Below are 72,089 nucleotides of genomic sequence, written 5' to 3'. Positions count from 1 at the left end.
CTGAGCTACACATTACATCCCAGTCTAGAAATCTCACAGTATCAGACTGAGATACAGTATCAATTCCATTAGTGCAGACTGAGCTACACGTTACATCCCAGCCCATAAATCACACAGTACCAGACTGAGATACAGTATCAATTCCATTAGAGCAGACTGAGCTACACATTACATCCCAGTCCAGAAATCTCTCAGTATCAGACTGAGATACACTATCAATTCCATGAGTGCAGACTTAGCTACACATTACATCCCAGTCCAGAAATCTCAGTATCAGACTGAGATACAATATCAATTCCATTTGTGCAGACTGAGCTACACATTACATCCCAGTCCAGAAATCTCTCAGTATCAGACTGAGATACAGTATCAATTCCATTTGAGCAGACTGAGCTACACATTACATCCCAGTCCAAAAATCTCACAGTATCAGACTGAGATACAGTATCAATTCCATTAGTGCAGAGGGAGCTACACATTACATCCCAGTCCAGAAATCTCACAGTAGCTGACTGAGATTCAGTATCAAATACATTAGAGCAGACTGAGCTACACATTACAGCCCAGTCCAGAAATCTCACAGTATCAGACTGAGATACAGTATCAATTCCATTAGTGCAGACGGAGCTGCACATTACATCACAGACAAGAAATCTCACAGTATCAGACTGAGATACAGTATCAATTCCATTAGTGCAGACTGAGCTACATTTTACATCAAGGTCCAGAAATCTGACATTATCAGACTGAGATATCGTATCAATTCCATTAGTGCAGACTGAGCTACACATTACATCCCAGTCCAGAAATCTCACAGTATCAGACTGAGATACAGTATCAATGCCATTAGTGCAGACTGAGCTGCACATTACATCCCAGTCCAGAAATCTCACAGCATCAGACTGAGATACAGTATCAATTCCATTAGTGCAGACTGAGCTACACATTACATCCCTGTCCAGAAATCTCTCAGTATCAGACTGAGATACAGTATCAATGCCATTTGAGCAGACTGAGCTACACACTACATCCCAGTCCAGAAAACTCACAGTATCAGACTGAGATACAGTATCAATGCCATTTGAGCAGACTGAGCTACACATTACATCCCAGTCCAGAAATCTCACAGTATCAGACTGAGATACAGTATCAATTCCTTTAGTGCAGACTGAGCTACACATTACGTCCCAGTCCAGAAACCTCACAGTATCAGACTGAGATACAGTGTCAATTCCATTAATGCAGACTGAGCTACACATTACATCCCAGACAAGAAATCTCACAGTATCAGACTGAGATACAGTATCAATTCCATTAGTGCAGACTGAGCTATAGTTTACATCAAAGTCCAGAAATCTCACAGTATCAGACTGAGATATGGTATCAATTCCATTAGTGCAGACTGAGCTACACATTACATCCCAGTCCAGAAATCTCACAGTATCAGACTGAGATACAGTATCAATGCCATTAGTGCAGACTGAGCTGCACATTACATCCCAGTCCAGAAATCTCACAGTATCAGACAGAGATACAGTATCAATTCCATTAGTGCAGACTGAGCTACACATTACATCCCTGTCCTGAAATCTCACAGCATCAGACTGAGATACAGTATCAATTCCATTAGTGCAGACTGAGCTACACATTACATCCCACACCAGAAATCTCTCAGTATCAGACTGAGATACAGTATCAATGCCATTTGAGTAGACTGAGCTACACATGACATCCCAGTCCAGAAAACTCACAGTATCAGACTGAGATACAGTATCAATTCCATTAGTGCAGACTGAGCTACACATTACATACCAGTCCAGAAATCTCTCAGTATCAGACTGTGTTACAGAACAATTCCATTAGTGCAGACTGAGCTACACATTACATCCCAGTCCAGAAATCTCACAGTATCAGACTGAGATACAGTATTAATTCCATTAGTGCAGACTGAGCTGCACATTACATCCCAGTCCAGAAATCTCGCAGTATCAGACTGAGATACAGGATCAATTCCATTAGAGTAGATTGAGCTACACATTACATCCCAGTCCAGAAATCTCTCAGTATCAGACTGAGATACACTATCAATTCCATTAGTGCAGACTGAGCTACACATTACATTCCTGTCCAGAAATCTCTCAGGATCAGACTGAGATACAGTATCAGTTCCATTAGTGCAGACTGAGCTACACATTAAATCCCAGTCCAGAAATCACTCAGAATCAGACTGAGATACAGTATCAATTCCATGAGTGCAGACTGAGGTAAACATGACATCCCAGTCCAGAAATCTCTCAGTATCAGACTGAGATGCAGTATCAATTCCACTAGTGCAGACTGAGCTAAACATTACATCCCAGACCAGAAATCTCTCAGTATCAGAATGAGATACAGTGTCAATGCCATTTGAGCAGACTGAGCTACACATTACATCCCAGTCCAGAAAACTCACAGTATCAGACTGAGATACAGTATCAATTCCATTAGTGCAGACCGAGCTACACATTACATCCCAGTCCAGAAATCTCACAGTATCAGACTGTGATACAGAGCAATTCCATAAGTGCAGACTGAGCTACACATTACATCCCAGTCCAGAAATCTCACAGTATCAGACTGAGATACAGTATCAATTCCATTTGTGCAGACTGAGCTACACATTACATCCCAGTCCAGAAATCTCACAGTATCAGACTTAGATACAGGATCAATTCCATTAGAGTGGACTGAGCTACACATTACATCCCAGTCCAGAAATCACTCAGTATCAGACTGAGATACAGTATCAATTCCATTTGTGCAGACTGAGCTACACATTACATCCCAGTCCAGAAATCACTCAGAATCAGACTGAGATACAGTATCAATTCCACTAGAGCAGACGGAGCTACAAATTACATCGCAGTCCAGAAATCTCACAGTATCAGACTGAGATACAGTATCAATTCCATGAGTGCAGACTGAGCTACACATTACATCCCAGTTCAGAAATCTCACAGTATCAGACTGAGATTCAGTATCAATTCCATTAGAGCAGACTGAGCTGCACATTACATCCCAGTCCAGAAATCTCACAGTATCAGACTGAGATACAGTATCAATTCCATTAGTGCAGACGGAGCTACACATTACATCCCAGTCCAGAAATCTCACAGTATCAGACTGAGATACAGTATCAATGCCATTAGTGCAGACTGAGCTACACATTACATCCCAGTCCAGAAATCTCACAGTATCAGACTGAGATACAGTATCAATTCCATTAGTGCAGACTGAGCTACACATTACATCCCTGTCCAGAAATCTCACAGTATCAGACTGAGATACAGTATCAATTCCATTAGTGCAGACTGAGCTACACATTACATCCCAGACCAGAAATCTCTCAATATCAGATTGAGATACAGTATCAATGCCATTTGAGCAGACTGAGCTACACATTACATCCCAGTCCAGAAAACTCAAAATATCAGACTGAGATACAGTATCAATTCCATTAGTGCAGACTGATCTACACATTACATCCCAGTCCAGAAATCTCACAGTATCAGACTGTGATACAGAACAATTCCATTAGAGCAGACTGAGCTACACATTACATCCCAGTCCAGAAATCTCACAGTATCAGACTGAGATTCAGTATCAATTCCATTAGTGCAGACTGAGCTACACATTACATCCCAGTCCAGAAATCTCACAGAATCAGACTGAGAGACAGGATCAATTCCATGAGAGTAGACTGAGCTACACATTACATCCCAGTCCAGAAATCTCACAGTATCAGACTGAGATACTGTATCAATTCCATTCGTGCTAACTGAGCTACACATTACATCCCAGCCCAGAAATCTCACAGTATCAGACTGAGATACATTGTCAATTCCACTAGAGCAGACTGAGCTACACATTACATCCCAGTCCAGAAATCACTCAGAATCAGACTGAGATACAGTATCAATTCCATTAGTGCAGACGGAGCTAAACATTACATACCTGTCCAGAAATCTCACAGTATCAGACTGAGATACAGTATCAATTCCAATAGTGCAGACAGAGCTCCACATTACATCCCAGACAAGAAATCTCACAGTATCAGACTGAGATACAGTATCAATTCCATTAGTGCAGACTGAGCTACACATTACATCCCAGTCCAGAAATCTCACAGTATCAGACTGAGATACAGTATCAATTCCATTAGTGCAGACTGAGCTACACATTACATCCCAGTCCAGAAATCTCTCAGTATCAGACTGAGATACAGTATCAATGATATTTGAGCAGACTGAGCTACACATTACATCCCAGTCCAGAAATCTCACAATATCGGTCTGAGATACAGTATCAATTCCATTAGTGCAGACTGAGCTACACATTACATCCCAGTCCAGAAATCACACAGTACCAGACTGAGATACAGTATCAATTCCATTCGTGCAGACTGAGCCACACATTACATCTCTGTCCAGAAATCTCACAGTGTCAGTCTGAGATACAGTATCAATTCCATTAGTGCAGACTGAGCTACACATTACATCCCAGTCCAGAAATCTCACAGTATCAGACTGAGATACAGTATCAATTCCACTAGAGCAGACTGAGCTACACATTACATCCCAGTCCAGAAATCACTCAGAATCAGACTGAGATACAGTATCAATTCCATTAGTGCAGACGGAGCTAAACATTACATACCTGTCCAGAAATCTCACAGTATCAGACTGAGATACAGTATCAATTCCAATAGTGCAGACAGAGCTCCACATTACATCCCAGACAAGAAATCTCACAGTATCAGACTGAGATACAGTATCAATTCCATTAGTGCAGACTGAGCTACACATTACATCCCAGTCCAGAAATCTCACAGTATCAGACTGAGATACAGTATCAATTCCATTAGTGCAGACTGAGCTACACATTACATCCCAGTCCAGAAATCTCTCAGTATCAGACTGAGATACAGTATCAATGATATTTGAGCAGACTGAGCTACACATTACATCCCAGTCCAGAAATCTCACAATATCAGACTGAGATACAGTATCAATTCCATTAGTGCAGACTGAGCTACACATTACATCCCAGTCCAGAAATCACACAGTACCAGACTGAGATACAGTATCAATTCCATTCGTGCAGACTGAGCCACACATTACATCTCAGTCCAGAAATCTCACAGTGTCAGTCTGAGATACAGTATCAATTCCATTAGTGCAGACTGAGCTACACATTACATCCCAGTCCAGAAATCTCACAGTATCAGACTGAGATACAGTATCAATTCCATTAGTGCAGACTGAGCTACACATTACATCCCAGTCCAGAAATCTCTCAGTATCAGACTGAGATACAGTATCAATGACATTTGAGCAGACTGAGCTACACATTACATCCCAGTCCAGAAATCTCACAATATCAGACTGAGATACAGTATCAATTCCATGAGAGCAGACTGAGCTACACATTACATCCCAGTCCAGAAATCTCACAGTATCAGACTGAGATACAGTATCAATTGCATTAGTGCAGACGGAGCTACACATTACATCCCAGTCCAGAAATCTCACAGTAGCTGATTGAGATTCAGTATCAAATACATTAGAGCAGACTGAGCTACACATTACATCCCAGTCCAGAAATCTCACAGTACCAGACTGAGATACAGTATCAATTCCATTAGTGCAGACGGAGCTGCACATTACATCCCAGACAAGAAATCTCACAGTATCAGACTGAGAAACAGTATCAATTCCATTCGTGCAGACTGAGCTACAGTTTACATCAAGGTCCAGAAATCTCACATTATCAGACTGAGATATGGTATCAATTCCATTAGTGCAGACTGAGCTACACATTACATCCCAGTCCAGAAATCTCACAGTAACAGACTGAGATACAGTATCAATGCCATTAGTGCAGACTGAGCTACACATTACATCCCAGTCCAGAAATCTCACAGTATCAGACTGAGATACAATATCAATTCCATTAGTGCAGACTGAGCTACACATTACATCCCTGTCCATAAATCTCACAGTATCAGACTGAGATACAGTATCAATTCCATTAGTGCAGACTGAGCTACACATTACATCCCAGACCAGAAATCTCACAGTAGCAGACTGAGATACAGTATCAATGCCATTTGAGCAGACTGAGCTACACATTACATCCCAGTCCAGAAAACTCACAGTATCAGACTGAGATACAGTATCAATGCCATTTGAGCAGACTGAGCTACACATTACATCCCAGTCCAGAAATCTCACAGTATCAGACTGAGATACAGTATCAATTCCATTAGTGCAGACTGAGCTACATATTACATCCCAGTCCAGAAACCTCACAGTATCAGACTCAGATACAGTGTCAATTCCATTAGTGCAGACTGAGATACACATTACATCCCAGACAAGAAATCTCACAGTATCAGACTGAGATACAGTATCAATTCCATTCGTGCAGACTGAGCTACAGTTTACATCAAAGTCCAGAAATCTCACAGTATCAGACTGAGATATGGTATCAATTCCATTAGTGCAGACTGAGCTACACATTACATCCCAGTCCAGAAATCTCACAGTATCAGACTGAGATACAGTATCAATGCCATTAGTGCAGACTGAGCTACACATTACATCCCAGTCCAGAAATCTCACAGTATCAGACTGAGATACAGTATCAATTCCATCAGTGCAGACTGAGCTACACATTACATCCCTGTCCAGAAATCTCACAGCATCAGACTGAGATACAGTATCAATTCCATTAGTGCAGACTGAGCTACACATTACATCCTACACCAGAAATCTCTCAGTATCAGACTGAGATACAATATCAATGCCATTTGAGCAGACTGAGCTACACATGACATCCCAGTCCAGAAAACTCACAGTATCAGACTGAGATACAGTATCAATTCCATTAGTGCAGACTGAGCTACACATTACATACCAGTCCAGAAATCTCTCACTATCAGACTGTGATACAGAACAATTCCATTAGTGCAGACTGAGCTACACATTACATCCCAGTCCAGAAATCTCACAGTATCAGACTGAGATACAGTATCAATTCCATTAGTGCAGACTGAGCTACACATTACATCCCAGTCCAGAAATCTCACAGTATCAGACTGAGATACAGGATCAATTCCATTAGTGCAGACTGAGCTACACATTACATCCCAGTCCAGAAATCTCACAGTATCAGACTGAGATACAGTATCAATTCCATTAGTGCAGACTGAGCTACACATTACATCCCTGTCCAGAAATCTCACAGTATCAGACTGAGATACAGTATCAATTCCATTAGTGCAGACTGAGCTACACATTACATCCCAGACCAGAAATCTCTCAGTATCAGATTGAGATACAGTATCAATGCCATTTGAGCAGACTGAGCTACACATTACATCCCAGTCCAGAAAACTCAAAATATCAGACTGAGATACAGTATCAATTCCATTAGTGCAGACTGATCTACACATTACATCCCAGTCCAGAAATCTCACAGTATCAGACTGTGATACAGAACAATTCCATTCGAGCAGACTGAGCTACACATTACATCCCAGTCCAGAAATCTCACAGTATCAGACTGAGATTCAGTATCAATTCCATTAGTGCAGACTGAGCTACACATTACATCCCAGTCCAGAAATCTCACAGTATCAGATTGAGAGACAGGATCAATTCCATGAGAGTAGACTGAGCTACACATTACATCCCAGTCCAGAAATCTCACAGTATCAGACTGAGATACTGTATCAATTCCATTCGTGCTAACTGAGCTACACATTACATCCCAGCCCAGAAATCTCACAGTATCAGACTGAGATACATTGTCAATTCCACTAGAGCAGACTGAGCTACACATTACATCCCAGTCCAGAAATCACTCAGAATCAGACTGAGATACAGTATCAATTCCATTAGTGCAGACGGAGCTAAACATTACATACCTGTCCAGAAATCTCACAGTATCAGACTGAGATACAGTATCAATTCCAATAGTGCAGACAGAGCTCCACATTCCATCCCAGACAAGAAATCTCACAGTATCAGACTGAGATACAGTATCAATTCCATTAGTGCAGACTGAGCTACACATTACATCCCAGTCCAGAAATCTCACAGTATCAGACTGAGATACAGTATCAATTCCATTAGTGCAGACTGAGCTACACATTACATCCCAGTCCAGAAATCTCTCAGTATCAGACTGAGATACAGTATCAATGATATTTGAGCAGACTGAGCTACACATTACATCCCAGTCCAGAAATCTCACAATATCAGACTGAGATACAGTATCAATTCCATTAGTGCAGACTGAGCTACACATTACATCCCAGTCCAGAAATCACACAGTACCAGACTGAGATACAGTATCAATTCCATTCGTTCAGACTGAGCCACACATTACATCTCAGTCCAGAAATCTCACAGTGTCAGTCTGAGATACAGTATCAATTCCATTAGTGCAGACTGAGCTACACATTACATCCCAGTCCAGAAATCTCACAGTATCAGACTGAGATACAGTATCAATTCCATTAGTGCAGACTGAGCTACACATTACATCCCAGTCCAGAAATCTCTCAGTATCAGACTGAGATACAGTATCAATGACATTTGAGCAGACTGAGCTACACATTACATCCCAGTCCAGAAATCTCACAATATCAGACTGAGATACAGTATCAATTCCATGAGAGCAGACTGAGCTACACATTACATCCCAGTCCAGAAATCTCACAGTATCAGACTGAGATACAGTATCAATTGCATTAGTGCAGACGGAGCTACACATTACATCCCAGTCCAGAAATCTCACAGTAGCTGATTGAGATTCAGTATCAAATACATTAGAGCAGACTGAGCTACACATTACATCCCAGTCCAGAAATCTCACAGTACCAGACTGAGATACAGTATCAATTCCATTAGTGCAGACGGAGCTGCACATTACATCCCAGACAAGAAATCTCACAGTATCAGACTGAGAAACAGTATCAATTCCATTCGTGCAGACTGAGCTACAGTTTACATCAAGGTCCAGAAATCTCACATTATCAGACTGAGATATGGTATCAATTCCATTAGTGCAGACTGAGCTACACATTACATCCCAGTCCAGAAATCTCACAGTAACAGACTGAGATACAGTATCAATGCCATTAGTGCAGACTGAGCTACACATTACATCCCAGTCCAGAAATCTCACAGTATCAGACTGAGATACAATATCAATTCCATTAGTGCAGACTGAGCTACACATTACATCCCTGTCCATAAATCTCACAGTATCAGACTGAGATACAGTATCAATTCCATTAGTGCAGACTGAGCTACACATTACATCCCAGACCAGAAATCTCACAGTAGCAGACTGAGATACAGTATCAATGCCATTTGAGCAGACTGAGCTACACATTACATCCCAGTCCAGAAAACTCACAGTATCAGACTGAGATACAGTATCAATGCCATTTGAGCAGACTGAGCTACACATTACATCCCAGTCCAGAAATCTCACAGTATCAGACTGAGATACAGTATCAATTCCATTAGTGCAGACTGAGCTACACATTACATCCCAGTCCAGAAACCTCACAGTATCAGACTCAGATACAGTGTCAATTCCATTAGTGCAGACTGAGCTACACATTACATCCCAGACAAGAAATCTCACAGTATCAGACTGAGATACAGTATCAATTCCATTCGTGCAGACTGAGCTACAGTTTACATCAAAGTCCAGAAATCTCACAGTATCAGACTGAGATATGGTATCAATTCCATTAGTGCAGACTGAGCTACACATTACATCCCAGTCCAGAAATCTCACAGTATCAGACTGAGATACAGTATCAATGCCATTAGTGCAGACTGAGCTACACATTACATCCCAGTCCAGAAATCTCACAGTATCAGACTGAGATACAGTATCAATTCCATCAGTGCAGACTGAGCTACACATTACATCCCTGTCCAGAAATCTCACAGCATCAGACTGAGATACAGTATCAATTCCATTAGTGCAGACTGAGCTACACATTACATCCTACACCAGAAATCTCTCAGTATCAGACTGAGATACAGTATCAATGCCATTTGAGCAGACTGAGCTACACATGACATCCAAGTCCAGAAAACTCACAGTATCAGACTGAGATACAGTATCAATTCCATTAGTGCAGACTGAGCTACACATTACATACCAGTCCAGAAATCTCTCACTATCAGACTGTGATACAGAACAATTCCATTAGTGCAGACTGAGCTACACATTACTTCCCAGTCCAGAAATCTCACAGTATCAGACTGAGATACAGTATCAATTCCATTAGTGCAGACTGAGCTACACATTACATCCCAGTCCAGAAATCTCACAGTATCAGACTGAGATACAGGATCAATTCCATTAGAGTAGATTGAGCTACACATTACATCCCAGTCCAGAAATCTCTCAGTATCAGACTGAGATACAGTATCAATTCCATTAGTGCAGACTGAGCTACACATTACATTCCTGTCCAGAAATCTCTCAGGATCAGACTGAGATACAGTATCAATTCCATTAGTGCAGACTGAGCTACACATTACATCCCAGTCCAGAAATCACTCAGAATCAGACTGAGATACAGCATCAATTCCATTAGTGCAGACTGAGGTACACATTACATCCCAGTCCAGAAATCTCTCAGTATCAGACTGAGATGCTGTAACAATTCCACTAGTGCAGACTGAGCTACACATTACATCCCAGACCAGAAATCTCTCAGTATCAGACTGAGATACAGTATCAATGCCATTTGAGCAGACTGAGCTACACATTACATCCCAGTCCAGAAAACTCACAGTATCAGACTGAGATCCAGTATCAATTCCATTAGTGCAGACTGAGCTACACATTACATCCCAGTCCAGAAATCTCACAGTATCAGACTGTGATACAGAACAATTCCATTAGTGCAGACTGAGCTACACATTACATCCCAGTCCAGAAATCTCACAGTATCAGACTGAGATACAGTATCAATTCCATTTGTGCAGACTGAGCTACACATTACATCCCAGTCCAGAAATCACTCAGAATCAGACTGAGATACAGTATCAATTCCACTAGAGCAGACGGAGCTACAAATTACATCCCAGTCCAGAAATCTCACAGTATCATACTGAGATACAGTATCAATTCCATGAGTGCAGACTGAGCTACACATTACATCCCAGTTCAGAAATCTCACAGTATCAGACTGAGATTCAGTATCAATTCCATTAGAGCAGACTGAGCTACACATTACATCCCAGACCAGAAATCTCACAGTATCAGACTGAGATACAGTATCAATTCCATTGGTGCAGACTGAGCTACAAATTACATCCCAGTCTAGAAATCTCACAGTATCAGACTGAGATACAGCATCAATTCAGTGAGTGCAGACTGAGATACACATTACATCCCAGTCCAGAAATCTCACAGTAGCAGACTGAGATACTGTATCAATTCCATTAGTGCTGACTGAGCTACACATTACATCCCAGTCCAGAAATCTCACAGTATCAGACTGAGATACATTGTCAATTCCACTAGAGCAGACTCAGCTACACATTGCATCCCAGTCCAGAAATCACTCAGAATCAGACTGAGATACAGTATCGATTCCATTAGTGCAGACGGAGCTACACATTACATCCCAGTCCAGAAATCTCAAAGTATCAGACTGATATACAGTATCGATTCCATTAGTGTAGAAATGAACTACACATATTCCCTAATGAATAACTAAAGAATTGATGAGAAACTTCTCTACACTTGTTTCAGACTGGTTAGAGTCTGGAACTTGCTACCGTTTGCAGCATTTGAGGCGAATGACATCGAAGCACTTAAGGGGACAAAGTAAAATAGGAACAGGAGTAGGCCATTCAGCCCCTTGAGCCTGCACAGCATCTAATAAGGTCATGGCTGATCTGGGGCTTAACTCCATATACCAATCTTTGGCCCATATCCCTTCATACATTTGGTTAACAGAAAGCTATCATTCTCCGATTTATAATTAACAATTGATCTAACATCAATTGCCGTTTGTGGAATCGTGTTCAAAACTTCTACCACCCTTTGTGTTAGAAGTGTTTCCAAATTTCATTCCTGAAATGTCCAGCTCTAATTTCTAGACTGTGCCCACAGTCCTAGAATCCCCAACCAGCAGAAATAGTTTCTCCCTATGTAGTCGAATATTCCTCTTAATATCTTGAAAAATGATGGTGTGGAGATGCCGGAGTTGGACTGGGGTGGACAAATGTAAGAAGTCACACAACAACAGGTTATAGTCCAAAAGCTTTTTTTGAAATCACAAGCTTTCGGAGCGCTGCTCCTTCTTCAGGTGAAGAAGGAGCAGCGCTCCGAAAGCTTGTGATTTCAAATAAAGCTGTTGGACTTTTACCTGGTGTTGTGTGACTTCTTACATTTGAAAAATGATATCAGATCACCCCTTAACCTTCTAACTTCTAGGGATTACAACCCTAGTTTGAGTAATCGCTCCCTGTAACTTAACCCTTGATGCCCGAGTGTCATTCTGGTAAACCTACGCTGCACTCCCTCCAACGCCAATATATCCTTCCAAAGGTGTGGTGCCCAGGACTGCTCACAGCATTCCAGGTGTGGTCTAACCAGGGTATTGTACAGTTGCAGCATAACCTCTACACCTCTGTACTCTAGTCCTCTGGATATAAAAGCCAGCATTCCATTCGCCTTTTTGATTATTTTCTGTACCTGTTCATGGCATTTTACTGATCGATGTACCTGGACCCCCCAGTCTCTTTGGACCTCCACTGTTCTTAGTATTTTACCATTTAGAAAGTACCCCGGTTCTATCCTTTTTAGGCCCAAAGTGGATGACCTCACATTTGCCTCAATTGAAATCAATTTGCCACAGTTTTGCCCATTCACTTGATCTGTCGATATCCCCTTTCATCTACACTGCCTACAATGCCGCCTATCTTTGTGTCATCAGCAAATTTGGATATAACTTTCTGTGCCATCATCTGAGCCGTTAATAAATACTGTGAATAGTTGAGGCCCCAACAGTGACCCTTGCCGGACACCAACATTCACCTCCTGCCAATTTGAGTGCAACCCATTAATCCTACTGCCTGTCTTCTGCCGCTCAGCCATTTTCCTAACCAGGTCATTAATTTGCCATCAATTGCGTGGATTTCCACCTTGGTTAACACTCTCATGTGCGAATTTATGAAATGCCTCTGGACATCCAGATAAATACCATCCAGAGACATCACCCCTGTCCACTACATTAGTCACCGCTTCAAAAAATTCATTCAGGTTTGTCAGGCATGACCTGACTTTCACAAATCCTGAACTGCCTTTCACAAATCCAGGGGATATGGCCCTTGAGGTGAGGTACCGGTGAAGCAGCCTCGGTCTTTGGAGCCTGATCCTCAGTGACAGTCTGTATCTGCGCAGAGTGAGTGGGGAGAAAGTAAGGAGAGTTCAATGTAAAGTCAATCACTGATGTTCACAGAGCTACAGTTCAATGGGGGGCTGCATTTCACCAACAGGCCTCTAGGGGGAGTGTGGATGTTTTGCACAGTGGTGCCCACTCCTGGCAGCAGCGCGTATTACACCTCAACGTTCGGCGAGAGAAACAGCACAGCAGGAGGCCATTCGGCCCATTGTGCCTGAGACGGCTCTTTGAAAATAGTCCCAGTCCCCTGCTCTAAATTGCTCCCATTCCTTAGGTTTGCTAATTTTTCTGGCAACTTTATATGACTCCTCTTTGGATCTAATACTATCCTTATTTTCTTTTGTTAGCCATGGTTGGGACGCTTTTCCTTTTGTGTTTTTGTGTCAGAAAGGAATGAATAACTGTTGCAATTCATGCACTCGCTCCTTAAATGTTATCCATTGCCTATTCACCGTCATGCCTTTTAATGAAGCTCCCCAATCTATCTTAGCCAACTCACACCTCATACCGTCGTAGTTCCCTTTGTTTAGATTTAGGACCCTAGCTTTGTATTGGATTACTTCACTTTCCATCTGAATGAACAATAATATCATTTCATTTTATTCAGAGCAGTGCAGTTAATTGTAAAAATGGGCATATTAAGCTACAGAGGGAAAGCAAAAGCTACAGATATTTAAATTTGACATGGTAACATAGAAACATAGAAACATTGAAGATAGGAGCAGGAGTAGGGCATTCGGCCCTTCGAGCCTGCTCCGCCATTCAATGAGATCATGGCTGATCATCCAAATTCAGTACCCTGTCCCTGCCTTCTCCACATATCCCTTGATCCCTTTAGCCTCAAGAAATATATCCAACTCTTTCTTGAATATATTTAATGAACTGGCCTCCACCGCCCTCTGTGGCAGAGAATTCCATAGGTTCACCAATCTCTGGGTGAAGAAATTCCTCCTCATTTCAGTCCTAAATGGCTTACCCCTTATCCTTAGACTATGACCCCTGGTTCTGGACTCCCCGGCCATCAGAAGCATCCTTTCTGCATCTAGTCTGTCCAGACCTGACAGTATTTTATAGGTTTCGATGAGATCCCCTCTCAATCTTCTAAACTCCAGTGAGTATAAGCCCAATTGACACAATCTCTCCTCGTACATCATTCCTGCCATCCCAGGTATCAGCCTAGTGAATCTTCGCTGCACGCCCTCCATGGCAAGAACGTCCTTCCTCAGGTAAGGTGACCAAAACTGCACACAATACTCAAGGTGCGGTCTCACCAAGGCCCTGTACAACTGCAGCAAGACATCCTTGTTCTTGTACTCGAACCCTCTTGCTACGAAGGCCAACATACCATTTGCCTTCTTAACCGCCTGCTGCACCTGCATGCTTACCTTCAGCGACTGGTGCACAAGAACACCCAGGTCTCTTTGCACTTCCCCTTGTCCCAATCTATTGCCATTCAAATAATAATCTGCCTTCCTGTTTTTGCCACCAAAGTGAATAACCTCACATTTATTCACATTATAGTGCATTTGCCATGTTTCTGCCCAATCACCCAACCTGTCCAAATCGTACTGGAGTTTCATGACATCCTCCTCACAGCATACCGTCCCCCCCAGCTTTGTGTCGTCTGCAAATTTGGAGATATTACATCCAATTCCCTCGTCCAGATCATTAATACATATTGTGAACAGCTGGTGTCCTAGGACCGATCCTTGCAGTAAATAACAAACTAGTGTGTAAATTTACAGTTAATTGTTAAATTGAGTATGATAACTAATACACACGGTAAAACTCTTAGTTAATTGTTAAATTGAGTATGATAAGCAATACACACGGTAAAACTTGTACAGTTAATTGTTAAACTGGGGATGATGACAAATACACAGGATAAAACTATTACAGTTAATTGTTAATAACAAGAGAAAATGCTGGAAACACTCAGCAGGTCAGGCAGCGTTAGTGGAAAGAGGAACAGAGTTAACGTTTCAGGTCTGTGGCCCTTCGTCAGAACTGGAAAAAGCCAGAAATGTAACAGTTTAAGCAGGTGCAGAGGCAGGGAAAGTGGGAGTGGAAGAAGCCCAGCTTCTCAATCTCCACTGCATCCGCTTTATAAAGGTTCAGCATAACTTCTCCACTTTTATACTCAATATCTCTATTTATGAAGCCCAAGATCCCATATGGTTTGCTAAACACTCTCTCAGTATGTCCCGCGACCTTCTGGGATCTAGGCACATTAACTCCCAGGATCCTCTGTCCCTGCAAACTCTTTCAAACTGCGCCATTATATGAGTATTGCCTCTCCCTGTTCCTTCTGCTAAAATGCATCACCTCACACCTCTGTATTAAATTCCATCTGCCACTTGTCTGCCCATTCTGCTAGCCTTTCTATGTCCTGTTGCAGTTGATTGGTATCATCCTCACAGTTTGCCACACCCCCAAGTTTGGTGTCTTTGACAAATTTAGAAATTCTACTCTGTATTCCAATATCCAGGTCATATATATATATATATATATATATATGAAAAAGCAATTGTCCTAGCACTGAGCCTTGGAGAACACACTGTCTACAATCCTCCAGTTTAAAAAGCAGCCTTTTACCAACACTCGCTGTTTTCTGTCCTTAAGCCAGTTCCTTATCCAAACTGCCACTGACCCACATATTCCAAGGGCCTCAATTTTGTTAGCCAGCCTTCTAGGTGGTACTTTGTCAAACGCCTTCCAAAAATTCATGTAGACAACATTCATTGCATTCCATTAATCAATCCTCCCTGTTACTTCGTCAAAAAATTAAATTAGATTAGTCAAACATGATCTGTCTTTTACAAATCTCTGTTGGGTCTCCTTCATTAGCTTCAACCTCTCCAAGTGCCCGTTAATATTTTGCTTGATTATTCTTTCTAAAACTTTACCTACCTCTGATGCTAAACTGACCGAGCTGTAGTTACTAGGATTGTCCTTATACCTTTTCTTGAACATTGCTGTCACATTTGCCAAATTCCAATCCTCAGGCATCTCCCCTGCATCTAGGGAAGATTGAAAAATTATGGCAATCCCTTCCGTTATCTCATCCCACAATTCCCTTCACAACCTGGGATGCAAATCATCTGGACCAGGCGACTTATCCACTCTAAGCATACCCAGCCTTTCTACAACATCCTGTCTATCAATTTTCACCCCTTCCATTGCTTCAAACTTTTCCACTTCTACTGATATTCTGTCAGCATCCACCTCCTTATTAAACACCAATACAAAGCATTCATTGGGTATTCTAGCCTTGCCCTGCGCCTCTAAGCGTCTAACACCTTCTTTATCGCTAATAGGCCCCACCCCGCTTCTTATATCCATTAAAGTTTACATGCTGGTAGAAGATTTTTGCGTTCCCTTTTATGTTAACTGCCATTCTACTCTCATATTCTCTCTTTGCCAATCTTAATTCCATCGTCACTTCCCCTCTCAACTTATTGTATTTGGTCTGGTTCTCCCTTGAAGGATTCACCTGACAAGCATCATACGTTCTCTTTTTTTGTTTCATCATCTTCTCTAACTCCTTCGGCATTCAAGGAGCCCTTGCTTTGGTTCCCTTACCTTCCATCTTGTTGGAATGTACCTTGCCTGTTCTTGGAACATCACTTCCTTAAACATCTCCCATTGTTCCGTCACAGCTTTTCCTGTTAGGCTTCTGTTCCATTTTACTCTAGCTAGATCTTTTCACATCCCATTGAAGTTAACCAGTATAGAAGTTCCACTCTAGATTGTTCCTTGATCCTCTCCATTGCTAATCTAAATCTTCTGATACGATGATCACTCTTACCCAAGTGTTCTCCCACAGACACTTGAACGACCTGGCCCACATCATTCCATAGCACCAGACCAGCAATACCTCCTTCCAAGTTGGGCCTAGGACATACTGGTCAAGGAAATTCTCCTGAAATCATTTCAGAAATTCCTCCACCTCCTTTCCTTTTTAACTAGCATTATCCCAATCGATATTTGGGTAAATAAAGTACACCAATATCACCAGTCTATAGCTCTTGCATACCTCTGTGATTTCCGTGCAGATTTGCTCCTCCACATGTATCTCACTATTTGGAGAACAGTACAATACCTGCAATAGCGTGATCAGACCCTTTTTTCATCTCAACTCTAACCAAATTGATTATGCCCTTGTCCTCTCAAGAACAACCACCCTTTCCAACACTACAATGTCTTCCTTAATCAGGACTGCCACTGCATCTCCCTTTTTTCCATCACTATCTTTACGGAACACCCTGTACCCCTGAATGTACCGTTTTAACCCACGTTTCCGTTATTGCCACATCATATTGCCACATGGCTAATTGTGTTTCTTGCTCACCAACCTTATTCACCACACGTTGTGCATATACTTACATGCATTCGAAACCCATTTTTGAATTTTTCGTAGTCTTTCTTAATCTGCTCCTATCTAATATGGTACTACTTCCGCCTCTAGTACTACTTTCATCTCTTGTACTATCCAACACACTCTTTTTTTATGCACATTATTCCTCTTTTCTACTCCTATATGCTGGTGCCCATTCCCCTGCCAAGCTAGTTTAAATCTTCCCCAACAGCACTAGCAAACCTCCCCATGAGAATATTGGTTCCAGCTCTGTGGATGTGTAACCCTTTCAGCTTGTACAGGTCCCACCTTCCCCAGAAATGGCCCCAAAGCCACAGGAATCTAAAGCCCTCCATCCTGCACCAAAACTTTAGCCACGCATTCATCTGTTCTATAGTAGTATTCCTGTACTCACTAGCACGTGCCACTGGGAGTAATCCACAGATTACTACCTTTGAGGTCCTGATTTTTAATCTCTTTCCTAGCTCCCTATATTCTGCCTGCAGGACATCATATCCCTTTCTGCCTATGTCGATGGTTCTGATCTCCCCCCTCAGAATGTCCTGCAACCCTCAGTGACATTCTTGACCCTGGCACCAGGGAGGCAACATACCAGCCTGGAGTCAGATCTGAGTCCACAGAAACACGTACCTGTTCCCGTAACCAATTAGTCCCCTATCATTATTGCTCGTCCATTTTTCCCATCCCCACCTGTGCAGCTCAGCCACCCCTGTTGCCAGGGCCTTCGCTCTGGTTGCGCTCCCCAGAGGAGCCATCATCCCAACTAATTTCCAGAAATGTGAACCTGTTAGCAAGTAAGATGTACTCTCGGGATTCCTGCCCTACCAGCCTGGTCATTAGAATGCTGATATCACTCCGTTGTCGTGTCGCTTGCCGACTGTTTCCCTCACAGTTAGTCAGCTGACTAAGACCCCGAGGCCTCTGCTGCGCGCTGCCTTTATCAACGGTCTACGACTCCATTCCTCCTTAAAGCACATGGGATTGGGGGCAAGGTATTGACTTGGATAGAATACAGGTTGGCAGACAGGAAGCAAAGAGTTGGAATAAACGGGTCTTTTTCCGAGTGGAAGGCAATGACTGGTGGGGTACTGCAAGGATCAGTGATAGGAGCCCAGTTATTCACAATATATATTAATGATTTAGACGAGGTAAATAGATGTAACGTCTCCAAGTTTGCAGATGACACAAAGCTGCGTGGGCGTGTGTGCTGTGAGGAGGATGCAGAGACACTCCAGTACGATTTGGGCAGGTTGTGCAATTGGGCAGATGTATGGCAGGTGCCGTATAACGTGGATAAATGCGAGGTTATCCACTTTGGTGGCAAAAACAGGAAGGCAGATTATTATCTGAACGGCAATAGATTGGGAAAAGGGGAAGTGCAACAAGACCTGGGTGTCCTTGTGCAGCAGTCACTGAATTTAAGCATGCAGGTGCAGCAGGCAGTTAAGAAGGCAAACGGTATCTTGGCCTTCATAGCAAGAGGATTTGAGTAGAGGAACAAGGATTTCTTGCTGCAGTTGTACAGTGCCTTGGTGAGACAACACCTTGAGTATTGTGTTCAGTTTTGGTCGCTTTATCTGATAAAGGATGTTCTTGCCATGGAGGGAGTGCAGCGATGATTCGTGTCATCTGCAAAGTTTCAAATTATGCCCTTTACATAATTCTATATCATTACTATATATCAAAAAGCGCAGGGTTCCTAAGAGCGACCCCTGGGAGACACGACAGTACACTTCCCTCCAAGTCTGAACAACAGCCGTTCACCACTACCCTCGGTTTTCTGTCCCTTACCTAATGTCAGATCCCCACTGCCACTGTCCTTTGGTCCTAACAAGTCTAGTCAATTGCAGTTTATCAAATGCATTTTATAATTCCATATACACAACATCATCCGCACTACCCTCATCAACATTATCTGTTGCTTCATCAGAGAACTCGAATAGCTTTGTCAGACACACTTTGCCATTAATATTACCGTGCTGGTTGTTATTTTTTAATCCATGCCTTTTCCAAGGACAGATAATTTTGTTTGGGAATATGGCCTCTAGAATTTTCCCCACCACTGACATTAGGCTGACTGGCCTGCAATTACATGGTTTATCCTCTTTCCTTTTTTAAACAGTGTGTAACATTTGTAACTCTCCAGTCATCTGGCACCACTCCCATATCCATGGAAGTTTGTAATATTCTGGCCAGAGCCTGGGCTATTATCCCCATTCCTTCTCTCAGCAACCCTCATACATTCCATCCAGACCGGGTAAATGTTCTACTTTACTGTAAAAAAAAGTGCTGGATTGAAAGGGGTTAACTGAAGCTGTTTGTTCAGTGACTCTAATAAATGATAGTCTCCGTGGGTTAACTGAATCTGTTTGTTCAGCGACTGTAACTAATGTCAGTCTCCATGGACCCTAATTGTATCAGTGCAGGTTTTCCTCTTCTATTAATACGAGACTCCTTTCAATGTGTTATCCCATAGTGTCAGTAAAAGCATCTCCTCCGGCACTAACCGTGTTCACCACAGAGCGGGAGTCGGAATCTGAGAACAGTAGATTGGAATGTTACAACAATGGGTTGGAATCTGAGAACAATAGATTGGAATGTTACAACAATGGGCAGGAGTTTCTTATGGGAGCTTGACTTTCTTTCAGAATATTATGATTCAACGTCATTAGACATACGGATAGAGTTGGCACTTAAGATTATTCAACACTTTTTCTATCCGCTCCTTGGTGCTGTTGGTGTTCCTGGTAAGTCTCTCTATCCAGCAATTCTGTTAATCATGCTTTACTGTATTACTGTTCTTTTGATTTGCTCTCCCCTCCTTGCTGCTGTTGTTGTTCCTGGTAAGTCTCTCTAACCAGCTATTAACTCTGCAAACCTTTGCGAACGGTATTACTATCCGTCATTCTTTGCTGCTGTTGGTGTCCCTGGTAAGTCACTATATCCAGAAATTGGATCTGTAAAACATTTTTCACTGTGTTACTGCTTTTTACTTAAATCTTGGGAAGAGCAAAGTCATTGACTTCAGTCCTCGTCACAAAATCCATTCTCTATCAGTCTCCCTCCCTGGTCAAAGTCTGAGGCTGAACCAGACTCTTTGCAAACTGTGCGATCTCTTTGTCCCTGAGATGAGCTCTGAACTCATCTCTTCTGATTCACCATTCCTGCCTACTACCACCTCTAAAATTCCACCCATCTCCGCTCCATCTCAGCAATTCCTCTGCATAAACCCTCATCCATGCCTTTGTTAAATCCAGCCTCGATTATTCCAATGCTCCCCTGGTCGGCCTTCTAGTTAACAGCCTCCATAAACTAGAGCCAATCCAAAACTCTGCTGCCTATATCCTAACTCGCATCAAGTCCCGTTCACCCATCACCTCTTTGCTCACTGAGCTACATTGGCTCCAGATCCGGCAACAACTCTATTTTAGTATTCTCATCCAAACCCACCAAAATCTCACCCCTACAATTACTCCCATTCCCTGCTCTTTCCCCATAGTCCTCAAATTGTTCCCCTTCAAGTGTTTATCCAGTTCCTATTCTAAAGTTAATTAATTTCCAACTACCTCTCCCAGTCATTCAGTCTCTATTTTTCTTTCTCTCTTTCTTTCTCCAACTTCTCTCTCTCTTTCTCTTGCTCAAAGGAACATAGAATGGCACAGCACAGGAGGGAACCATTCGGTTATTCGGGTCCGAGCCATCACTTTGAAAGAGCTATCTAAATATCCCTACTCTTTAGACAGAGCCCTGTAAATCTTCCCCTTCAACTGATTATCCAATTCCCCTTCAGAAGTTACTATTAAGTCAGTTTCCACCACGTTCTGAGTCAGTGCATTCCAGATCACAACAACTCACTGTGTAAAGAAAATTCTCCTCATCTCTCCTCCGGTTCTTTTGCCAATTACCTTAAATCTGTGCCCTCTGGTTAACTACCATTATGCCACTGGAAACTGACTTATTCTACCAAAACCCAGCGTCGTTTTCAACATCTATATTGAATCTCCTCGTGTGGAAAAGGACAAAGATAAACCAGGTGTAGAAGTTCACAACTGGGGTAAGGCCAACTTTATCAAGCTGAGATGTGACTTTACAAATATAATAGCAAAATACTGCGCATGCTGGAAATCTGAAATAACAAGAGAAAATGCTGGAAATATTTAGCAGGCCAGGCAGCATTCGGAGAGAGAGAAATAGAGTTCATGTTTCGGGTCTGGGACCCTCCATCAGAACTGGAAAACAGCTGGAGATGTAAAAGATATTAAGCACGTGCAGAGACAGGGTGGGTTAGGAGGGGAGGAAGGAATTGAAAGAACATATTGTACTTTTGTAAGAGGCAGGAAAGATAAAATGTTGCAAATGGAAATGGCAAAAATCATACTGCATGAAAAATGGGGGCAGGGATAATTATCTGAAATTGTTGAACTCGATTTTGTGTCTGGCAGACTGTAAAGTGCCTAATCGAAAGATGAGGTGCTCTTCCTCGAGCTTACATTGAACTTCATTGAAACAATGTAATAGGCCGAGGACAGAGGGTTCAGAGTGGGAGTAAAGTGGTGAATTAAAGTGACAGGCGACCGGAAGGTCAGGGTCACCCTTACGTCTGAACGGAGGTGTTCCGCAAAGCGGTCACCCAATCTGTGTTTGGTCTCCCCAATGTAGAGGAGACCACATCACGAGCAGCGAATACAGTATATTAAATTGCAAGAAGCACAAGTAAATCGCTGTTTCACCTGGAAAGGGTGATTTTACAAATGTGGACTGGAAACAGCAACTTGAAGGGAAATCAGTGTCAGGAGGCAGTTAAAGAGAAGATACTCAGGGTTCAGAGCAAATACGTTCCCAAAAATAAAAAAGGAAGTGACTCTCAAATCTAGCCCCCCTGAGTTTCAAAGAGCATACAGGGTAGGATCAGGCAAGAAAGGGAAGCTTTTATCAGATACAGAGAACTCAATACTGTGGAAAGCCGAGAAGAGTAGTTGAAGTGCAAAGGTGAATTTAAAAAAAGGAAATCAGAGCACAGCGAGGGCATCAAAAATGTTGGCAAGTTAGATCAAGGAAAACAAAAATGTTTTCTAAATACATAAAGAGCAAGAGGTAAGATTAGGGCCAAAAGAGGCCAAAAAGTAACCAGAGTGTGGAGGTGGAAGATGTGGGTACGGATCTTAATAAATAATTTGTGTCTGTCTTCACCACAGTGAGGCACGATGTAGACATTATAGTTAAGGAGGAGGAGTGTGAAATATTAGATGAGATAAGCTTAGTGAGAGGAAACAATAAGGAGTTCAGCATCTTTCAAAGTAGCTAAATCTCGAGGGCTGGATGAAAGGTATCCCAGGCTTTCTAAGAGAGGCAAAGGAGGAAATAGCAGAGGCTCAGTCCATCATTTTCCAATCGTCTCTGGCTGCTGACATGGTCAAGAGGACTGGAGGACTGCTAGCATTGTACCGTTGTTTAAAAAGGGACAACGAGTTAGACAGAGTAATTACAGGCCTGTCAGCCTATCCTCAGTGGCAATTGTTTTTTTGGAAAACTCCAGATGGCCAATATAAATCAGCAGTTAGAAAGTCACGGATTAATCAAGGACAGACACCATGGATGTCTTAAGGGAAGGCTGTGAATGTGTAACCTGATTGAATTTTTTGAGAACGTAATGAGGAGGGTCGATGAGGGTAGTGCATTTGATGTAGTTCACATAGATATTAGCAAAGCCTTTAACAAGGTCCCAAATAACAGGTTGGTCAAAAAAGTAAAAACCCATGGCATCCAATGGAAAGTGGCAAGTTGACTCCAAAATTGGCTCAGTGTCCAGAAGCAAAGGGTAATGGTCGACAGATGTTTTTTGTGACTGGAAGGCTGTTCTCAGTGGGATTTCGAAGGGTTCAGTACTAGGTCCATTTCATTTCACGGTACATATCAATGATTTACACTTCCATGTTGGAGCCACGATTAAGAAGTTTGCAGTTGATACAACATTGGTCGTGTGGTTGCTAATGAAGAAGAAAGCTGTAGGCTGCAGGAAGATATCAATGGACTGGTCTGGTGGGCAGAAAATTTGCCAATCGAATTGAATCTGGAGTAGTGAGAGATAATGCATTTGGGGAGGGCTAACAAGGCAAGGGGATAAACTATACATGTTAGGATAATGACAAGTGTAGATCAACAGAGGGACATTGGAGTTCATGTCCCCAGATCCCGGAAGGTATCAGGACAAGTAGATAAGTTGGTTAAGAATGCAGCAAAACCTGGACAACATTCAGACGAGGGCTGACAAGTGTCAAGTAACATTCGCACCACACAAGTGCCAGGCATTGACCATCTCCAACAAGCAAGATTCTAACCATCTCCCCTTGACATTCAATGGCAATACCATCGCTGAATCCCCCACTATCAACATTCTGGGGGTTAACATTGATCAGAAACTGAACTGGACCAGCCATATAAATACTGTGGCTACAAGAGCAGGCCAGAGGCTGGGAATTCTGCGGCGAGTGTCTCACCTCCTGACTCCCCAAAGCCTTTCCACCATCTACAAGGCACAAGTCAGGAGTGTGATGGAATACTCTCCACTTGCCTGGATGAGTGCAGCTCCAACAACACTCAAGAAGCTCGACACCATTCAGGTTAAAGCAGCCCGCTTGATTGGCACTCCATCCACCTTCAACATTCATTCCCTCCACCACCGTCGCACTGTGGCTGCAGTGTGTACCATCTACAAGATGCACTTCAGCAACTCGCCAAAGCTCCTTCAACAGCACCTTCCAAACGCGCCACCTCTACCACTTAGAAGGACAAGGGCAGCAGACACATGGGAACATCCACCAACTGCAAGTTCCCCTCCAAGCCACACACCATCCTGACTTGGACCTGTATCGCCGTTCCTTCACTGTCGCTGGGCCAAAAATCCTGGAACTCCCTTCCTAACAGCATTGTGGGTGTACCTACACCATATGGACTGCAGCGGTTCAAGAAGGTGGCTCACTACCATCTTCTCAAGGGCAATTAGGGATGGACACTAAATGCAGGCCTAGCCAGCCAGCGACGCCCACATCCCATCAATGAATATTAAAAAATAAAGAAAATTAGTAAAAGAAACAGGGAGCAGATGAGAAGAACTTTGGTCACGCAGTGGGTTTTTATGATCTGGAATGAACTCAAAATCTGGTGCAAGCAGATTCAGTAGGCCCAGGTCGTCGCACTCTCGGCTCTGAGTCAGAAGCTTGCGGGTTCAAGTCCCACTCCAGTGACTTTTGTACAAATATCTAGGCTAACACGGCAGTGCAGAACTGAGGGATCGATGCACTGTCAGAGGGGCATACTGAGGGAGAACATCACTGTCAGAGGGGCAGTACTGAGGGAGCACATCACTGTCAGAGGGGCAGTACTGAGGGAGCGCATCACTGTCAGTGGGGCAGTAATGAGGGAGTGAATCACTGTCAGAGGGGCAGTAATGAGGGAGCGCATCAGTGTCAGAGGGGCAGCACTGAGGGAGCGAATCAGTATCAGAGGGGCAGTACTAAGGGAGTGCATCACTGTCTGAGGGGCAGTAATGAGGGAGCGCATCAGTGTCAGAAGGGCAGTAATGAGGGAACACTGCTCTGTCAGAGCCAAATTTGCTGATGATACAAAGATAGGTGGGAAAGCAAGTTATGAAGAGGGCATAAGGGGTCTGGAAAGGGATATAGACAGGCTGAGTGAGTGGGAAAACCTTTGGCAGATCGAGTATAATTTGGGAAAGTGTGAGGTTATCCACTTTGGTAGGAAAAATAAAAAAACAAATTATTATTTAAATGGAGAGAGATTACAAAATGTTGCTGTACAGATGGTCCTGGGGGTCCTTGTGCATGAAACAGAAAACGTTAGCATGCAGGTATGGAAAGTAATCAGGAATGCAAATGGAACGTTTGCCTTAATTGCAAGGGGTTTTTGTATAAAAGTAGGATGTCCGGCTTTAACTTTACAGGGTGTTGGTGAGACCACACCTGGAGTATTGCGTACAGTTGGAGTTTAGAAGAATGAGAGGTGAACTTATTGAAACATATAAGTCAGTGAGGCGGCTCGACAATTTAGATGCAGAGAATATGCTTCCCCTCATGGAGGCATATATAACTAGGTGGCAAAGTATCATATTAAGGGGTCGCACATTTAAAACTGAGATGAGGAGAAATTTCTTCTTTGAGGCTCCTAAATCTGTGAAATTTTCTGCCCCAGAGAGTTGTGGAGGCTGAGACATTGTATATATTTAATGAGGCCATATGGGTAGAACTTAAAAACAAAAAGGGGGCAAGCACTTTGCTGGGAGTGCACTATAGGCCCCCAAACAGTCAGGGGTAGATAGAGGAACAGATATGTAGGCAAATCTCAGAAAAGTGCGAAAATAATAGGGTAATAATAGTGGGAGATTTCAACTTCCCCAATATTAATTGGGATAGTCAGAGTGTGAAAGGTTTAGAGGGTGCAGATTTCTTAAAGTGCATCCAGGAGAGCTTTTTGAGCCAACATGTAGAAAGTCCTACAAGAGAGGGGGCGATACTGGACCTAATTCTGGGGAATGTAGCCGGGCAAGTGGTGGAAGTGTCAGTAGGAGAGCATTTTGGCGACAGTGACCATAATTCGGTGAGATTTAAGGTGGTCATGGAAAAAGACAAAGACGGCCCGGAAATAAGGGTTCTAAATTGGGGGAAGGCCGATTTTAATATGATAAGGCAGGATCTGGCCAAAGTGGACTGGGAGCAGCTACTTATAGGAAAATCCACATCAAGACAGTGGGAGACTTTCAGAAGGGAAATAGAGAGAGTACAACGCCAACATGTTCCTGTAAAGGTCAAGGGTGGGACCAACAAGCAAAGGGAACCTTGGATGACAAGGGATATACAAAAATGCATTAGAAATAAAAGGGGGGCTTTTGGCAGTTACAAAAGACTAAAGACGGAAGAAGCCCTAGAGGAGAATAAAAAGTGCAGGGGCATACTTAAAAAAGAAATTAGGAGGGCGAGGAGGGGCCATGAAATAACACTGGTGAGCAAAATAAAGGAAAATCCTAAGATGTTTTATAAGTATATTAAGGGCAAGAGGATAACCAGGGAAAGGGTAGGGCCCATTAGGGACCAAAGTGGCAATCTGTGTGTAGAGCCAGAGGATGTAGGTGGGGTTTTAAATGAATTTATTGCATCTGTGTTCACTATGGAGAGAGACGATGCAGACATAGAAATCGGGCAAGGGGACTGTGACATACTTGAACATATTAGCATCGAGAGGGAGGAGGTGCTAGCGGTTTTAGCAGTCCAAAAGGTGGATAAATCCCCAGGCCCGGACGAGATGTATCCCAGGCTGCTGTGGGAGGCAAAGGAGGAGATTGCAGGGGCTCTGACACAAATTAGCAGAACCTCTCTGGACACAGGGGATGTACCAGAGGACTGGAGAACAGCTAATGTAGTACCATTATACAAGAAGGGTAGCAGGGATAAACCAGGGAATTACAGGCCAGTGAGCCTAACATCTGTGGTAGGGAAATTATTGGAAAAAATTCTGAGGGACAAAATTAGTCTCCACTTGGAGAGGCAAGGATTAATCGGGGATAGTCAGCATGGCTTTGTCAAGGGTAAATCATGTCTGACAAATCTGATTGAATTTTTTGAGGGGGTGACTCGGGGGGTGGATGAGAGAAATGCTGTGGATGTGGTTTACATGGACTTCAGTAAAGCTTTTGACAAAGTCCCGCATAGGAGACTGGTCAAGAAGGTAAGAGCCCATGGGATCCAGGGTGCCTTGGCCCGTTGGATCCTAAACTGGCTGAGTGGCAGGAGGCAGAGGGTGATGATCGAAGGATGCTTTTGTGACTGGAAGCCTGTGTCCAGTGGGGTACCTCAGGGATCGGTGCTGGATCCTTGTTGTTTGTGATCTACATAAATGATTTGGATGAGAATGTAAAAGGTATGATCAGTAAGTTCGCAGATGACACGAAAATTGGTGGGGTGGTAAATTGCGAGGAGGAAAGCCTCAGGCTACAGGACGATATAAACGGGTTGGTCAGATGGGCGGAAAAGTGGCAAATGGAATTTAACCCTGAAAAGTGCGAGGTGATGCATTTTGGACGGACAAATAAGGCAAGGGAACACGCAATGAGTGGTAGGACCCTAGGAAGTACAGAGGGTCAGAGGGACCTTGGTGTACATGTACATAGATCTCTGAAGGCAGCGGAACAGGTAGATAAGGTGGTTAAAAAGGCATATGGGATACTTGCCTTCATTAGCCGAGGCATAGAATATAAGAGCAGGGAGGTTATGATGGAGCTGTACAAAACGCTGGTGAGGCCACAGCTGGAGTACTGTGTGCAGTTCTGTTCGCCTCACTATAGGAAGGATGTGATTGCTTTGGAGAGGGTGCAGAGAAGACTCACCAGGATGTTACCTGGGATGGAGCGCCTCAGCTATGAAGAAAGACTAAACAGGCTGGGGTTGTTTTCTTTGGAGCAAAGAAGGCTGAGGGGGGACCTGATTGAGGTGTACAAAATGATGAGGGGCATAGATAGGGTAGATAAAAAGGAACTTTTCCCCTTAGTAGGGGGGTCAATAACAAGGGGGCATAGATTCAGGGTAAGGGGCAGGAGATTTAGGGGGGATTTGAGGAGGAACTTTTTCACCCAGAGGGTGGTTGGAATCTGGAACTCACTGCCTGAAAGGGTGGTAGAGGCAGGAACCCTCACAACATTCAAGAAGCATTTAGATGAGCACTTGAAATGCCATTGCATAGAAGGATATGGACCAAATGCTGGAAAATGGGATTAGACTGGACAGGGATGGATGGGTGGCGCAGACACGATGGGCCGAAGGGCCTCTTTCTGTGCTGTAAAACTCGATGACTCTATGACTGATTTAAGGTGGAGATGGAGACATAGTTGAACAATAAGGGAGTGAAACATTATGGGGAGCAGGCAGGGATATGGAGCTGAGCCCAAGAACAGAACAGCCATGATCTAATTTAATGGCGGAGCAGGCTCGAGGGGACAAATGGCCTACTCCTGCTCCTATTTCTTATGTACTTATGATAGCTGGAGTGTGGTCTCAGGTTGAAGGCGAGACTTATTCTCCACAAATATTGTGCAGTGTTCAGTTCTACAAATGTCATGGACAGATACATATGCGATAGGTAGGTTGGGCAGGATGATGTCAAGCAGTCTATTCTCCCATGTTAGTTCTCCCACTAAATGCTGCAATCCCAGTCTGGCAGCTGTGTTCTTCAGCGCTCGGTTAACTCTGGTACTTCCAAGCCACTCTTGGTGATGGACATTGAAATTTCCCCCCTCCCGACCTAGAGCATAATGTGTACCCTTTCTGCTGTGGGTGCTCGCATCAACTGTTGTGCAGCATGAAGATGTGCCAATTCACCAGCTGAGGGAGGGCGGTAGGTGGTAAACAACAGGAAGTTACCTTGCTCATGTCTGACTGGAAGCCAGGAGAGTTCATTATATCCTTAGGCAATGTTGAGGACTCGCAGGGTCTCGCCCACATGACTGTATAACACTGTGCCCCCACCTCAGGTGGGCCTGTGCTGCCAGTGGAACAGGACACAGTCTGGGATGGTGATGGGGAAATCGGGATATTGACTGCTGGTTATGCTTCTGTGAGTATGACTATGCGAGAAATCGACGTTTCATTAAAATTTATTCACATTGGTTAATAGTTTTAACATTTCCCTTTGATTCCTTGGTATCAACCCTTTGCTCCTTTTAATTATTCTTCCCCTCGGTAAAACACCATGACCTGGCTCTCTGGGTAAGTTCACTGTTTACAAACATGTTGTTCTTGTTCTAGTTTCAGGAAATAGAGAAATGAACTGCTGTCAGAGTGGGAGTGGAGTGGAGAATTAATGTGACAAGCTGACCATCCCACTCTGACCTCTCTGTCCTCTGCCTCTTACAACAGCACCTCATCTTTCAATTAGGCACTTTACAGCCTTCTGGACTCAACACTGATTTCAAGAATTTCAGATCATATCCTCTGCCCCTCTTTTTTCAGGGGGCAGCTGTTGATGATTTTGCCTTCCCCATTTGCAACATTTACCCAGTACTGACTCCCACCCTATCACAGACCGCCCCTTTTGTTCTTTCCTCCCCTGCCCCCTGTCCCCTGCCTCTGCACCTGTTTAGAACCTGTTATGTCTCTAACTTTTTCCAGTTCTGACGAAGAGTCTTCGACCTGAAACGTTAACTCTGTTTCTCTTTCCTCAATGTTGCCTGACATGAGTGTTTACAGCATTTTCTGTTGTTATTTCAGATTTCCAGCATCCGCAACATTTTGCTATTTTAAGGTCTAAAATAAAGGCTTACATTTATATCACGCCTCCCACGACCACCCGATGTCTCAAAGCACTTTACAACCAATGAATACTTTTAGAGTGTAGTCACTTTTGTAATGTGAGAAACACGGCAGGCAATTTGTGCACAGCAAGTTCCCACAAACAGCACTGTGATAAAGATCAGATAATCTGTTTTTGTTATGTTGATTGAGGGATAAACATTGGCCAGGACATCAGGGATAACTCCCTCTGCTCTTCCTCGAACTAGTGTAATGTGATCTTTTACATCCACCTGAGAGAGCAGACTGGGCCTCGGTTTAACCTCTCATCGAAAATACAGCACCTCTGACAGTGCAGCACTCCCTCAATACTACACTGGAGTGACAGGCTGGAATTATGGGCTTAGGTCTCCGGTGATGGACTTGAACCCACAACCTTCTGACTGAGAGGCTAGTGTGCTACTAACTGAGCCACAGCTGACACTGTCAGATAGGTTTAGAGTGCATGTGTGTTAACGCACTAAGTGTGGTAAAAAGCCTGGTGAGCTGCAGGCGTAGGAAAGTGATGTATTTGCGATAACAGAGACCTGGCTCTAAAGAGGGCAGGAGTGGGTACTAAATATTCCTGGATATAAGATGTTTTGGATGGATAGGCAAAGAAATGAGGTGGGGTAATGATATTGATTAAGGAGACTATTACAATGCTTGAGAGAGAGGATGCCCCTGGAGGGATCAAGGACAGAATATATTTGGTTAGATTTAAGAAACAATAGAGGTACTATTACAGTACTAGGTTTATTCTATAGGCCACCAACTAGTGGGAAGGAGAAAAAGGAGCAAATTTGCAGGGAAATTACAGAGAGGTGGAAGAAATATAGAGTAGTAATAATGGGGGACTTCAGTTATCCTAATATAGACTGGGATAGTAATAGTATAAAGGGCAGAGAGGGGGATACATTTCTGAAGTGAGTTAAAGAGAACTTTCTTGATTGGTGCATTTCTGTCCCAAAAGGGAAGGAGGCATTGCTGGACCTCGTTCTGGGGAATTAGGTACGTGAAGTGGAACAAGTGTCAGTAAGGGAACATTTAGGGAATGGTGATCATTGTATCATAATGATTAGATTAGCTTTGGAAAAGGACAGGGAGCAATCTAGAATAAAAATACTTAATTGAGGGAGGGACGATTTCAGCGGTTTGAGAACGCAGCTGGCTTGGGAAAATTGGAATCAAAGATTGGCAGGCAAAACTGTCATCGAGCAATGGCCTGCATTTAAGGAAGAGTTGATTCAGGTACAATTGAGGTAAATTCGCAAGAGGCGATTAGATAGGACAACCAAAGCCAGAGCTCCCTGGATGACGAAAGAGATAGAGTAAGAGGAAACAGAAAAATGGGGCGTTTGACATGTCAACTTCAGAATACAGGTGAGAACCTGGCTGAATATAGAAGTTTCATAGAGGAAGTGAAAAGGGAAATATGAAGGGCAAAGAGAGAGGATTAGAATAGATTGGCAGCAAACATTAAATGGAATCCAATGCCTTCTATCTGCATATAAATAGTAAACGAGTTGTAAGAGGAACGGTGGGGCTGATTAAGGGCCAACAAGGAAACATACGAATGGAGGCAGAGGGCATGGCTGAGATATGAAATGCATACTTTGCATCTGTCTTTACCAAGGAAGGAGCCGCTGCCAAAGTCATAGTGAAAGAGGAGGTTGTTGAGATACTGGATGGGCTAAAAATTGATAAAGATGAGGTAATAGAAAGTCTGGCTGTACCTAAAGTAGATAGGTCACCAGGAGTGGATGGGATGCATCCTCGGATGCTGAGGGAAGTAAGGGTGCAAATTTCGCAGGTACTGGCCATAATCTTCCAATCCTCCTTAGATATGGTGTGGTGCCAGATGACTGGAGAATTGCAAAAGCTACACCCTTGTTCAAGGGTAAACCCAGCAATTACAGAGCAGTCAGTTTAACCTTGGTTTTTGGGAGGCTTTTATAAACGGTAATCTGGAACACAATGAGCAGTGACTTGGACAAGTGCGGATTAATTAAGGAAAGCCAGCACGGGTTTGTCAAAGGCAAATCGTGTTTAACTAATTGATCGAGTTTTTTGATGAGGTGAAAGAAGGGGTTGATGAGCTCAATGCGGTTGATGTGGTGTACAAGGATTTCCAAATGACGTGACTAAAGTGCCACATAATAGGCTTGCAAGCAAAGTTGAAGCCCATGGAATAAAAGGGAGAGTGACAGCAGGGATACGGAATTGGCTAAGTGACAAGAAACAGAGAGTACTGGTGAATGGTTGCTTTTCGGACTGGAGGAAGGTATACAGTGGTGTTCGCCAGGGGACGGTACTAGGACCACTGCTTCTCTTGATATATATTAAAGACTTGTACCTGACTGTAGAGCAAACAATTTCAAAATTTGCAGATGAAACAAAAGTTGGAAGCATAGTGAACAGTGAGGCATATACTGATAGACTTGAAGATGACATAGACATGCTGGTGGAATGGGCGGACACGTGGCAGATGAAATTTAATGATAGAATTTGGTAGGAAGAATGAGGAGAGACAATATAAACTAAAGGGTACATTACTAAAAGGAGTGCATGAACAGAGAGACCTGGGCGTATATGTACACAAATCGATGAAGTTTGCAGGGCAGGTTGCAAAAGTGGTTTAAAAAGCATATGGGATCCTGGGCTTGATAAATAGAGACATAGAGTACAGAAACAAGGAAGTTATGATGAATATATATAAAACACTGGAGTATCGGCCTCAACTGGAGTATTGTGTCCAACTCAGCACTGCACTTTAGGTAGGATTGGAAGTCCTTAGAGCGGGTGCAGAAATTATTTACAAGAATGATTCCGGGAATGAATAACTTCAGTTACGAGGATAGACTGGAGAAGCTGGGGTTGTTATCTTTAGAGCAGAGAAGGTTGAGAGGAGATGTGATAGAGGTGTTCAAAATCATGAGGGGTCTGGACAGAGTACAGAGAGATAAACTGTTCCCATTTTTGGAAAGGTCAGGAATCAGAGGACACAGATTTAAGGTGATTGGCAGAATATCCAAAGGAGACATAGGAAAAAACATTGTTTGTGCAGCGAGTGCTGCCATACAGAGTGGTGGAGGCAGAATCAATTGTGTCTTTCAAAAGGGAATTGGATAAGTACTTGAAGGAAAAACAATCGAAGGACTATAGGTGAAAGTGGGACTTGCTGAAGTGCTCTTGCAGAGAGCCGGCACGGGCTAGACGGAACGAATGGCCTCCTTCTGCGTTGTAACAATTCTATCTTTTAAGAAAGAAAGACTTGCACTGATATAAAACCTTTCACGACCACCGGACTTCTCAAAGCGCTTTACAGCCAATGAAGTTTCCTTGAAACCAAATGCTTCCAAAACCTTCAATAAAAACTCATGAGAGACCCTATTAAAGGCTTTCTCTTGATCTATTTTTAATACATAAGCCGCCCTCCCACTCTCTTCCATGAGCTCTATCGCATCTCGGATTGAGACCACAAAGCTGCGATGTCCCGGCCAAGGACTCCATAGGACTGAGAGGGCCACACTATCTCCGGTAACACCTCCTTCAAACGGTTTGCCATAACCCTCGCCAAGATCTTATAATCCACATTTAATAGTGTGATGGGCATCCAATTCTTCAGATCCAGTCTATCCCCTTCATTTTTATAACCTAAGCTTACGATACTTCTCCTCATAGATGGGGCCAGGCTTCCCTCAATTTTAATTTCCTTAAAAACTTCTAAGAGCAATGGATTAAAATCTCGAAAAATTCCTTATAAAATTCTGCACTTAGTCCATCGGAACCTGGGCTTCCCCCCCCCCTTCATTCCACTTAGTGCTATTTTTATTTCCGCTAATCCTACTTCTTTATCACACATTCTTCTCTCATCCTCCTTTAAACCCTTTTCAATAAAAGCAGTAACCTTCTCCATCTCCAAATTGGAAATGTCTTCATTTGTATATAGCTCTTGATAAAAGCTGCTAGCCGCCTCCAAAATCTCCTCAGTTTCATGAATGATTTTCTCCCCAACCTTCCACTCCTCAATTAACGATAATCTCTGTCGCAGCTTCTCTTGCTCTAGAAAATATCTAGTGCATCTTTCGTCCTCCAATGCATCTCTAGCCTTTGCACGGAGAATGGCCCCCTTGCATTTTTCAGCTTGCAATAATTCCCACTCTTCCTTTAGCACCCGGAACTTAGTCTCAGCTCCCTTATTCCCTCCGTCAACTGCTTTACAGACATCCATAAGCCTTTTGTTTATATTCTCTTCTCGATGCCGGTTAGCTGCCGCCCTCTTTTTCCCATAACGTACCGAAAAAACTTTTACCTCATGTTTGAAATTGTCCCACCAAACTCTTCTTTCTTCCAAGAACAAAAGTTCCTTCCGAGCATTCTTTATTTTATTTATAATCCCTTCTTTATAAGCACATTCCTTCAGGTATTGATCGCTTAAAATCCACACCCCTGAACCGATCTTAACTCTGCTGTTCCTAATTCTAAGAACCAAAGCCGAGTGATCACTAAAAAATACTTTTTTATAATAAATCTCCATCACCTCCGAACTTAACCTTTCCCACATTAATACAAAATCTATTCGGCTCTGTTTTAAAACATCACCCACCCAACCTGCTCTGGAGAACTCCCTTTTTATGGGGTTCCGGTCCCTCCACAAGTCTCTGAAATTTAAATTTAAATTTGCCATCATTTTTATAATCATCCCTCTGGAGTTATCCTCTTTAAAGGTCATCTGGGCTGAACTGTCCATCCAAGATAAAAATACATTAAAATCCCCCACTATACAAGGATTTTCCACCTCTGCCACTTCAGTGAATAACCCCCGAAAAAACTCGCGACGCTTGCAATGGCCGTTCGGTGCATAGATATTAAAAAGATCGCAATTAAATCCCTCCAATTTTAACCTTAGCCGTAAAAATCTCCCCTCAGTGTCCTTGTCCACCAAGGCAACGTTCTCTTCTATGGACGGACTCACCAAAACAGCCACCCCTCTACGGTTATTTTTTGCACAACTTGCAAACACCTCTCCCTTCCAAACCTTCTGAACTCATTCTAGAATATCCTCATCCCAAAAGGTTTCTTGCAGACACAACAAGTCCGTGCCTTTAAAACCCTGCAACAACTGCTGCAATTTCTTCTCACCCCTCAGTCCGTTCACATTGATCGAGACCAATGTAATCATGGCTCCAAAGAAGGGAAGTATGACCAATAATCTCCCCATCATTTAATCTCTGGCTCCTCCCTCCTCTCATGCTCCTTCTCAACTTTTCGGGCAGCTGTTGCTTTTTCCTGCAGCCTCCGGCTCTTTTTCCCCTCCTGTTTGACCCCTCCCTGCTGTTTTGCCCCTTACTTGCCTTAAGTTTGGACCCAGGAGCTGCCCTTACTCCCTCCTTCTGCCCCTCACCAACCTTTCCCTTTCCACATGATGCCACCCCATCCCCGACTTCCATGTCTCTGTCCCCCTCTAATTCCTCACACTCAAGCTCTTCTGCAACCCCCTGTGCCTGCTCCCCGTCAGTTACATAATCCTGCTCCCCGTCAGATACTTCATCTCCCATAGAGAGTCTTCCTGCTATCACAGTTTCTCCCACTGTGCCGCCCCCTTTGACCACGTCTCTACCTCTGACCCTTGCACCTTGTTCCCTCACTCCATGGGACAATGGCGCACCTAAATTGTTCCCTTCTGACGTCTCTATCTCGCCGATCCCATTCTGCTGTCCCTTTAAGACTCCTGCCTCTTGCACCCTCTCCCCGCCCTGACCCCTCCCGCTCACCAAAATATCCGACTCCCCGCCTCTCCCTGGACCACTTACTTCCACCACACACCCCGCTCCCGCCACCTCTCCCCCCGCAGACACCAGACTCCCCAGGGGGAGCCGAACTCCACTAAGGCTCGAGTCTGCCCTCGACCCTTGCTGCCCGCTGCTGTCTTTATTCCCCTCCATAGCACTCGCCGTGTTTTCCGCCATCTCCATCTCGATCTCCGCTCCGCCAACCTCTGCCTCTTCCTGTGCTCCTTTTCCCTTCATTTTGCAGGCTGTGTCCTCCGACTGCACCGCACCTCCGGCCGTTCCACACTCCTTTCCTTCTCCTTCTCCCATCTCCTCATCACTCATTTCGCTCCCTTCTGCCACACACTCACAGCGGGCGGGGCCTTTACATCACACCCCACAGCTCTCCACCTTGCAGCTCCATGCGATATGTCCCAACTCACCGAAAAAGTAACAATACAAATCAGGACAGTTTCTTACGAGATGGTCATGTCCCAGACAATAGTAACACACCTTTACTTGGTTATCGTGCAGCACACGGAAGTACTGTAAACCTTCCAGTGTCTCGAACTTCATACTGCAAGGCAAACACCTCACACCCTCTGGGAACCACACCTTTACATACCGGGTTCCGTCTGCTACCCGTGTTCCCGGATAGTACCTCCTCTATATTTCGGAAAAGATTTTAATGTCCGACGACTCCAACTTTTTGCTCAGCACTTCTTCCTCGATGTACACAGGCAAGTTCAAAAATGAAACCACCACTTCCTCTGAATATAACAGAGTCACCTCCAAAAATTTCTCCCCAACTTTCAGACTGAGCAGCAGTTTTTCCACCTCCTCACGGCCACTGACCGTCACCTCAAATCCCACATTTGCTTCCCTCACCACAGTCCTCATGAACCGCATGGATTATATCCGAGGCTCGAATCTTCTTATCTTCACATTGTACCACCACAGTATTTTCTTTACCAAACCTCCTGAGGTCCCGACCCAAATCTTTGGGCCTTTTTTTCCCCTTCCCACCACAGTTTCTTCCCTAATAAAATTCCTCTCGGCACTCCGGACCCCTCAGGAGCCAGCTGATTGTTTTTGTGGGCCAAAAAGGCCCTAAAACCTGAAAACAACACCCCAAAACCCTCCACCAACTTTTTACAAAACTTCCTCCAACACCCAGCTGCAATTAGGCAACCAGTCACACCTGGCTCACTCCTAGCCCCTCCCACCTAGAGAGTGCTACCCACTGAGCCACAGCTGACACATTATTCCTTCCTATTTCTGTCCTTTTCTCGTCTTTTGTTCTCAGCTTTAGATCAATACAGGAAGTGAAACTCACTTCTCTCTGTTCAGTCCTCAGTTGTTTTGGACTCTACAGTCATCAAGGAATATGAGAATGGGGTGGGTGTGGGGTGAATGTGGATTTGAGTTCGAAGATCAGCCATGATATAATTCATGAAGGGCTCCTTCTCCGAATTCTTATGTTTTGATGTTTATGGGCGGGTGAAATATTGCATATTCGCTCACATTTAATTTAAAACTGTACAATAAGGTGAGCTAGATTGTGTTGCAGTAAAGTGTTGTGATGACAATGGCTCAATGAGTCTGTTTGTTCAATGACTGTAATTAATGCCAGTTACAGTGAGGCCTAGTGATGTCACTCCGGGATTTCCCTCTGCTCTAAATAAGGAGCTCCCTTCACTGTCAGCGCGCTGCCTCAAGCACAAAGACCACCAGACACTGACAGAAGGGAAGGCATGGATTGAGATGGTGTGTTGGATATTAGGAATATGTTATGATATACAAAATATGTACTGTTACTTTCTCAAGCTGTTGGTGTTCATAGTAAGGATTTATGTCCAGTTATTAATTCTAAATAATGGATAAGCCCAGAGAAAGAGCTGGGCACTGCAGTGACGAGGCATTGGTGGCTCTGGTTGGCGCTGTTGAACGGCGACGGGCATGCTGTTCCCTGAGAGTGGCAGGCGGCTATTGCCCCGGGAGTTTAGAAGGGTGTGGAGGGAGGTGGGTCAGCATGTCACCTCGGGGAGCCTGATGCCAAGGACCCACACCCAATGTCGGTAGAATTTCAACGACCTCAGTCGTGTGATCAGGGTGAGTACCTGCTTTTCAATACCTCTACATCCCTCCATCTCAACTTCACTCTGTGCCCAGAGGGTTTACAAACACAAATGCCCAACACTCATCCAAGACCTATGGCCATCCCATAAAACACACAAGCACATCACACACCTTGCACAAAATAACGGCTATTCAACTGTGGCAGGCACATCTGCCAAACACACTGCTGCACACAGCAACGGTTATTCAACTATAGTAGGCACATCTGCCAAACACATGTCTGCCCACAATAATGACAGGCTAAGTGAATGGGCAGAAATTTGGCAGATGGAATATAATGTTGGAAAGTGTGAGGTTATGCACTTTGGCAGAACAAATCAAAGAGCAAGTTACTTTCTAAATGGGGAGAACCTGCAAAGTGCTACAGTACAAAGGGATCTGGGTGTCCTGGTGCATGAAACACAGAAGGTTAGTATGCAGGTGCAGCAGGTGATCAGGAAGGCCAATGGAATCTTGGCATTTCTTGCAAGGGGGATGGAGTATAAAAACAGGGAATCTTGCTACAGTTATATAGAGTACTGGTGAGGCCACACCTGTAATTCTGATCTCCATATTTAAGAAAAGATATAATTGCTCTCGAGGCAGTTCAGAGAATGTTCACTCGGTTGGTTCCGGAGATGAGGGCGTTGACTTATGAGAAAAGGTTGTGTAGGTTGGGCCTCTACTCATTGGAATTCAGAAGAATGAGAGGCGATCTTATTGAAACATATAAGATTGTGAGGGGGCTTGATCGAGTGGATGCGGAGAGGATGTTCCCACTGATGGGTGAGACTAGAACTAGTGGGCTTCATCTTAGAATAAGTGGCTGCCGTTTCAAAACTGAGATGAGGAGAAACTTCTTCACTCAGAGGGTAGTAAATGTATGGAATTTGCTACCTCAGAGAGCTGTGGAAGCTGCGACATTAAATAAATTTAAAACGGAGATAGACAGTTTCCTAGCTGATAAGGGCATTATGGGTTATGGGGAGAGGGCAGGGAAGTGGACGTGCGTCTATGTTCGGATCAGCCATGATCCTATTGAATGGCGGAGCAGGCCCGAGGGGCCGTATGGCCTACTCCTGCTCCTACTTCTTATTATGTTCTTATGCCTATTCTATAGTGCTAGGCACATCTGCCAAACACCTGGCTGCAAATAATAATGGCTATTTAACTATGCTAGCCACATTTGCCAGATGCATGGCTGCACACAATAACAGCTATTCAACTATTGTAGGCACATCTGATGAACAAATGCCTGCACAAAATAATCGCTAGTCAACTATGGCAGGCACATCTGCCAAACACATGGCTGCACACAATAACGGCTATTCAACTACGGTAGACACATCTGCCAAACACATGCCTGGGGACTCCCTCATACGCTGTTCTTTTTCTTGCAGGCCGAGCTCTCTCATAACAGACAGGAGCAGCAACGCACTGGAGGAGAACAGGCGGACTTACACCCCCTGACTGAGTTGGAGGACAGAATGCACAGGATCGTTGTCAGCCAGTTCCCAGGTGCCTTGGCCGCTGGAGTGTTCGACCCCCTTGGGAAAGCAATGTTATGTTCTTCAGCTTTCTCTCCTCTCTCATACCACATCCCCCTCACAGCACAAGCCTTTACACTTTCAATCCAACTAACTGTCTCCAGTGCTTGCTCCCTTCCTGCCACCCCCCCACGCTAAAGCCACACTTTGTTCACTATCTGAAAGCAGGACGGCACACCAGCTGACCAGTCTGTCCCTCAGCCAGCCAGTGGCAGCGATGCACCAGACGAGGAGGAAGAGGAAGCTGGAGCCTCACCACCTGTGTCTCCCGAGGGTGACACATCAGACACTGGGGCCACGCCTTCCCTGGAGGGGAGCAGTGTGTTTCTGTCTGATGAAAGAGAAGCTCCTGGACCCAGCGGGCTGCAGCAATGCCATAGGGGTTGGAAGCTCATGGGCCATCTACCCAGAGGGTGAGTAGGCACCCAGGTTCTGCTGCACAGGACTCGGATGAGCACCTCGACATTGCGGCCGTGAATACCCAGGTCTTGTGCATGCACACTGAGTTAGTGGGAGCAATGGCAAGGGTGCCCGACAGCATGGATGCCTTGTCTAGGAGCGTGGAGGTGTCTGCCGCTAGTACAGCTTTCTTCCGTGTGCAAACCCACGAACCCATTCTTGCCTCATTGCAGAGAATGGTTCAATTGCAGGGGACTCTGGTGAACCAGACCCACGTGTAATGGATGAGGAGGCAGGATTCATTGCAGCACAGGCCAACACAACCCAACGGCTTAATGCTGCAATTGAGTCATTGGCTGGTGCCATCCAGTCTCAGATTGCTCTCATGCAATCTCAATTTGATGAAACGCAAGCACTGACTGCTGCCATCCTCGCTGGATCACCCTCAGTCCCCCAGGAATCTCTCAGTACCACAGCAGGCCAGCAATCTGTGCTCGAGCAGATTGTTCCAGATGCTAAGGTTCCACCCCGGGGGAGTGGCAGCGTGTCGGTCGAGCAGGAAGATGCTGTCCTCTCTCAGGATTACAGCATTCCTGCTCGCACCACTGTCACTTCCACATTACACTTGGCATGACCTGCAAAACAGCCAGCCCAGACTGCTGCCGCCCATGCAGTGTTGGTGCAGTCTACAGCCGGGCCCTCCGCACAGATCTAATCGATGGCGTCCTTCCAGGCAATGTCTGGATCCAGCATTCAGCAGCCTTCCACCAGCCTTGCTGCAGCCACTGTGGCCACATTAAGAGGAGCAGTAGGGTGAGTAGCGGGGAAGTGCGCAGGGGATGGAAATCACCCTCTAAGGCCCAACAGAACAATCTGTATATAAATCGGGGGAATGCTTGTGGGCAAAGTTCGAGGTTATTGTTATTATATCTGTTGATTGTTTTGCTGTTTACCTCCATGTTGCGAGAACGAGTTTTGTTAGTTCTTGATTTGTTGGGTTTGTTTCTAATAATTTTGTCCTGAATAAATGACACAGAGTTTGTAACGTAAATATTTTTTTTTATTGTTACTTTACATCTTTTATGAATTGACTCATTGCAGCTTTGAGCGGAAACACGGGTTGCAGGATGCTTTCATTGATGTGCTTCTTCATCCCAGAAGCCATCTTCTCAGTAACGTATTAGAATTGGTGTCTTATGAGCTGTTCAGGGACGGCCGTTGCAGTGGCAAAATTGTTCGCCTCCCTCCCACGTTGGTGCTCCTGATCTTCCTCTTCATCCTCCTCCTCCTCTTCTCCCTCTTCATCCTCCTCCTCAGGTAGTGCACCAATCCCTGGTGGCAATAGCTGGGCCCTCATGATTGCATTGTTATGAAGCATGCAGCACACAACAATGAAGAGGGAGACTCGCTCGGGCGAGTACTGCAGGGCTCCTCCTGAGTGGTCCAGACACCGGAACCATTGTTTCAAGACGCTGACCGTCTGCTCTATGAGGTTCCTGGTGGCGCTACGGCTCTCATTGTATTGCAGCTCGACAGGGGTGTTGGGGTTACAGAGCGGTGTCATCATCCAGGTGCCGAGTGGATAACCCGTGTCCCCGAGGAGCCATCCACTAGGTTGACACGGTGCTTGGAAGAAATCTGGGACACCAGACTGGCGCAGGGTATCAGTATCATGGCTGCTGCCAGGATAGCGGGCATTGACGGTGAGTATGAACTGTCTGTGGTCACAGACCAACTGGAAATTCAGAGAGTGGCAACCCTTGTGGTTACAGAAGACATCTGCATTCTTATGAGGAGCCCACAATGCCACATGCCTGCATTCAATGGCACCCTGAACCACGGGGAAGCCCAATGTCCTCGCAAAGCCACATTCACGCTCTTTGTCCTGGTTCATGAACAGAGAGATATTGGCGTCTCCTCTTCTACAAAGACTTTGTCACCTCCTGGATGCAACAATGAAAAGCGAACTGGGAGATATTTGCTATGTCCCCAGTAGAAGCCTGAAAGGAACCGCTTTCTTAGAAATTCAGAGCCACTGTCACCTTCACAGCCACCGACAGAGATGTCCTGGTTCTGAGTTGATGTTGCAGATCTGGTTGCAGGAGGTGGCGGAGCTCAGTGACCAGCTCCTCGCTGAAGCACAGCCTTTGGAAACACTGCTCCTCAGACAAACGGATATAGGAGGAGAATTACTCCCTGAATACCCTGGGAGATTGAGGTCTCCTGTGCAGAGGCCTGATAGCCTTCCTTCTACTGGCCATGTTTGCCACTCTCTGTCAACACATCTGCTGCCTCCGAAGGTGAAGCTGGATGATGACGACGCCCCGATTTAGTGCAGTCCCCATTGAAGATTCTAAACATCGTTAGAAGGAAGGTGAAATGAAAGTGAACCTGGAATGTAGTGCTGAGGACCCTAAACTCCTTCGGTTAGCGCCGAATCCCTCCAGACATCTCTCTCCCACTCAACCTGCATGTAGCAAATATTTTGCGGACAATAAAAGGGATAAACGGCCGCCATTAAATAACGCTCTCTCAGCCCGTTCCCGACTTGAAAACGATCCACTCTACCACTCTAGCATACGCTAAGGCAGGGGACGTGACTCAATATCTGGTCCAGGGCGTTGCATGCTTGTTTGATGTCATGATCTGTGGGGCATTAGATCGTGCAAAATGACTGATTAATTTCGCGAGCGGCGCTATAATATCTGTGAACAGGCGCTAAGCATCTAGCGCCCCCTGAAGGCGCTAACCAAATATTTTTTCCCCGCATGTTTCACTGTGTTTGTCTCTTTATTGTTCCCCATCCCATCTATGCTGCTGTCAGCCATTGATTCTGAAGGAGTTTTCGTGTTACCAAGATTCAAAAGTTCTGTATTGAACTCCAGCAAATGTATTGGCGGGGACTCTTTATTTAACGAATGTCAGTTTGCTGTCTACACTGAACAGTAGTATCTGATCAGAAGAATGCTGTCTTGGTTTGGGAGATTTTCACCGAACGGCCAAAGGCCATCGACCTGAAACTTTAACTTTGTTTCTCTCTCTCCACAGATACTGCTGAACACGCTGAGTATTTCCACCATTTTCTGCTCTCATTCCAGATTTTCAGTATCTGCATTATTTTGCTTTGGTTTTCACCTGATGCTGAGTATGGCTACTTAGAGTCACAGGAACAGACCCTGGCAGATCACATCCACATCTTCAATTGCCTGAAATATCCGCGAATCATTCAGTTCCAGTCAGTGTCTCCTTTCCCACCCTCTCCAGTTCTGCATTAGTGGCACTGCTTCTGATGGTTAAACTAGGATTACAAGGATAATTTACATTCTCACACGACGTTCATTCAGCCAGATTTCAATACATTTATTTCCAATCTTTGTTTTGAATTCACAATTAGCTCCGTTGCCCGTCTGTCACAGTTCAGTGAAACTGTCAGAGAGACCCAGAGTGATTCTCTATTGCCTCCTCCTGTACTTCAGGATAAACAATCCCCGCTGATTGTAACTGAAGTAATGATGTTAAGAAAACCCTTTGATATCTTCTCGTCTAATATTCTCTACACAAGATGGAAACAACAGGTGAAAAAGTACAAGAATAAATCTCTTCTATTTGTGTTCAGATATTTACACAGCAGTCGGCGACATGTTGTCTGTGGGATAAATCGTCTGAATTCGATGCTGATAAATGCATTTATTGGGACATTACCTGGTCAATCATCACTATTGACTTTAATTCAGAGTCCATTCTTATTGATGAAATTTGCAATGTTATTTGGAAAATCTTCCTTTCATTGAGCGACGTTTTGAGTATTTCAACAGAAATGTGGAAAACTCAATCTTCAAAATACTTCTGAGAGCACAGTTATCTTTATAACTTGTATTTATTATCTCAGCATTGTCATATTACATCAGTACATTTTACATACAATTGCCTGTAATTATTGCATGCCAAGGTTGCAGTTTCTGTATTTGCTGTTGTATTCGTTTTCAGTTCTAAATAGAACGGATATTCTCAACAGGAACAGGAACCCAAGTCGGATTTCCCTCTCCCTAACACAGGGGCATGGAAGCGAACATGTCCGCTCCAAATGCTGACTGATCCCGAGAAACGAAGTCTTCCTGAGAGGTTCTGGTCCTTTGTGTCCCGTAACCTCGGGCGGTGCTTTTGTCTGTTGGGCTAAAGGTAGATTGATCATTTAATCCCTCATTGATCAAACATCTGTTATATTCATGTGGTAGTCATTCCAATTTAATTTATTGATTCCACAATGTATTCCCGGTTATCCACATGATAAATCCTGTATTCAGCTCCACAGGCAATAGAGTTAGATGAGTTGCAGATTCCACCTCGAATTCCATCAAACTGCTGCTCTTGCTCCCAGCCTGATGTATAATTTATCTTTATTTCCCTTCCTCACAGTGAACTTAGTGGCGATTGTGATCCTGTCTCGGGGAAAGTGCGGTCTCTCCAAATGTGTCACTCGCTACCTGGTGGCCATGGCAACGGCGGATCTACTGGTCGTTATCCTCGACCTGATATTGAGGCACATTCCAATTCTTTATTGGGAACAGTTTATTTTCCTGTGGTACATCCCCGTGTGTAATATCCACGCCATCCTGCTGTTCGCAGCCACAGACTGCTCTGTCTGGTTCACCGTCACTTTCACCTTTGATCGATTTGTGGCCATTTGTTGCCAGAAGCTGAAAACTAAATATTGCACTGAGAAAACGGCGGCTGTGGTTCTGGGAACAGTGACTGTGCTGAGCGGTTTAAAGAACATCACCTGGTATTTTATGTTCAGAGGTCAGTATTGGCTTGGGAACAGCCCCTGGTTTTGTGATGTCACAATGGATGTTCAGGTGTCACCGGTCTGGGGAACAATCGAGCTCCTTCATTATATTCTCACCCCGGGGGTCCCATTTGTGGTAATTCTGCTGCTCAATGCTGTCACCGTCAGACACATTTTAGTGTCCAGCAGAGCCCGCAGGAGACTCCGGGGTCACAGCAGTGGGGAGAGTCCCAGAGACCCAGAGATGGAGAGCCGCAGGAAATCCATCATTTTACTGCTTGTTATCTCTGGCAATTTCATCCTGTTATGGGCAGTGTTTATGGTGTATTCTATATGGAGGCGGGTGTGGTATTTGGGGTATCGGGCTGCATATATACCTAATTTTGTGCAGGAATTGGGATTCATGCTGCAGCTGCTGAGTTGCTGCACAAACACTGGGATTTACGCCGTGACCCAGACTAAGTTCAGAGAGCAGTTGAAGAATGTGGGGAAATATCCCTTTACTCTGATTGTAAAATTCATTAAAGGGTGAGAAGAATCGGAGAATTTGCAGACTCAGAGTTGAAATTTCCCTGGGCCTGATATTGTGGGGCCCTGCACAAATTTGGCTAGGATAAATAAAATTAAAGAGTTAAATGCGTGGCTCAAAGACTGGTGTGGGAGAAATGGGTTTTGCTTCTTGGGACACTGGCACCAGTACTGGGACAGGAGGGAGCTGTTCTGTTGGGACGGACTCCAATTGGCCAGTGCTGGGACTGGAGTCCTGGCGAATCATATAACTAGGGCTGTAGAGAGGGCTTTAAACTAATTAGTGGGGGGGAGGTTTCTAGAGAGCAAATAATAGAAATGACAACAGAGAAGGTCATAGACTTAGGTAGCAGTGGGGGAAATAAAAAACAGAATATGTCAGGAAGGGACAGAAGGTATGGAGTAATAAGTAAAGTAATAAAAAGGGAAAAAACAGGAACTAAGTGTTACAAAACATATTTGAAAGTTCTTTATCTGAATGCACGTAGCATTCGTAACAAAATGAATGAGTTAACGGCACAAATAATGACATATGGGTATGATCTTGTGGCCATTACAGAAACATGGCTGCAGGGTGACCATGACTGGGAATTAAACATACCAGGTTATTTAACAATCAGGAAGGATAGGCAGGAAGGGAGAGGAGGTGGGGTGGCTATGTTAATAAAGGAAGGAATCACTATAATACAGAGAAATGATATTGGGTCAAAGGAGCAGGATAGTGAAACAGTTTGGGTGGAGATAAGGAATAATAAGGGGAGAAAACACTAGTGGGTATAGTCTATAGGCCTCCGAACAGTTGCAACTCTGTTGGACGGAGTATTAATCAGGAAATATTTGAGGCTTGTAATAAGGGAACAGCTATAATTATGGGGGATTTTAATTATCATATTAACTGGACAATTCAAATTGGGCAGAGCAGCCTTGAGGAAGAGTTCATTGAGTGTATTAGGGATGGGTTTCTTGAGCAGTATGTAACTGAACCGACCAGGGAGCAAGCAACCTTAGATTTGGTCCTGTGTAATGAGACAGGATTAATTAAAAATGTCCTAGTAAAGGATCCCCTGGAATGAGTGACCATAACATGGTTGAGTTCCATATTCAATTAGAGGGTGAGAAGGTTGGATCTCAAACAAGCGTGCTGAGCTTGAATAAAGGAGACTATGAAGGTATGAGAGCGGAATTAATTAGAGTGGACTGGGATAATAGATTATAGGGTAAGACGGTACATGACCAGTGGTGTACATTTAAGGAGTTATTTTACAACTTCCAAAAAAAATATATTCCACTGAGGAAATAAGGGTGTAAAAGAAAAGATAGCCATCCGTGGCTAAGTAAAGTAATTAAGGATAGTATCCGACTAAAAACAAGGGCATATAAGGTAGACAAATCTAGTGGGAGGATGGAAGATTGGGAAGTCTTTAAAAGACAGCAAAAAATAACTAAAAGATTGATTAAGAAAGGGAAGATAGATTATGAAAGTAAATTAGCAAAAAATATAAAAACAGACAGTAAAAGTTTCTATAGTTATATAAAAAGCTAAAAGGTGGCTAAAGTAAATGTTGGTCCCTTAGAGGCTGAGACTGGGAAATTAATGGTGGGAAACATGGAGATGGCAAAAACACTGAACAACTATTTTGTATCAGTGTTTACAGTAGAGGACACTAAGAATATCCCAACACTCGACAAACAGGGGGCTCTAGGGGGGGAGGAACTAAATACTATTAAAATCACTAAGGAAGTGGTACTTGGTAAAATAATGGGACTCCAGGCGGATAAATCACCTGGACCTGATGGCTTGCAACCTAGGGTCTTGAGGGAAGTAGCAGTAGGAATGTGGATGCATTGGTAATAATTTTCCAAAACTCACTGGACTCAGCAAAGGTCCCAGCAGATTGGAAAACTGCTAATGTAACACCCTTATTTAAAAAGGGTAGTAGGCAGAAGGCTGGAAACTATAGACCTGTTAGCCTAACACCTGTGGTTGGTAAAATGTTAGAGTGCATTATTAAGGAGACAGTAACGGGACATTTGGATAAACATAATTTAATAGGACAAACTCAGCATGCTTTCATGAAGGGGAAGTCATGTTTGCAAATTTGCTTGAGTTTTTTGAGGAAGTAACATACAGGGTGGATAAAGGGGAACCAGTGGACATAGTGTATTTAGACTTCCAAAATGCATTTGACAAGGTGACACACAAAAGATTATTGCTCAAGATAAAAAATCACGGGATTGGGGGTTATATTCTGGCGTGGGTGGAGGATTGGCTCTCTAACAGAAAGCAGAGAGTTGGGATAAATGGTTCGTTCTCAGATTGGCAACCAGTAACTAGTGGTGTTCCGCAGGGGTCAGTGCTGGGTCCCCAACTCTTTACAGTGTACATTAACGATTTGGAGGAGGGGACCGAGTGTAACATATCAAAGTTTGCAGATGATACAAAGATGGGACGGAAAGTAGTGAGTGAGGAGGACATAAAAACCTGCAAAGGGACATAGACAGGCTAAGTAAGTGGGCAGAGATTTGGCAGATGGAATACAATAATGGAAAGTGTGAGGTTATGCACTTTGGCAGGAAAAATCATAGAGCAAGTTATTATCTTAATGGCAAGAAACTGGAAAGTACAGTAGTACAAAGGGATCTGGGGGTCCTGGTGCACGAAACTCAAAAAGTTAGTGTGCAGGTGCAGCAAGTGATTAAGAAGGCCAATGGAATGTTGGCTTTTATTGCTAGGGGGATGGAATATAAAAACAGAGAGGTATTGCTGCAGTTGTACAAGGTATTGGTGAGACCGCACCTGGAATACTGCATACAGTTTTGGTGTCCATACTTAAGAAAAGACATACTTGCTCTCGAGTCAGTACAAAGAAGGTTCACTCGGTTAATCCCGGGGATGAGGGGGTGGTCATATGAGGAGAGGCTGAGTAGATTGGGACTCTACTCATTGGAGTTCAGAAGAATGAGAGGCGATCTTATTGAAACATATAAGATTGTGAAGGGGCTTGATCGGGTGGATACGGTGAGGATGTTCCCAATGATGGGTGAAACTAGAACTAGGGGGCATAATCTTAAAATAAGTGGCTGCTCATTCAAAACTGAGATGAGGAGAAACTTCTTCACTCAGAGGGTGGTAGGTTTGTGGAATTTGCTGCCCCAGAAAGCTGTGCAAGCTACATCATTAAATAAATTTAAAACAGAAATAGATAGTTTCCTAGAAGTAAAGGGAATTAAGGGTTACGGGGAGCGGGCAGGAAATTAGACATGAGTCTAGGTTCGGAATGGTCATGGCCCTGTGTGTAGTGGAGTGGGCCCAGGGGCCATGTAGCCTTGTTCTGCTCCTACTGTGTTCTAATTCTGTGTTAGATTTCAGGAGATGGTTTTATTCCTGTTCCTGGCTGGGGTGGAGATCGCCTTTACAGAAGGTAAGTACTGTAGAAAATATAGGGACATTGTGATCTCCTGGAAGAATTTCGATCGCCTAGATGGGTCGGAGAGGAATTTCCCAGATTTTTTTCTCCCAAATTGGCCATTGGGTCTTTATCTGGTTTTTCGCATCTCCCGGGAGATCACATGGGTTCGGGTGCATGCAGAGTGATAGAAGATTTGAGGTTAGGATCAGATCAGCCATGATCTTATTGAATGATGGAGCAGGCTCGAGGGGCCGATTGGCCTACTCCTGCTCCTATTTCTTATGTTCTTATGTTCTTAAATATGGCGGCTCTGGTGCCACGCACAAAGATGGTGGCTCTGGGGCCCAGTTCAAAGATGGCGGCTCTGCGGTCCCGCACAAACGTGGTGGCACTGGGGCCCAGCACAAAGATGGCGGCACTGGCATCCCGCACAAATATGGCGGCTCTGGTGCCATGCATAAAGATGGCGGCTCTTGGGCCCAGTTCAAAGATGATGGCTCTGTGGTCCCGCACAAACGTGGCAGCTCTGGGGCCCGATACAAAAATGGCGGCTCTGGGGCCCAGCACAATGATGGCGGCACTGGGGTCCCCGCACAAAGATGGCGGCTCTGGGGCCCAGCACAAAGATGGCGGCACTGGGGCCACGCACAAAAATGGCGGCTCTGGGTCCCAGCACAAAGATGGCGGCACGGGGCTCCCGCACAAAGATGGTGGCTCTGTGGCCCAGTGCAAAAATGGTGGCTCTGGGGCCCAGCACAAAGATGGCGGCACTGGGGTCCCCGCACAAAGTTGGCAGCTCTGGGGCCCCACGCAAAAATGGTGGCTCTGGGGTCTCAGAACAAAGATGGCGGCTCTGGGGCCCCGCACAAAGATTGAGGCTCTCGGACGCCGAACAAAAATTGCGGCTGTTTCTCGGGACCGTTTCCTGGTGGCGGGTGGCAGGCGGGCTTCCTGAGGGCAGCAGCAGCTGGATCTCCAGTTTCCACGAGAGCGGGCGGCGAGTTGGAGCAGATCGACTTGGCCCAGCCCACAGGAGCCCGAACAGCCCAGCCCGGGGAGGAGAAGGCCCACCACCAAGACTTTATTAATCATTATAATCCTTTGTAATGCTTTCCATCATTGCAGCACTTTACAGATCTTTCTAACCCTTTGTAAATGATAATGACCATCAATAAAACATTTTGATGCTTTTAAAATCATGATGACGCTTAAGAAATCATTTTTATAATTCATTCTTGGGAGGTGGGCTTCGCTGGCAAAGCCAGCATTTATTGCCCATCCCTAATTGCCATGGAGAAGGTGGTGGTGAGCCGCCTGTGACAAGCGACTGTCATGCTGAGCCATTTCAGTGGCCAGTTGAGAGTCAATCACATTGCAGTGAATCTGCAGTCTCACTTCAGCCAGGCCAGGTAAGGGCAGCAGATTTCCTGCCCTATACAAGGTCATTAGTGAACCAGATGTATTTTTATGACAAGCTGGTACTTTCTTAGCCACCATTACTGACACTTGCTTTTTATTTCAGATTTGTTTAATTAATTGAATTTAAATTCCTCAGCTGGTGTGATTTGAATTCTGATTCATTTGTCCAGTCTTCTGGTTTACGAGACCAGCAACATAACCACTATGCTACCGTACCCTTCAAATATATCGCCGTTCCTTCATCATCACTGCGGCAAAAGTCTGAAAATCCTTCCATAACTGTATTGTGAAAGCACCTTCACCACAGGGCCTGCAGCGGCTCAAGATGAAGGCCAAACGTTTTCTCATGGGTAACAAGGGAAGGGCAAGTGAACCGGCCCTGACAGCATCACACATATCCTGACAACAAATACATAGAAAAAATAAAATAGGATTAAAATCAATGATTTTTTAATTCATTGATTGAACCCAGGAGAGGACTGTGATCAGAGTGGGGCATCAAGAACGCTAAACAAATTGAGATCAACACTTGGCTCACCAATTATAAGGTTGTATGATTGATACTGCTCACATTATCCCAATTTACCTATATTTGAAAATGTGCTTGACAAGGTATCACATGTTACCAAAATTGAAGCCCATGGGATCGAAGTGGCAGACAACAGTGAGTGGTGTGGGGTATATCAGGATTACAGTGAGGGGTAAGGAATATATCAGAGAGTGTAAAAGTGGGGGGTGTGAGGTTCATCAGACTGTTACAGTGCATTTGTGGGGTATATCAAAGTGTTACAGTGAGTCACGTGGGATATAAGAGAGTTAGAGTGAGGGATGTGGGGTATATCAGTGAGTAAAAGTGACGGGTGTGGTATGTATCAGAATATTACAGTGAGGGGTGAGGGATGTGGAGTATATCAATGTGTTACAGTGCGGTGTGTGGGGTATATCAGAGTGTTACAGTGAGTCACGTGGGATATAAGAGAGTTAGAGTGAGGGGTGTGGGGTATATCAGAGTGTAAAAGTGAGGGGTGTGGTATGTATCAGAATGTTACAGTGAGGGGTGAGGGATGTGGAGTATATCAGTCTGTTACAGTGTGGGATGTGGGGTATATTAGCGTGTTAATGTGAGGGTTTTGGGGTATATCAGAGTCTTACAGTGAGGGTTGTGGTGCATATCACAGTGTTACAGTGAGGGGTGTGGGGAATATCAGTGTTACAGAGAGGGGTGTGGGGTATATCAGAGTGTTACAGTGAGGAGTGTTGGATATATCACAGTGTTACAGCGAGGAGTGAGGGGTATATCAGTGTTACAGCGAGAAGTGTGCGATAAATCACAGTGTTGCAGCGAGAGGTGTGGGATAAATCACAGTGTTACAGCAAGAGGTGTGGGCTATATCACTGTAAAATTGAGGGGTGTGGGATATATCACTCTTAAATTGAGGGGTGTGGTGTATATCAGAATCTTACATTGAGTTGTGTGGGGTATATGAAAGTCTTACACTGAGTGGTGTGGGGTATATCATAGTATTACAGTGAATGGTGTGGGACATGTCGGGGTGTTACAGTGAGGGGTGTGGAATATATCGATGTGTTACAGTGAGGGGTTTGTGGTGTATTGGAGTGCCAATGTGAGGGGTGCGGAGTATATCAGAGTGCCAATGTGAGGGGTGTGGAGTATATCAGAGTGCCAATGTGAAGGGTGTGGAGTATACCAGAGTGCCAATGTGAGGGGTGAGGAGTACATCAGAGTACCAATGTGAGGGGTGTGGGGTACATCAGGGTGCCAATGTGAGGGGTGTGGAGTATATCAGAGTGCCAATGTGAGGGGTGTGGAGCATATCAGAGTGCCAATGTGAGGGGTGTGCAGTATATCAGAGTGCCAATGTGAGGGGTGTGGAGTATATCAGCGTGCCAACGTGAGGGTTGTGGAGTATAACAGAGTGCCAATGTGAGGGGTGTGGAGTGTATCAGAGTGCCAAAGTGAGGGGTGTGGAGTATATAAGAGTGCCATTGTGAGGGGTGTGTAGTATATCAGAGTGCCAATGTGAGGGGTGTGGAGTATATCAGAGTGCCAATGTGAGGGGTGTGGAGTATATCAGAGTGCCAATGTGAGGGGTGTGGAGTATATCAGAGTGCCAATGTGAGGGGTGTGGAGTATATCAGCATGCCAACGTGAGGGTTGTGGAGTATAACAGAGTGCCAATGTGAGGGGTGTGGAGTGTATCAGAGTGCCAATGTGAGGGGTGTGGAGTATATAAGAGTGCCAATGTGAGTGGTGTGTAGTATATCAGAGTGCCAATGTGAGGGGTGTGGAGTATATCAGAGTGCCAATGTGAGGGGTGTGGAGTATATCAGAGTGCCAATGTGAGGGGTGTGGAATATATCAGAGTGCCAATGTGAGGGGTGTGGGGTATATCAGAGTGCCAATGTGAGGGTTGTGGAGTATATCAGAGTGTTACAGTGAGCGGTGTAGGGTATATGCGCGTGTTACATTTAGGGGTGAGTGGTATATCAGAGTGATAAAATGTGGTGATTGGGGTATATCGGAGCGTCACAGTGAGAGTTTTGGGATAAGTAAGAGTGGATTAAAGTGAGGTGATTATCAGAGTGTTACAGTGAGGGGTGTGGGGTGCATCAGAGTATTACAGTGAGGGGTGTGGAATACATCAGAGTATTACAGTGAGGGGTGTGTGGTTCATCAGAGTGTTACAGTGAGGGGTGTGGCGTTCATCAGAGCATTACAGTGAGGGGTGTGGGGTATATCGGAGTGTTACACTGTGGGGTGTGGGGTATGTCAGAGTGTTACAGTGAGGGTGTGGGGTATATCAGAGTGTTAAAGTGAGGGGTGTGGGGTCCATCAGAGTGTTACAGTGAGGGGTGTGGGGTTCATCAGTGTATTACAGAGAGGGGTGTGGGGTTCATCAGATTATTACAGTGACGGGATTGCGGTTCATCAGAGTGTTATAGTGCGGGGTGTGGGGTTCATCAGAGTGTTACAGTGAGGGGTGTGGGGTTCATCAGAGTATTAGAGTGAGGGGTGTGGGGCTCATCAGAGTGTTACAGTGACGGGTGTGGGTGTCATCAGAGTGTTACAGTGAGGCGTGTGGGGTTCATCAGAGCATTACATGGAGGGGTGTGGGGTTCATCAGAGTGTTACTGTGAGGGGAGTGGGGTTCATCAGAGTGTTATAGTGAGGGGTGTGGGGTTCATCAGAGTGCTACAGTGAGGGGTGTGGGGTTCTTCAGAGTATTACAGTGAGGGTTGTGGGGGTTATCAGAGTATTAAAGTGAGGGGTGTGAGGTTCATCAGAGTGTTACAGTGAGGGATGTGGGGTTCATCAGAGTATTACATTGAGGGGTGTGGGGTTCATCAGAGTGTTACAGTGAGGGGTGTGGGGTTCATCAGAGTATTACATTGAGGGGTGTGGGGTTCATCAGAGTCTTACAGGGAGGGGTGTGGGGTTCATCAGAGTGTAACAGTGAGGGGTGTGGGGTTCATCAGAGTGTTACAGTGAGGGGTGTGGGGTTCATCAGTGTGTTACAGTGAGGGCTGTGGGGTTCATCAGAGTGTTACAGTGAGGGGTGTGGGGTACATCAGAGCGTTATGGTGAGGGGTGTGGGGTTCATTTAAGTATTAAAGTGAGGGGTGTGGGTTCATCAGAGTATTACAGTGAGTGGTGTGGGGTACATCAGATTGTTACAGTGAGGGGTGTGGTGTTCATCAGAGTGTTACAGTGAGGGGTGTGGGGTTCATCAGTGTGTTACAGTGAGGGGTGTGGGGTACATCTGAGTGTTAATGTGACCGGTGTGGGGCTCATCAGATTGTTACAGTGAGGAGTGTGGGGTTCATCAGAGTGTTACAGCGAGGGGTGTGGAGTACATCAGAGTGTTACAGTGAGGGTTGTGGGGTTCATCAGAGTATTACAGTGAGGGGTGTGGGATTCATCAGAGTGTTACAGTGAGGGGTGTGGGTTTCTTCAGAGTGTTAAAGTGACCGGTGTGGGGCTCATCAGATTGTTACAGTGAGGGTTGTGGGGTTCATCAGAGTATTACAGTGAGGGGTGTGGGATTCATCAGAGTGTTACAGTGAGGGGTGTGGGGTTCATCAGAGTGTTACAGTGAGGGGTGTGGGGTTCATCAGTGTGTTACAGTGAGGGGTGTGGGGTTCATCAGAGTATTACAGTGAGGGGTGTGGGGTACATCAGAGTGTTACAGTGAGGGGTGTGGGGTTCATCTGAGTATTACAGTGAGGAGTGTGGGGTTCATCAGAGTATCACAGTGAGGGGTGTGGGGTACATCAGATTGTTACAGTGAGGGATGTGGTGTTCATCAGAGTGTAACAGTGAGAGGTGTGGGCTATATCGGAGTGTTACACTGTGGTGTGTGGGGTTTGTCAGAGTGTTACAGTGAGGGAGTGGGGTATATCAGAGTGTTACAGTGAGGGATGTGGGGTTCATCAGAGTGTTACAGTGAGGGGTGTGGGATTCATCAGTGTATTACAGTGAGGAGTGTGGGGTTCATCAGAGTATTACAGTGACGGATGTGCGGTTCATCAGAGTGTTATAGTGAGGGGTGTGGGTTTCATCAGAGTGTTACAGTGAGGGGTGTGGGGTTCATCAGAGTATTAGAGTGAGGGGTGTGGGGTTCATCAGAGTGTTACAGTGAGGGGTGTGGGTTTCTTCAGAGTGTTAAAGTGAGGGGTGTGGGGTTCATCAGAGTATTACATTGAGGGGTGTGGGGTTCATCAGAGTGTTACTGTGAGGGGAGTGGGGTTCATCAGAGTGTTATAGTGAGGGGCGCAGGGTTCATCAGAGTGTTACAGTGAGAGGTGTGGGGTTCATCAGAGTATTACAGTGAGGGTTGTGGGGTTCATCAGAGTGTTACAGTGAGGGATGTGGGGTTCATCAGAGTGTTACAGTGAGGGGTGTGGGGATCATCAGAGTGTTACAGTGAGGGGTGTGGGGTTCATCAGAGTGTTACAGTGAGGGGTGTGGGTTTCATCAAAGTATTACAGTGAGGGGTGTGGGGTTCATCAGAGTGTTACAGTGTGGGGTGTGGGGTTCATCAGAGTATTACACTGAGGGGTGTAGGGTGCATCAGAGTGTTACAGTGAGGGGTGTGGGGATCATCAGAGTATTACAGTGAAGGGTGTGGGGTACCTCAGAGTGTTACAGTGAGGGGTGTTGGGGTTCATCAGAGTGTTACAGGGAGGAGTGTGGGGTTCATCAGAGTGTTACAGTGAGGGGTGTGGGGTCCATCTGAGTGTTACAGTGAGGGGTGTGGGATTCATCAGAGTGTTACAGCGAGGGGTGTGGTGTTCATCAGAGTGTTACAGTGAGGGGTGTGGGGTACATCTGAGTGTTACTGTGAGGGGTGTGGGGCTCATCAGATTGTTAAAGTGAGGGGTGTGGGGTTCATCAGAGTGTTACAGTGAGGGCTGTGGGGTATATCAGAGTGTTACAGTGAGGGGTGTGGGGTTCATCAGAGTGTTACCGTGAGGGTTGTGGGGTTCACCAGTGTGTTACAGTTAGGGGTGTGGGGTTCATCAGAGTGCTACAGTGAGAGGTGTCGGGTTCATCAGAGTGGTACAGTGAGGGTTGTGGGGTTCATCAGTGTGTTAGAGTGAGGGGTGTGGGGTTCATCAGAGTATTACATTGACGGGTGTGGGGTGTATCAGAGTGTTAAATTGAGGGGTGTGGGGTTTATCAGAGTGTTAAAGTGAGGGGTGTGGTGTTCATCAGAGTGTAACAGTGAGGGGTGTGGGGTTCATCAGAGTGTTACAGTGAGGGGTGTGGGGTTCATCAGAGTGTTACAGTGAGGGGTGTGGGGTTCATCAGTATGTTACAGTGAGGAGGGTGGTGTTCATCAGAGTATTACAGTGAAGGGTGTGGGGTACATCAGAGTGCTATGGCGAGGGGTGTGGGGTTCATCTGAGTATTAAAGTGAGGGGTGTGGGGTTCATCAGAGTATTACAGTGAGTGGTGTGGGGTACATCAGATTGTTACAGTGAGCGGTGTGGTGTTCATCAGAGTGTTACAGTGAGGGGTGTGGGGTACATCAGAGTGTTACAGTGAGGGTTGTGGGGTTCATCAGAGTATTACAGTGAGGGGTGTGGGATTCATCAGAGTGTTACAGTGAGGGGTGGGGGGTTCATCAGAGTGTAACAGTAAGGGGTGTGGGGTTCATCAGTGTGTTACAGTGAGGGGTGTGGGGTTCATCAGATTATTACAGTGAGGGGTGTGGGGTACATCAGAGTGTTACAGTGAGGGGTGTGGGGTTCATCTGAGTATTACAGTGAGGAGTGTGGGGTTCATCAGAGTATTACAGTGAGGGGTGTGGGGTACATCAGATTGTTACAGTGGGGGGTGTGGTGTTCATCAGAGTGTAACAGTGAGGGGTGTGGGCTATATCGGAGTGTTACACTGTGGTATGTGGGGCTTGTCAGAGTTTTACAGTGAGGGAGTGGGGTATATCAGAGTGTTACAGTGAGGGGTGTGGGGTTCATCAGAGTGTTACAGTGAGGGGTGTGGGATTCATCAGTGTATTACAGTGAGGAGTGTGGGGTTCATCAGAGTATTACAGTGACGGATGTGCGGATCATCAGAGTGTTATAGTGAGGGGTGTGGGTTTCATCAGAGTGTTACAGTGAGGGGTGTGGGTTTCATCAGAGTATTAGAGTGAGGGGTGTGGGGTTCATCAGAGTGTTACAGTGAGGGGTGTGGGTTTCTTCAGAGTGTTAAAGTGAGGGGTGTGGGGTTCATCAGAGTATTACATTTAGGGGTGTGGGGTTCATCAGAGTGTTACTGTGAGGGGAGTGGGGTTCATCACAGTGTTATAGTGAGGGGCGCGGGGTTCATCAGAGTGTTACAGTGAGAGGTGTGGGGTTCATCAGAGTATTACAGTGAGGGTTGTGGGGTTCATCAGAGTATTAAAGTGAGGGGTGTGAATTTCATCAGAGTGTTACAGTGAGGGGTGTGGGGTTCATCAGAGTATTACATTGAGGGGTGTGGGATTCAGCAGAGTATTGCAGTGAGGGGTGTGGGTTTCATCAGAGTATTACAGTGAGGGGTGTGGGGTTCATCAGAGTATTACAGTGTGGGGTGTGTGGTTCATCAGAGTATTACATTGAGGGGTGTAGGGTTCATCAGAGTGTTACAGTGAGGGGTGTGGGGTTCATCAGAGTATTACAGTGAAGGATGTGGGGTACCTCAAAGTATTACAGTGAGGGGTGTTGGGGTTCATCAGAGTGTTACAGGGAGGAGTGTGGGGTTCATCAGAGTGTTACAGTGAGGGGTGTGGGATTCATCAGAGTGTTACTGTGAAGAATGTGGGGTTCATCAGTGTGTTACAGTGAGGGGTATGGGGTTCATCAGAGTATTACAGTGAGGGGTGTGGGGTACATCAGAGTGCTACAGTGAGGGGTGTGGGTTTCATCTGAGTATTACAGTGAGGGGTGGTGGGTTCATTAGAGTATTACAGTGAGGGGTGTGGGGTACATCAGATTGTTACAGTGAGGGTTGTGGTGTTCTTCAGAGTGTTACAGTGAGGGGTGTGGGATTCATCAGAGTGTTACAGTGAGGGGTGTGGGGTTCATCATAGTATTACAGTGAGGGGTGTGGGATTCATCAGAGTGTTACAGTGAGGGGTGTGGGGTACATCAGAGTGTTACAGTGAGGGGAGTGGGGTTCATCAGAGTGTTACAGTGAGGGGTGTGGGGTACATCAGAGTGTTACAGTGAGGGTTGTGGGGTTCATCAGAGTATTACAGTGAGGGGTGTGGGATTCATCAGAGTGTTACAGTGAGGGGTGTGGGGTTCATCATAGTATTACAGTGAGGGGTGTGGGGTACATCAGAATATTACAGTGAGGAGTGTGGGGTTCATCTGAGTATTACAGTGAGGGGAGTGGGCTACATCAGATTGTTACAATGAGGGTTGTGGTGTTCATCAGAGTGTAACAGTGAGGGGTGTGGGCTATATCGGAGTGTTACACTGTGGTGTGTGGGGTTTGTCAGAGTGTTGCAGTGAGGGAGTGGGGTATATCAGAGTGTTACAGTGAGGGGTGTGGTGTTCATCAGAGTGTTACAATGAGGGGTGTGGGATTCATCAGTGTATTACAGTGAGGAGTTTGGGGTTCATCAGACTATTACAGTGACGGATGTGCTGTTCATCAGAGTGTTATAGTGAGGGGTGTGGGTTTCATCAGAGTGTTACAGTGAGGGGTGTGGGGTTCATCAGAGTATTAGAGTGAGGGGTGTGGGGTTCATCAGAGTTTTACAGTGAGGGGTGTGGGTTTCTTCATAGAGTTAAAGTGAGGGGTGTGGGGTTCATCAGAGTGTTACTGTGAGGGGAGTGGGGTTCATCAGAGTGTTATAGTGAGGGGCGCGGGGGTCATCAGAGTGTTACAGTGAGAGGTGTGGGGTTCATCAGAGTATTACAGTGAGGGTTGTGGGGTTCATCAGAGTATTAAAGTGAGGGGTGTGAAGTTCATCAGAGTGTTACAGTGACGGGTGTGGGGTTCATCAGAGTATTACATTGAGTGGTGTGGGTTTCATCAGAGTATTACAGAGAGGGGTGTGTGGTTCATCAGAGTGTTACAGTGTGGGGTGTGGGGTTCATCAGAGTATTACATTGAGGGGTGTAGGGTTCATCAGAGCGTTACTGTGAGGGGTGTGGGGTTCATCAGAGTGTTACAGTGAGGGGTGTTGGGGTTCATCAGAGTGTTTAAGGGAGGAGTGTGGGGTTCATCAGAGTGTTACAGTGAGGGGTGTGGGGTCCATCTGAGTGTTACAGTGAGGGGTGTGGGATTCATCAGAGTGTTACTGTGAAGAGTCTGGGGTTCATCAGTGTGTTACAGTGAGGGGTATGGGGTTCATCAGAGTATTACAGTGAGGGGTGTGGGGTACATCAGAGTGCTACAGTGAGGGGTGTGGGTTTCATCTGAGTATTACAGTGAGCGGTGGTGGGTTCATCAGAGTATTACAGTGAGGGGTGTGGGGTACATCAGATTGTTACAGTGAGGTGTGTGGGGTACATCTGAGTGTTACTGTGAGGGGTGTGGGGCTCATCAGATTGTTACAGTGAGGGGTGTTGTGTTCATCAGAGTGTTACAGTGAGGGGTGTGGGGTACATCTGAGTGTTACTGTGAGGGGTGTGGGGCTCATCAGATTGTTACAGTGAGGGGTGTGGGGTTCATCAGAGTGTTACAGTGAGGGCTGTGGGGTACATCAGAGTGTTACAGTGAGGGGTGTGGGGTTCATCAGAGTGTTACAGTTACGGGTGTGGGGTTTATCAGAGTGCTACAGTGAGATGTGTGGGGCTCATCTGAGTGTTACAGTGAGGGTTGTGGGGTTCATCAGTGTGTTACAGTGAGGGGTGTGGGGTTCATCAGAGTATTACAGTGAGGGGTGTGGGGTACATCAGAGTGTTACAGTGAGGGGTGTGCAGTTCATCTGAGTATTACAGTGAGGAGTGTGGGGTTCATCAGAGTATTACAGTGAGGGGTGTGGGGTACATCAGATTGTTACAGTGAGGGGTGTGGTGTTCATCAGAGTGTTACAGTGAGGGGTGTGGGGTACATCTGAGTGTTACTGTGAGGGGTGTGGGGCTCATCAGGTTGTTACAGTGAGGGGTGTGGGGTTCATCAGAGTGTTACAGTGAGGGGTGTGGGGTTTATCAGAGTGTTAAAGTGAGGGGTGTGGGGTTCATCAGAGTGTAACAGTGAGGGGTGTGGGGTTCATCAGAGTTTTACAGTGAGGGGTGTGGGGTTCATCAGAGTGTTACAGTGAGGGGTGTGGGGTTCATCAGTATGTTACAGTGAGGAGGGTGGTGTTCATCAGAGTATTACAGTGAAGGGTGTGGGGTACATCAGAGTGCTATGGCGAGGGGTGTGGGGTTCATCTGAGTATTAAAGTGAGGGGTGTGGGGTTCATCAGAGTATTACAGTGAGTGGTGTGGGGTCCATCAGATTGTTACAGTGAGCGGTGTGGTGTTCATCAGAGTGTTACAGTGAGGGGTGTGGGGTACATCAGAGTGCTATGGCGAGGGGTGTGGGGTTCATCTGAGTATTAAAGTGAGTGGTGTGGGGTTCATCAGAGTATTACAGTGAGTGGTGTGGGGTCCATCAGATTGTTACAGTGAGCGGTGTGGTGTTCATCAGAGTGTTACAGTGAGAGGTGTGGGGTACATCAGAGTGTTACAGTGAGGGTTGTGGGATTCATCAGAGTATTACAGTGAGGGGTGGGGGGTTCATCAGAGTGTAAAAGTGATGGGTGTGGGGTTCATCAGTGTGTTACAGTGAGGGGTGTGGGGTTCATCAGATTTTTACAGTGAGTGGTGTGGGGTACATCAGAGTGTTACAGTGAGGGGTGTGGGGTTCATCTGAGTATTACAGTGAGGAGTGTGGGGCTCATCAGAGTATTACAGTGAGGGGTGTGGGGTACATCAGATTGTTACAGTGAGGGGTGTGGTGTTCATCAGAGTATTACAGTGAGGGGTGTGGGCAATATCGGAGTGTTACACTGTGGTGTGTGGGGCTTGTCAGAGTTTTACAGTGAGGGAGTGGGGTATATCAGAGTGTTACAGTGAGGGGTGTGGGGTTCATCAGAGTGTTACAGTGAGGGGTGTGGGATTCATCAGTGTATTACAGTGAGGAGTGTGGGGTTCATCAGAGTATTACAGTGACGGATGTGCGGATCATCAGAGTGTTATAGTGAGGGGTGTGGGTTTCATCAGAGTGTTACAGTGAGGGGTGTGGGGTTCATCAGAGTATTAGAGTGAGGGGTGTGGGGTTCAACAGAGTGTTACAGTGAGGGGTTGGGGTTTCTTCAGAGTGTTAAAGTGAGGGGTGTGGGGTTCATCAGAGTATTACATTTAGGGGTGTGGGGTTCATCAGAGTGTTACTGTAAGGGGAGTGGGGTTCATCACAGTGTTATAGTGAGGGGCGCGGGGTTCATCAGAGTGTTACAGTGAGAGTTGTGGGGTTCATCAGAGTATTACAGTGAGGGTTGTGGGGTTCATCAGAGTATTAAAGTGAGGGGTGTGAAGTTCATCAGAGTGTTACAGTGAGGGGTGTGGGGTTCATCAGAGTATTACATTGAGGGGTGTGGGATTCATCAGAGTATTACAGTGAGGGGTAAGGGTTTCATCAGAGTATTACAGTGAGGGGTGTGGGGTTCATCAGAGTGTTACAGTGTGGGGTGTGTGGTTCATCAGAGTATTACATTGAGGGGTGTAGGGTTCATCAGAGTGTGACAGTGAGGGGTGTGGGGTTCATCAGAGTATTACAGTGAAGGATGTGGGGTACCTCAGAGTGTTACAGTGAGGGGTGTTGGGGTTCATCAGAGTGTTACAGGGAGGAGTCTGGGGTTCATCAGAGTGTTACAGTGAGGGGTGTGGGGTCCATCTGAGTGTTACAGTGAGGGGTGTGGGATTCATCAGAGTGTTACTGTGAAGAGTGTGGGGTTCATCAGTGTGTTACAGTGAGGGGTATGGGGTTCATCAGAGTATTACAGTGAGGGGTGTGGGGTACATAAAAAGTGCTACAGTGAGGGGTGTGGGTTTCATCTGAGTATTACAGTGAGGGATGGTGGGTTCATTAGAGTATTACAGTGAGGGGTGTGGGGTACATCAGATTGTTACAGTGAGGGGTGTGGGGTACATCAGATTGTTACAGTGAGGGGTGTGGTGTTCTTCAGAGTGTTACAGTGAGGGGTGTGGGGTACACCTGAGTGTTAATGTGACCGGTGTGGGGCTCATCAGATTGTTACAGTGAGGGGAGTGGGGTTCATCAGAGTGTTACAGTGACGGGTGTGGGGTACATCAGAGTGTTACAGTGAGGGTTGTGGGGTTCATCAGAGTATTACAGTGAGGGGTGTGGGATTCATCAGAGTGTTACAGTGAGGGGTGTGGGGTTCATCAGAGTATTACAGTGAGGGGTGTGGGGTACACCAGATTGTTACAGTGAGGGGTGTGGTGTTCATCAGAGTGTAACAGTGAGGGGTGTGGGCTATATCGGAGTGTTACACTGTGGTGTGTGGGGTTTGTCAGAGTGTTGCAGTGAGGGAGTGGGGTATATCAGAGTGTTACAGTGAGGGGTGTGGGGTTCATCAGAGTGTTACAGTGAGGGGTGTGGGATTCATCAGTGTATTACAGTGAGGAGTTTGGGGTTCATCAGACTATTACAGTGACGGATGTGCTGTTCATCAGAGTGTTATAGTGAGGGGTGTGGGTTTCATCAGAGTGTTACAGTGAGGGGTGTGGGGTTCATCAGAGTATTAGAGTGAGGGGTGTGGGGTTCATCAGAGTTTTACAGTGAGGGGTGTGGGTTTCTTCAGAGAGTTAAAGTGAGGGGTGTGGGGTTCATCAGAGTGTTACTGTGAGGGGAGTGGGGTTCATCAGAGTGTTATAGTGAGGGGCGCGGGGTTCATCAGAGTGTTACAGTGAGAGGTGTGGGGTTCATCAGAGTATTACAGTGAGGGTTCTGGGGTTCATCAGAGTATTAAAGTGAGGGGTGTGAAGTTCATCAGAGTGTTACAGTGACGGGTGTGGGGTTCATCAGAGTATTACATTGAGTGGTGTGTGTTTCATCAGAGTATTACAGTGAGGGGTGTGGGTTTCATCAGAGTATTACAGAGAGGGGTGTGGGGTTCATCAGAGTGTTACAGTGTGGGGTGTGGGGTTCATCAGAGTATTACAGTGAGGGGTGTTGGGGTTCATCAGAGTGTTTAAGGGAGGAGTGTGGGGTTCATCAGAGTGTTACAGTGAGGGGTGTGGGGTCCATCTGAGTGTTACAGTGAGGGGTGTGGGATTCATCAGAGTGTTACTGTGAAGAGTCTGGGGTTCATCAGTGTGTTACAGTGAGGGGTATGGGGTTCATCAGAGTATTACAGTGAGGGGTGTGGGGTACATCAGAGTATTACAGTGAGCGGTGGTGGGTTCATCAGAGTATTACAGTGAGGGGTGTGGGGTACATCAGATTGTTACAGTGAGGGGTGTTGTGTTCATCAGAGTGTTACAGTGAGGGGTGTGGGGTGCATCTGAGTGTTACTGTGAGGGGTGTGGGGCTCATCAGATTGTTACAGTGAGGGGTGTGGGGTTCATCAGAGTGTTACAGTGAGGGCTGTGGGGTACATCAGAGTGTTACAGTGAGGGGTGTGGGGTTCATCAGAGTGTTACAGTTAGGGGTGTGGGGTTTATCAGAGTGCTACAGTGAGAGGTGTGGGGTTCATCAGAGTGTTACAGTGAGGGTTGTGGGGTTCATCAGTGTGTTACAGTGAGGGGTGTGGGGTACATCAGAGTGTTACAGTGAGGGCTGTGGGGTTCATCTGAGTATTACAGTGAGGAGTGTGGGGTTCATCAGAGTATTACAGTGAGGGGTGTGGGGTACATCAGATTGTTACAGTGAGGGGTGTGGTGTTCATCAGAGTGTTACAGTGAGGGGTGTGGGGTACATCTGAGTGTTACTGTGAGGGGTGTGGGGCTCATCAGGTTGTTACAGTGAGGGGTGTGGGGTTCATCAGAGTGTTACAGTGAGGGGTGTGGGGTACATCAGAGTGATACAGTGAGGTGTGTGGGGCTCATCAGAGTATTACAGTGAGGGGTGTGGGGCTCAACAGATTATTACAGTGAGGGGTGTGGGGTTCATCAGAGTCTTACAGTGAGTGGTGTGGGGTTCATCAGAGTGTTATAGTGAGGGGCGCGGGGTTCATCAGAGTGTTACAGTGAGAGGTGTGTGTTTCATCAGAGTATTACAGTGCGGGGTGTGGGTTTCATCAGAGTATTACAGAGAGGGGTGTGGGGTTCATCAGAGAGTTACAGTGTGGGGTGTGGGGTTCATCAGAGTATTACATTGAGGGTTGTAGGGTTCATCAGAGTGTTACAGTGAGGGGTGTGGGGTTCATCAGAGTGTTACAGTGTGGGGTGTGGTGTTCATCAGAGTATTACATTGAGGGGTGTGGGGTTCATCAGAGTGTTACAGTGAGGGGTGTGGGGTTCATCAGAGTGTTACAGTGAGGGGTGTGGGGTTCATCAGAGTATTACATTGAGGGGTGTAGGGTTCATCAGAGTGTTACAGTGAGGGGTGTGGGGTTCATCAGAGTGTTACAGTGTGGGGTGTGGGGTTCATCAGAGTATTACAGTGAAGGGTGTGGGGTACCTCAGAGTGTTACAGTAAGGGGTGTTGGGGTTCATCAGAGTGTTTAAGGGAGGAGTGTGGGGTTCATCAGAGTGTTACAGTGAAGTGTGTGGGATTCATCAGAGTGTTACTGTGAAGAGTCTGGGGTTCATCAGTGTATTACAGTGAGGAGTGTGGGGTTCATCAGAGTATTACAGTGACGGATGTGCGGATCATCAGAGTGTTATAGTGAGGGGTGTGGGTTTCATCAGAGTGTTACAGTGAGGGGTGTGGGGTTCATCAGAGTATTAGAGTGAGGGGTGTGGGGTACATCAGAGTGCTACAGTGAGGGGTGTGGGTTTCATCTGAGTATTACAGTGAGGGGTGTGGGGTACATCAGATTGTTACAGTGAGGGGTGTTGTGTTCATCAGAGTGTTACAGTGAGGGGTGTGGGGTACATCTGAGTGTTACTGTGAGGGGTGTGGGGCTCATCAGATTGTTACAGTGAGGGGTGTGGGGTTCATCAGAGTGTTACAGTGAGGGCTGTGGGGTACATCAGAGTGTTACAGTGAGGGGTGTGGGGTTCATCAGAGTGTTACAGTTAGGGGTGTGGGGTTTATCAGAGTGCTACAGTGAGAGGTGTGGGGTTCATCAGAGTGTTACAGTGAGGGTTGTGGGGTTCATCAGTGTGTTACAGTGAGGGGTGTGGGGTTCATCAGAGTATTACAGTGAGGGGTGTGGGGTACATCAGAGTGTTACAGTGAGGGCTGTGGGGTTCATCTGAGTATTACAGTGAGGAGTGTGGGGTTCATCAGAGTATTACAGTGAGGGGTGTGGGGTACATCAGATTGTTACAGTGAGGGGTGTGGTGTTCATCAGAGTGTTACAGTGAGGAGTGTGGGGTACATCTGAGTGTTACTGTGAGGGGTGTGGGGCTCATCAGGTTGTTACAGTGAGGGGTGTGGGGTTCATCAGAGTGTTACAGTGAGGGGTGTGGGGTACATCAGAGTGTTACAGTGAGGGGTGTGGGGTTCATCAGAGTGTTACAGTTAGGGGTGTGGGGTTTATCAGAGTGCTACAGTGAGAGGTGTGGGGTTCATCAGAGTGTTACAGTGAGGGTTGTGGGGTTCATCAGTGTGTTACAGTGAGGGGTGTGGGGTACATCAGAGTGTTACAGTGAGGGCTGTGGGGTTCATCTGAGTATTACAGTGAGGAGTGTGGGGTTCATCAGAGTATTACAGTGAGGGGTGTGGGGTACATCAGATTGTTACAGTGAGGGGTGTGGTGTTCATCAGAGTGTTACAGTGAGGGGTGTGGGGTACATCTGAGTGTTACTGTGAGGGGTGTGGGGCTCATCAGGTTGTTACAGTGAGGGGTGTGGGGTTCATCAGAGTGTTACAGTGAGGGGTGTGGGGTACATCAGAGTGATACAGTGAGGTGTGTGGGGCTCATCAGAGTATTACAGTGAGGGGTGTGGGGCTCAACAGATTATTACAGTGAGGGGTGTGGGGTTCATCAGAGTCTTACAGTGAGTGGTGTGGGGTTCATCAGAGTGTTATAGTGAGGGGCGCGGGGTTCATCAGAGTGTTACAGTGAGAGGTGTGTGTTTCATCAGAGTATTACAGTGCGGGGTGTGGGTTTCATCAGAGTATTACAGAGAGGGGTGTGGGGTTCATCAGAGAGTTACAGTGTGGGGTGTGGGGTTCATCAGAGTATTACATTGAGGGTTGTAGGGTTCATCAGAGTGTTACAGTGAGGGGTGTGGGGTTCATCAGAGTGTTACAGTGTGGGGTGTGGTGTTCATCAGAGTATTACATTGAGGGGTGTGGGGTTCATCAGAGTGTTACAGTGAGGGGTGTGGGGTTCATCAGAGTGTTACAGTGAGGGGTGTGGGGTTCATCAGAGTATTACATTGAGGGGTGTAGGGTTCATCAGAGTGTTACAGTGAGGGGTGTGGGGTTCATCAGAGTGTTACAGTGTGGGGTGTGGGGTTCATCAGAGTATTACAGTGAAGGGTGTGGGGTACCTCAGAGTGTTACAGTAAGGGGTGTTGGGGTTCATCAGAGTGTTTAAGGGAGGAGTGTGGGGTTCATCAGAGTGTTACAGTGAAGTGTGTGGGATTCATCAGAGTGTTACTGTGAAGAGTCTGGGGTTCATCAGTGTATTACAGTGAGGAGTGTGGGGTTCATCAGAGTATTACAGTGACGGATGTGCGGATCATCAGAGTGTTATAGTGAGGGGTGTGGGTTTCATCAGAGTGTTACAGTGAGGGGTGTGGGGTTCATCAGAGTATTAGAGTGAGGGGTGTGGGGTACATCAGAGTGCTACAGTGAGGGGTGTGGGTTTCATCTGAGTATTACAGTGAGGGGTGTGGGGTACATCAGATTGTTACAGTGAGGGGTGTTGTGTTCATCAGAGTGTTACAGTGAGGGGTGTGGGGTACATCTGAGTGTTACTGTGAGGGGTGTGGGGCTCATCAGATTGTTACAGTGAGGGGTGTGGGGTTCATCAGAGTGTTACAGTGAGGGCTGTGGGGTACATCAGAGTGTTACAGTGAGGGGTGTGGGGTTCATCAGAGTGTTACAGTTAGGGGTGTGGGGTTTATCAGAGTGCTACAGTGAGAGGTGTGGGGTTCATCAGAGTGTTACAGTGAGGGTTGTGGGGTTCATCAGTGTGTTACAGTGAGGGGTGTGGGGTTCATCAGAGTATTACAGTGAGGGGTGTGGGGTACATCAGAGTGTTACAGTGAGGGCTGTGGGGTTCATCTGAGTATTACAGTGAGGAGTGTGGGGTTCATCAGAGTATTACAGTGAGGGGTGTGGGGTACATCAGATTGTTACAGTGAGGGGTGTGGTGTTCATCAGAGTGTTACAGTGAGGAGTGTGGGGTACATCTGAGTGTTACTGTGAGGGGTGTGGGGCTCATCAGGTTGTTACAGTGAGGGGTGTGGGGTTCATCAGAGTGTTACAGTGAGGGGTGTGGGGTACATCAGAGTGATACAGTGAGGTGTGTGGGGCTCATCAGAGTATTACAGTGAGGGGTGTGGGGCTCAATAGATTATTACAGTGAGGGGTGTGGGGTTCATCAGAGTCTTACAGTGAGTGGTGTGGGGTTCATCAGAGTGTTACAGTGAGGGGTGTGGTGTTCATCAGAGTATTACAGTGATGGGTGTGCGGTTCCTCAGAGTATTACAGTGATGGGTGTGCGGTTCCTCAGAGTATTACAGTGAGGTGTGTGGGGTACATCAGAGTGTAACAGTGAGGGGTGTGGAGTTCATCAGAGTATTACAGTGATGGGTGTGCGGTTCCTCAGAGTATTACAGTGAGGGGTGTGAGATTCATCAGAGTGCTACAGTGAGGGGTGTGGGGTTCATCAGAGTTTTACAGTGTGGGGTGTGGGGTTCATCAGCGTGTTTCAGGGAGGGGCGTTGTGTTCATCAGAGTGTTACAGTGAGGGGTGTGGAGTTCATCAGAGTATTACAGTGAGGGTTGTGGGGTTCATCAGAGTGTTACAGTGAGGGGTGTGGGGTTCATCAGAGTGTTTCAGGGAGGGGTGTGGGGATCATCAGAGTGTTACAGTGAGGGGTGTGGGGTACATCAGAGTGATACAGTGAGGTGTGTGGGGCTCATCAGAGTATTACAGTGAGGGGTGTGGGGCTGAACAGATTATTACAGTGAGTGGTGTGGGGTTCATCAGAGTTTTACAGTGAGGGGTGTGGGGTACATCAGAGTGTAACAGTGAGGGGTGTGGGGTTATTCAGAGTATTACAGTGAGGGGTGTGAGGTTCATCAGAGTGTTACAGTGAGGGGTGTGGGGTTCATCAGAGTATTACAGTGAGGGGTGTGGGGTTCATCAGAGTATTACAGTGAGGGGTGTGGGGTTCATCAGAGTATTATAGTGAGGGGTGTGGGGTACATTAGAGTGTTAATGTGAGGGGTGTGGGGTTCATCAGTGTGTTACAGTGAGGGGTGTGGGATTAATCAGATTGTTACAGTGAGGGTTGTGAGGTTCATCAGTGTGTTACAGTGAGGTGTGTGGGGCTCATCAGAGTATTACATTGAGGGGTGTGGGGATCATCAGAGTATTACAATGAGGGGTGTGGGGTTCATCAGATTATTACAGTGAGGGGAGTGGGGTTCAGCAGAGTTTTACAGTGAGGGGTGTGGGGTTCATCAGAGTATTACATTGAGGTGTGGGGTTCATCAGAGTGTTACAGTGAGGGGTGTGGCTTTCAGCAGAGTATTACAGTGAGGGGTGTGGGGTACATCAGAGTGTTACAGTGAGGGGTGTGGGGTTTATCAGAGTGTTACAGTGAGGGGTGTTGGGTTCGTCAGAGTGTTACAGTGAGGGGCGTGTGGTTCATCAGAGTGTTACAGTTAGGGGTGTGGGGTTCATCAGTGTGTTACAGTGAGGGGTGTGGGGTTCATCAGAGTATTACAGTGAGGTGTGTGGGGTTCATCAGAGCATTACAGTGAGGGGTGTGGGGTTCAACAGTGTTTTACAGTCAGGGGTGTGGGGTTCAGCAGAGTGTTACAGTGAGGGGTGTGGGGTACATCAGAGTGTTACAGTGAGGGGTGTGGGTTCATCCGAGTATTAGAGTGAGGGGTGTGGGGTTCAGCAGAGTGTTACAGTGAGGGGTGTGGGTTTCATCAGATTGTTAAAGTGAGGTGTGTGGTGTTCATCAGAGTATTACATTGAGTGGTGTGGGGTTCATCAGAGTGTTACTGTGAGGGGAGTGGGGTTCATCAGAGTGTTATAGTGAGGGGTGTGGGGTTCATCAGAGTGTTTCAGTGAGAGGTGTGGGGTTCATCAGAGTATTACAGTGAGGGTTGTGGGGTTCATCAGTATATTAAAGTGAGGGGTGTGGGGTTCATCAGAGTGTTACAGTGAGGGGTGTGGGGTTCATCAGAGTATTAGAGTGAGGGGTGTGGGGTTCATCAGCGTGTTACAGTGAGGGGTGTGGGTTTCATCAGAGTGTTAAAGTGAGGGGTGTGGGGTTCATCAGAGTATTACATTGAGGGGTGTGGGGTTCATCAGAGTGTTACTGTGAGGGGAGTGGGGTTCATCAGAGTGTTATAATGAGGGGTGTGGGGTTCATCAGAGTTTTACAGTGAGAGGTGTGGTGTTCATCAGAGTATTACAGTGAGGGTTGTGGGGTTCATCAGACTATTAAAGTGAGGGGTGTGAGGTTCATCAGAGTGTTACAGAGAGGGGTGTGGGGTTCATCAGAGTGTTACAGTGATGGTTGTGGGGTTCATCAGTGTGTTACAGTTAGGGGTGTGGGGTTCATCAGAGTGTTACAGTGAGAGGTGTGGGATTCATCAGAGTGTTACAGTGAGGGTTGTGGGGTTCATCAGAGTATTACATTGAGGGGTGTGGGGTTCATCAGAGTGTTAAAGTGAGGGGTGTGGTGTACATCTGAGTATTAATGTGACCGGTGTGGGGCTCATCAGATTGTTACAGTGAGGGGTGTGGGGTTCATCAGAGTGTTACAGTGAGGGTTGTGGGGTTCATCAGAGTATTACAGTGAGGGGTGTGGGATACATCAGAGTGTTACAGTGAGGGGTGTGGGGTTCATCAGAGTGTTACAGTGAGTGGTGTGGGGTTCATCAGTGTGTTTCAGTGAGGGGTGTGGGGTTCATCAGAGTATTACAGTGAGGGGTGTGGGGTACATCAGAGTGTTACAGTGAGGGGTGTGGGGTTCATCTGAGTATTACAGTGAGGAGTGTGGGGTTCATCAGAGTATTACAGTGCGGGGTGTGGGGTACACCAGATTGTTACAGTGAGGGGTGTGGTGTTCATCAGAGTGTAACAGTGAGGGGTGTGGGCTATATCGGAGTGTTACACTGTGGTGTGTGGGGTTTGTCAGAGTGTTACAGTGAGGGAGTGGGGTATATCAGAGTGTTACAGTGAGGGGTGTGGGGTTCATCAGTGTGTTACAGTGAGGGGTGTGAGGTTCATCAGAGTGTTACAGTGAGGGGTGTGGCGTTCATCAGAATGTTAAAGTGAGGGGTGTGGGGTTCATCAGTGTGTTACAGTGAGGGGTGTGGGGTATATCAGAGTGTTACAGTGAGGGGTGTGGGGTCCTCAGAGTATTATAGTGAGGGGTGTGGGGTTCATCAGAGTGTTTCAGCAAGGGGAGTGATGTATATCAGAGTATTACAGTGAGGGGTGTGGGGTTCATCAGAGTTTTACAGTGAGGGGTTGTGGGGTTTATCAGAGTGTTACAGTGAGGTGTGTGGGGTTTATCAGTGTGTTACAGTGAGGGGTGTGGGGTTTATCAGAGTGTTACAGTGAGGGGTGTGAGGTTCATCAGTGTGTTACAGTGAGGGGTGCGGGGTTTATCAGAGTGTTACAGTGAGGGGTGTGGGGTTTATCAGTGTGTTACAGTGAGGGGTGTGGGGTTTATCAGAGTGTTACAGTGAGGGGTGTGAGGTTCATCAGTGTGTTACAGTGAGGGGTGCGGGGTTCATCAGAGTATTACAGTGAGGGGTGTGGAGTATATCAGAGTGTTACAGTGAGGGGTGTGTGGTTCATCAGAGTATTACAGTGAGGGGTGTGGGGTTCATCAGAGTATTACAGTGATGGGTGTGGGGTTCATCAGAGTGTAACAGTGAGGGGTGTTGGGTTTATCAGAGTGTTACAGTGAGCGGTGTGGGGTTCATCAGAGTATTACAGTGAGGGGTGTGGGGTTCATCAGAATATTACAGTGAGGGGTGTGGGGTTCATCAGAGTATTACAGTGAGGGGTGTGGGGTATATCAGAGTGTTACAGTGAGGGGTGTGTGGTTCATCAGAGTATTACAGTGAGGGGTGTGGGGTTCATCAGAGTGTTACAGTGAGGGGTGTGTGGTATATCGGAGTGTTACAGTGAGGGGTGTGGGGTTTAGCAGTGTGTTACAGTGAGGGGTGTGGGGAAAATCAGAGTGTTACAGTGAGGAGTGTGGGGTTTATCATTGTATTACAGTGAGGGGTGTGGGGCATATCAGTGTCTTACAGTGAGGGGTGTGGGGTATATCAGTGTGTTAACGTGAGGGGTGAGGTGTTCATCAGAGTGTTAGAGTGAGGGGTGTGGGGTTCATCAGGGTGTTCCAGTGAGGGGTGTGGGGTACATCAGAGTGTTACAGTGATGGGTGTGGGGTCCATCAGTTTGTTACAGTGAGGGGTGTGGAGTTCATCAGAGTGCAGCAGTGAGGGGTGTGGGGTTCATCAGAGTGTAACAGTGAGGTGTGTGTGGTTCATCAGAGTGTTACTGTGAGGGGTGTGGGGTTCATCAGAATACAGCAGTGAGGGGTGTGGGGTTCATCAGAGTGTTACTGTCAGGGGTGAGGGGTTCATCAGTGTGTTACAGTGAGGGGTGTGAGGTTCATCAGAGTGTTACAGTGAGGGGTGTGCGGTATATCAGAGTGTTACAGTGAGGGGTGTGGGGTTCATCAGAGTATTACAGTGAGGGATGTGGGGAACATCAGAGTATTTACAGTGAAGGGTGTGGTGTATATCAGAGTGTTACAGTGATGGGTGTGGGGTTCATCAGAGTTTTACAGTGAGGGGTGTGGGGTACATCAGAGTTTTACAGTGAGGTGTGTGGGGTATATCAGTGTGTTACAGTGAGGCGTGTGGGGTACATCAGTGTGTTACAGTGAGGGGTGTGGGGTATATCAGAGTGTTACAGTGAGGGGTGTGGGGTTCATCAGAGTGTTACAGTGAGGGGTGTGGGGCTCATCAGAGTGTTGCAGTGAGGGGTGTGGGGTTTATCAGAGTATTACAGTGAGGGGGGTGGGGTTTATCAGAGTGTT

At 45.9% G+C, this 72,089-nt stretch overlaps 1 protein-coding gene across 1 annotated transcript; it reads left to right on the top strand.

The window, feature by feature from the left end:
• The first annotated feature begins 20,410 nt into the window (after positions 1-20,410).
• LOC147091327 (putative G protein-coupled receptor 139) lies at positions 20,411-45,422 on the top strand. The gene is made up of 2 exons (XM_085976536.1): positions 20,411-20,620; positions 44,460-45,422. The coding sequence occupies exons 1-2, from the start codon at positions 20,440-20,442 to the stop codon at positions 45,359-45,361; spliced, it is 1,083 nt and encodes a 360-aa protein (XP_085832662.1). The 5' UTR covers positions 20,411-20,439; the 3' UTR covers positions 45,362-45,422.
• The last annotated feature ends 26,667 nt before the right edge of the window (positions 45,423-72,089 follow it).

The sequence above is a fragment of the Somniosus microcephalus genome, unplaced genomic scaffold (assembly GCF_052327205.1).
Source record: "Somniosus microcephalus isolate GS21.2 unplaced genomic scaffold, FLI_Smic_1.0 unresolved_chr3, whole genome shotgun sequence".
In the NCBI taxonomy this organism is placed as follows: domain Eukaryota; kingdom Metazoa; phylum Chordata; class Chondrichthyes; order Squaliformes; family Somniosidae; genus Somniosus; species Somniosus microcephalus.
Note: the sequence above shows the minus strand (reverse complement) of the source record. Positions and strands in the feature narration are given on the sequence as shown.

Coding starts and splice junctions, on each gene's coding strand:
- LOC147091327 (XM_085976536.1), top strand. CDS start 20,440: ATGGGTTGGAATCTGAGAACAATAGATTGGAATGTTACAACAATGGGC. Junction 20,621..44,459: donor TGGTGCTGTTGGTGTTCCTG/GTAAGTCTCTCT, acceptor CCTTCCTCACAG/TGAACTTAGTGGCGATTGTG.